Here is a 72,089-nt window from a genome sequence, read left to right as displayed (position 1 = left end):
TAAGCAAGCCATCCAATTTGACCATAATAAATTCATCTAAACACTAAAAGCATAAAAGTATTCAAAATACAATAAACAATCCAGGAAATCCACGAAAATCAATGACAAAATATGAAATAGTTGGTAACAAATCCCAACGTATTTTCCTTGTCAACAAACAAAAAGACATGACCACCATCCAAAACTAAGGTTTCCACAGCAATTACAATCCATGCAAAAATGAAATCACAGACAACCACCCTGGAAACAATCAAAACTCACACAAAATCATAAAAACTAGAAATTACTTAAAAAATTAAATATATAACTTACATAACTAAACTATACTTGCATAGCAAACATTAGCTAATAAGGATTACCGCATGTACATTCCGAAACTAGTAAAAGGCTGCGAGAAATTAGGTTTTTGTTGGACTGGAGTGTTAACCTTGGTCAAGTAACTGCAACAATCGATGTCGGGGTAAACCACAATAAGTCACTATATTAACCTGTGCTTAACCCTCTGGTAGCTTGGCACAAAAGCAGTCAGGCTTAAAGTGAAAAAACGACACAAGAAATTCCACTGCAATTTAGAATAATAGAGTAACTTTGAATAATTTATTTGATGCCAAAACAACAACAAAATCTTATCAGAAGAACTGGACTTATGAATTTTAAGTGAAATCTAGCGCCTAATAGATCAAAGCACCCACCGCGGACATCTACCTGTGAGACGCTGGGTCAATGTCGAAAAATATGGCCGACTGCGATGGAGTGCAGGTCGAATACAAAGAATGGATTGGGCCCGGTCAGCGTTTACCTTCAGACTTAGAAGACATTCTGACTAAAATGTTTTTAGAAGGTAAAGTTCAGCAAGGCAAGGCTTGAGGCGGTATCCGAGGAGGAAGCTTGGTCGGGTCAGACCCATAAGATTAAGTTACAGTCAATATTTCTACATTTGGAATTAGTCACTTTTTTGGAAGTTAAACATCTCCAGCGGGCTGAGGCAGGAGGCTGTTGCTGATGAGAGTTCCACAAGGCCGGATACCCCTATGGTGAAGGATCGCTTAACAGGATTTGCTGCTGCAGAGAAGAAAGAAACGGGAGCTGCTGCGAAGTTAGGCAACGGGTGAAGTATCTTGGGCAGATGGACGAGCAAGTTAGTTGCAGTCTTCCCTTGGTTCTCAGAGCAGTTTAAGGCAAAAGTTTTTTAAGTTCCAAGTTTTGGATTTTGGCTACCTGAGCACCTTTAGCACCATCACCAAGGGTCCTCGACTGAAGAGGCACCACTTCAAGGGTTAGGACTGACTAACGCTGGGTCCAGGTGTGGGTTTAAGATGGAGGAAGTGTTTTGTGCCCATAGGCTCTGAACAGAAGGCCAGCAAACTAGCCCTTGGAGTCACTCTGGTAGTCCTGGGTACAGGTGATGAAACAGGCACCTGGCAATAGGGCAAGCTACTGAGGGTTCAAGGCAGGCCCTGCCATCAAAGCAGTCCTTTCAGATTCAGCAAACCAGTTTTGTGGAGTACACAACGTGCCACAGCAGCAGGCAGTCCTCCAAGAGTCCTTCCTCAGATCCAGAAAGTGAACTGAAGAGTCAGTCTGAGGGTCCCTTTTTTATACAGGGTGCCTTCTTTGAAGTATGAGATGTTTCTAGGGAATTCCCTCTGAAGTGCTTGAGGTTTCCTGACTCCCCTGTCCTGCTCCAGGCTGCCTACATGAACAATGCAGGGGTGACAATTCCTTTGTGTGAAGGCAAAGCACAGCCTATACAGTTGCAACTGGGACTGTGCCAAACTTCCCCCATCTTGTCAGTTGATGGCCCATCCAGGCACACCTAATCCCTCTATTGTGTGGCTGACTGGGAGGGATAAACAAAGTCCAACTGCCAACTTCACATAGTCATGTTGGACCAGGAGAGCTGCAGGCACCAAATTGTTTAGGGTAGTAAAATGCCAAATTTCTAAAAGTGTTGTTTTCAAAATTGTAACTTAAAATCTGACTTTATCTTTAAACAATATGTTTGATAACAATTTCTCAGACACCAAACATGAAATGCTGACCTGTTCTGATTAACATGTTAGCACTTAATAAATGTAATAAAGTGACCCACTGTTATCCTATGGGAGAAGTTGGCCTCACAGTAGGGCATAACAAATGTAAGGTTTTTTTCACTACCAAGACATGTAAAACTTAAAAATACATTTCCAACATTTTACTTACAGCGCACTCTGCCCTATGGGGTACCTAAGGCCTACCTTAAGGGCGGCTTACATGCAATAAAAGAGTAGATTAAGGTTTGGCAAGGGGGTTATATTGTGTAGACAGACTGACTGTTTAAAACTACATTACAGCGGCAATGGCAGACCCGTAAACATGTTTTAAGGGGCTAATTAAGTGGGTGGCACAACTAGTGCTACAGGCCCACTAGTATCATTTTATTTACAAGCCCTAGATATATGATGTACCAATCTAGGGACCTATAAGTAAATTAAATATTCCAAACAGGTGTAAGCCAATGTTACCATGTTTAAAGGAGAGAGCACAAGCATGTTGGCACTGGTTAATAGTGGTCAAGTGCACAGAGTTCTAACAACAACAAAAACAAATTCAACAAAAGTTTCAGGGTGACCCTGCAGAAAGGGTCAAGTCCAACAAAGGCCATATACTAACACAAACAGTAATGCTATACTAACCCAAAACACTTAACATAACTAACAAACTACCTCCACACCCACATCTCGCTACTTTATGAGATAAACATTGTCCTTATCTGTACTCAAGAATTGAAGTCTGTATCCGTAGATCCGTAGAGCAACAGAATATCAGGCTTCTCCAAATGTTGATCAGTTCACCAGTTTTTGTGTTACCGAAAACATTTTGCCAGTCAATATCCTACACGTAAATTATAAAATTGTTTCAAATATATATATATATTTTTTAACTTTGAGGAAATAAATAACATTCAATTAAATCCAAACTTAGCCACATTGGAGGTCATATTAAAATTTAGAGTGGTTTTATTTACTAGTCACACTCCAAACTAAAGGCCTCATTACGATGGTGGTTGGGCGAGCGTCTGACTGCCATCAAAGTGGGATTGAGACCTCCCGACAAGTAGTCGGCGGTCCCACCCACCATATTTTGATAAGGCTGCTGTGTAGGTGGTCAGAAACTGCATTTTTCTACTATGGCTTGTGCTGCGGCCCGGAAAAGGGATGCAGCACAAGCTTCAGTAAAAAAATACATGTTTTCAAACATCCAAGCACCGTGTGCCATGCACCATGTGATTCCTGACACAATGCATGGATGTTAGGTGGGACCCCACACGTCCCGCCCGGCCCACTTAGCAGTGTGCCTCAGGGGAGGGGGGCCCTGCTTGGGCCCCCCAAAGTCCCTTTCTGACAGCCTTTTCATGGCAGTCGGACCGTCATGAAAAGGCTGTGGGAAATGCACATCCTAATCTGTACTGCGGTGCCTGCATAGGCACCGCCTCCATTGTAGGAATTAGTGTACGACTGCCACCCTGACGAGCTCTTTGAGCCTGCCGGAGGTGGCAGTCTGTCCCCATCTGCATCATAATAGGGCAGTCAGACCGAAGTCCTGGATGTTGGTGGGGGTGGCAGTCCCACCAACATCAAAATGGGGCCCTAAGATTTCAGATTGACTTTTTCTACTCCAATAACCATATTGAGAAATGTGTTTGAGGGAGGAGATAGATTTAATATTCCCACTCCAAACTGAGCCACACTGGAGAAAGTGTTGGTTACTATTCCCACTCCAAACCTTGCCACATTAGGTATAATATCAGAATCTGGTGTGCGTCAAATGAACTAGTCCCACTCTAAAGTCAGCCAGATTGGGGAAAGTGTTTGACTTTTGGAGGTGAAGATTATATTTAGTATAATCACTATAAACGTAGACACATTGGGGAAGCATTAAACTTTGGATGAGTTATATTTACTACTCCATTTCCAAAAGTAGCCACATTGGGGAATGTGTTAGGTACCGAAGGGGCTACGTTAATTATTTCAACTGTAGCCACATTGGGGAAATTGTTGGAAGCTGGTGAGGAGAGGGGGATTTACGATTCCCACTCTCAACATAGCCACATTGTTGAATGTGTTACACTTTGGGTGGTTCCGTTTTACTATTCCACCTCCAAAGGTAGCCACACTGGGGAAAGTGTTGGACTCTAGAGGTGTCCAGTTTACTGTTCCCACTCCAAATCTAGCTACTTTGAGGAAAATGTTAAACTTTGGTGGGATTTAGTTAGTACTCCTACTCCAAATTTAGCCTTACTGGCTAAAGTGTTGGACTTTGGAATGGTTGGATTTTCTATTCCTACTCCAAAGCTAGCCACACTTGGGACAGTATTGGACTTTAGAATTGTCAGATTTACAATTTGATACTTAGCCACATCAGGGGAAGTGTTAAACCTCAGTGGTTTATATTTATTTAGTATTTCCACTCAAACTTAATCACAGAGGGGAAAATGCTGGACTTTGGGGGGAGTTAGATTTACTATTCCCTTTTCAAAATTAGCCACACTGGGGAAACTGTTTTAAAGGGATAATAGTTAATTGTTAGTATTCACATTCTAAAATTCAGTACATTGTAAAATATGATAAACTCTTAAATTAACCCATTTAAAATTTGCCGACACTGCAAAACAATTTACATTTGAAATCTGCAAGGGGAATTTTAAATACACACTACTACAGTACTAAAATGAATTTAATGAGTGCACAATAAATATTGACAACCCACATTACACTACATTAAAAATATATATTATTATGAAATATACATAAACGTAAATGAAAACATATAAAATAGTAAAACTAATAACGCAAGCTACTAAATTATTTTTCGCAAATATTAAGCAACAATTAATGCAACAATATTCAAAATATCTAAAAAAACAAAAAAAACTAAATAATCCACTCAAACATTTTTTCTAAAAATGTATATATTAATCACCCCAAAATTAAATTCATTACATTTAAAAAATGTGCAATTATAACAATTAACAAAAACATCACAATCAGCGAGCTGAGAGGCATAGGCAGCTAAGGATGAAGAAAGCCCACCTACCGGCATCTAGATTTACTTATGTGTATGCAAAGACACCAACTGAGATAACTCTATTTACGAGCTCCGGGAGCTATATGGCTTTTGTCATAAGAATTCCAGCGTTATACTGGGAGTCTCCAACCTAGCCCATAGAGTATTTTGGCAGCTTAATCAATTTCAAAAGCTCTATTCGACAGTTTGTCTTAAAAGCACATTTAGTACATAAAATAGAGCACAATAAATATCATAAAACTATTTACACATTTTAAGAAATCCATTAAATCCAATCATTTCTGTCGAAGGTGTGATAAAACAATAAAATTATCTGGTATTTCATTAAGCTGAAAGGAATCTAGTCACATAGAAAAATGCTAGTTAGCAGCATGTTGGGTAAGCATTCGAGCTTAATCATAGGACCCGAGAGAAAAAAACGAAAAAAAAACTATACAATCGACTCCGGGTCCCATCTTGCTTTCAGTAGGTTCCAAAATGTTCTCTTCTTTTTGCTGCCTGATCTCAGTAGATCTAACTTTGGAGTCACCAGAACAGAAGATTGCCAGTCAAAAAAGGAGGGAGGGATAGAATCTGTCCATTTTATACATATTTGTCTCCTAGCTAGGAGCATGGCATAAAAAAACTTAACGATCTTGCAAGGCCTTTGACGTTATCCTGTAAGCCAAAAATAATCAACGGCAAGTCAATAATAACAGGGCTTCCTATTGTGTCCAACAAGAATTTCCCGATGCTATCCCAAAAAGAAGTCAGAGCTGGACAGTCTTTAAACATGTGGATGTCGGAAGCCGAGGCCAGTCCACATTTCTAACAGCATACAGGCAACTCTTTGTTGATTTTGGAAAGCATCAGTGAGGTAAAATAAGCCCTGTGAATGGTGAAAAGGTGGTTCCTTTTCAACCACGCCGGTTTTACAATTTCATGTAAACGTTTACATGAACACTTCCACAATGTGTCACAGTCTTGAGCTGGTAAAGAACTTCCCCACAATTCCTTGGCAAGTTTAAAGTCACCATTCACTTCCTCCAGGATTGCCTGATACCAAAAGGAAACTTCCTTCTTCCCTCGGGGTCTAATCACAAGATTATATTCCAGATCATTGCCTCCCCCTAATAAGCTTCCATAAGTTGTTTGTAAATGTGACTGAACCCAGCTAGCCAACTGAAGATATTTAAATTTAGAACGGCCAGCCCCAACCCTTACCCTAAGTTGTTCCCATGTCACTAGGGTACCGTCTGAAATCAGATCCCCCCAAACTGCCAGACCGGCTTCCCTCAGAGGAGCCGCCAAACTGTCCCTCTGACACTCTGGACCACCGGGAGGATCCCATAAGGGCGCCATACTAGAAAAGTATCCAAGAGCGACCGACTTCCTCAAATCCGCCCATGTTTTACCCAGGCCCTGGAAAACCTTGAGCCTAACTTTTTTTTAAAACTTAGCATCTCCAAATTTAAACAAAAAACCCTCCACCGATAAATGTGCTGCCGAAGCATAGCTAAAAACATCCCTCCTGCTCCAGTATTGACTGGCATTTTCAATAACATACGTGCATGGGAAAGTTGGAAGGCCCAAGCATAAAACTGAAAATCTGGCAGGGCAAGGCCTCCCTTCTCCGTCCTGCATCTTAGCTTTTTCCAAGCAATCCTCGTGAATTTGTATCCCCAGACAAAGTAGTTGATATCCCTCTGGATTTTGTCAATTTGTGGTTTCTCAAAGTGGAGAGGAATACAGTTAAAAAAAAGGTAATTTTCGGGAGTAATGACATTTTAACCAAGTTGGCTCTGCCAATGACAGAGAGGGGGATCGAAGCCCAGGTTTTCATTAGCTTCACGCACTCTCTCACCACCAAAGTCAAATTAGTTTCAGCCATCTTAGCTATGTCTTGCACAATGTTTACCCCCAAATATCTCATTCTGGGGCTTATCTGGTGTTGATATTGATTTGCCGCCTGGTTCCAAACCATTATCTCAGTCTTAGCAGCATTAATTTCGTAACCCGAGACTAGTCCAAACTCCTGGGCTTGACTAATGACTGCTGGGAATGCCATATCTAAATCAGCAGTAAAAATTAAGATACCATGGGCATAAAGGGCTACCTTCCTCTCCCACTCCCCATACTTGAAAGGCTGAATGTTGGAATCCTCTCTAAGCCCTTAAGCAAATGGCTCAATATATAAATCAAAAAGGAGAGGGGAGAGTGGGTAGCCCTGCCTGGTACCCCTAGATATATTAAAGGGCTCCGTGATACTGCCATTTACTAAAAGTCTAGCTGAAGGTCTCCTATAGATAGATTGTATTGTAGGACGAAACTTCTCACCAAGATTGAATTTTTCCAAGACCTCCGACAGGTATGTCCAATTCACCCTGTCGAAGGCCTTGGTGGCATCTAAGGTCCTAGCTGCTAAGGGGATGGAGTTTACGGAAGCCAAATCAATCGCCCCAATTAGATCATATGTTAGGTGCGATAGCTGGCGGCCCTTTACGAAGCCCTTCTAGTCTGAATGCAAGATATCCCCTGCCACTATACCCAGTCTTGCTGCCAATATAGAGGTGAAGACTTTATAATCGGCATTCAATAAAGATATGGGTCTATAAGACCCACAATTAGATGCCGCTTTCCCTGGTTTCAGAATCAGGACTATAGTGGCCTAATTCCATGAATCTGGCGGGCTCAGTCCTTCTTGCAAGATCTGGTTAAAAAGATTAGTCATGGTAGGAATAACCTGGTCCCCTATTACTCTGTAAATCTCGGCTGGTAGTGGATCCGGCCCTGCGGCCTTCCCGTTCTTACCATTGAAGATAGCTTCCCTTACCTCGGCACAGGTAAAAGCCCTGTCTAGATATTGCTTTTGTTCTGGACTAACGGAGGGAAGCGGAATATCTCCAAGCCACCTCTGTGCACTATGTTTATCTACACTGCCATCCTCCTGGTAAATAGATTGAAAAAAGGCCTGAAAGGCATCCCGAATTTCCTCATCAGTAACCAAAGTGCCCTTCTCACTTATGATCTCCTTAAAGTACCTTCTTGCTCGTCCTATTTACTCTTCCATGCAAGCAATTTGCCTGCTCCTTCCCCGTACTCGAAGTGGGAGATCTTACTAGCTTCCCATCTTCGAGTAAGCCTGATGTCCAAAATATTTTCAAGCTGGGCTTTTAATCCACTGACCTTATTTCGCTTATCTTGCAAAATTTCGGGGGGTACTGAACCTGAGAGATCTACCTCTACGTCTTTCAGCCTAGCTTCAATATCCTTGATCTCTTCCTTATATTTTTGTTCCTATAACAAGACCTGCTAGTGATTTGGCCACATAAAAAGGCTTTCAAAGAGTCCCATACTGAAGTAATTGAGGCAGTACCAACGTTCACCTCCAGAAACCATTCCACTTCTTGTGAGAGAAAGGAGACTTCTTCCTCCTCCAAGAGTATGGCTCGATTAAAAGACCAAGCCCTGATTGAACTAGGGACTGGACATTTCAGCACCAGAAGGACCCTGGAGTGATCCGAGAGATGGGGAGCCAAGTATGCAATATTCTTAACCAGGCTCCTTAATGAGTAGCTGACCAGGACAAAGTCAATTCTTGACTGGTGCCTATATTTATAGTTACGATATGATACCCCTAACTGCTGCTCTGATCTATCTCTCTAGATATCTGACAAGGTGAACTGTCTCATAGCCCCAAGCAGATACTCCCGAGATTTAGAAAAGACAACAGCTCTATTCGTTGGAGTTTTAGCCAATACGTGGTTCAAGAAAATATTAGAATCCCCTGCCAGGGCCATCGGTTCCGGTAAGTCCAATAAATGAAAAAAATAGACTTCAGACTAGTGGTGTCATCTTGGTTGGGGCCATAATATTTAATTAAGGTTAGCAAGGTCTCCATTATTGTAACTTTTACTATGATTACAAAAAGGGTACAAAGTTCCTCTAGTCAGAAAAAGAGATATTGAGGGGGGGGATTGTTAGTAGGTCTGTCATGTGTCACGGAAGGGGGGAAAACCCTTTTAGGAACTAGGGCTCTCACACACCCAGCAAGCTAGGTGTCATGCTTCATCATTTGAGCCTGCCCCTCGTCAGGTCGGCGCTGCAATTCCTGACGGGCTCCCAATAATGGGGCTCTTTAGCGGGGATCTTTTATTCCTGCCGAAGGGTGCTGTGGGGGTAAGGGGCCCTAGAGTGTGTAGATGTAGTGAAAGTGTTTAAAATAGGTACTGTTGGTCCACAAATGAAAAATGTATTAAAGTGGTGAACAGCCTAATTAAAACAAATGGAAAATGAGGTGGGTATAGCCGCTAGTGGTTTATGTAGCTAGTTGTGTATGCCCTACGCTCAAAGAGATCAACATGTTTCATGCCTAGGTAGCCAAAAATTGGTCACCCATCCCAGTTCCGGCGGCAGGGGTAGGTCATCGTTCATACGCGTCTACCGACGCAGGACCCACGTTGGAGTCCTTTTACCCGCCGGTCACTGCTGCAAGATTTCCTTGCCAGTAGTTTAGGTTACTTCCAAGCACCTATTAGGTATGCAGAATCCACACACCTTTGTTGTAGATAGTTTGTTTCTTTGATCCTGAGGAATTGCCGTGACCAATTTTTGGCTACCTAGGCATGAAACATGTTGATCTCTTTGAGCGTAGCATGACACCTAGCTTGCTGGGTGTGTGAGAGCCCTAGTTCCTAAAAGGGTTTTCCCCCCTTCCGCGACACATGACAGATGACATGACATGACAGACCTACTAACAATCCCCCCCCTCAATATCTCTTTTTCTGACTAGAGGAACTTTGTACCCTTTTTGTAATACTAGTCTTCTGGGTATGTACACTGGACCTCTCTAAACTTACCCTCCTGTCCCCCATTTTGTTGATAACTTTTACTATGACCCATATACCATTTGGATCTTTAATCTGAGATAGTATGTGGGCCCTGGCTGTTTTTTTTTAAATAACTGACACCCCTCTAATATTTGCTGACTGACTTGTACTTACATGGGAGCCTATCCAGCTTTGAGACTTTAACAGAGAGATCATCTCTTCTTCCAATAAATGAGTTTCCTGGAGGACAATGACCTGCGCTGAAGAGTCCTGTAGATATTGCAAAATCTTAACTCTCCTTGGTCTAGTGCGCAGGCCATTGACATTTCAGGAAAGAATCTGAATAGAACTCATGAGGGCTCAAAATTCCCCTTGTCTGCCAGAATCAAGATAAGGGATATCAACGTCAGCACCTTCAACACCTGCACACAGATCCTCTCCCTACCTACACCCCTAACCTTAACCCTAGAGTTGGACATACCAAAAGTGGCAAAATCTTTTTCTTTTTTCGTTTTTCTTTTTTCTTTTTCCCCCCGTTCCCCCCACTCCTGCCTCTGTGCCCAAACATCCCCCCCGCACCCCACCCATGGAGAACCCTACCCTCAGTTATCCGGACAGATGACGTCCAGATAATTGCATCCTAGAGACTCCCACCCTCGTCACCCCAAAGAAAACATAACCAGGAATACTAAAAGAAAAAAAAAGGGAAAAGGCCAGCCTAGCCTTACCTAAGCCGACCTATAACCGTGCCATAAATGTGAAATGGGATGTGAGAAAAATAGAAGAGAGATACCTTATCTATACTCATCTTATTCTCTTTTTTGTCTTTGTCTTTGTCTTTCTTTATTTATATCATTTTTACTTATGTGAGACTCCCCCCCTTTTTTTTTTTTCTTCTTTTTTTAAAACATTATCGCTGCATAGAAGAATACTTGTACTATTCATTTTGTTTAAAGGTAAGCTATCCTAGGGAGAAACTGGGAATGGAAGCTAGAGGTAATAATACAAAGACATAACTAGCCCGACTGTATGTTTACAAGCAAGTCTTCAGCCTCCTGTACTGATTTCACGTTGTACATTTTGTTTTTAAACATGATCTTCAAGGAGGCAGGAAATTTGAGTTGGGCCACAGCTCCTAACTTTTTAAAATCCTCCCGATTCCTACCCAGCTCCCATTGCCTATCTAACGTAGCTCTGGCCAAGTCTGATCTAATCTGGAATGGATAATCCTTGCCCTTCAATGATTTTTATTTGAGAGATAAATTAAGAATCTTCTCTTTCAATGCGTACATATGGAAACTTATAAGGATTTTCCTCGGTTTAGATCGATTCGGGTCTCTTCTGAAGGGGTCACGATGGATTCTCTGAATGTCCCTGCCCAATTCTTCCTCTGAGATCTCTAAATCAAGTGATTCTTTTAAAAGTGTGATCATAAAGGGCTTAAGATCATCTCCTTCACTCCCCTCTGGGACATTCAGTATTCGCAAATTATTCCTTCAGGAATTATTTTCTAATATTTCCAGCCTGTCCCACAGGCCCCCTCATCTCTTTTAAGAGCTACCAGGTCAACTTTCAAAACATCAAGATGCTCTGTTAATGCCCCCACATTAGATTCTAATGTCCCTGTCCTTGTATTTAAGAGGTCTACTTTCTTATCCAGCGACTCGCAGAAGCTCTTGATTTCTTCTTGGTTTGCGACAGAGACCTCAAACCCTTTTTTTATGTCTACCGATAATGAAGCCATAAGAAGCTGCAAGGAAGAAATCGAATGTGCCTCTGAATTTAGAGCCTCTGAATTCAAAGCCTCTGAATTTGGAGCTGTCGCTCCTCTGTTCGAGCTTCCTTCCTCCGAAACCGGACCCTTAGGTGAGATCTGGGGGATGTCTGGAGATTCAGCTTGAGGTGTCTGACCTACTAACCCCTTCACTGCCTCCATCGCGTTATCTCTTCCCTCCAAAGCAGAACTCTCAGTGTCAACCGGAGCCAAACCCCCAGCAAGTGTGTGGCCCCCCGACTTTATCTTCTCTGCTTTTGAACCATCTGGGTTAACCGGTCCAACAGATCCAGGTTCGACCTCAGTTATGTCTCTTTTCCCCAACTTTCCAACCTCTCCCTGTCTCACAAGGCACAGACCCTCCAGTAGGACCTTAAAGTACGACCTTAGGGAGGGAGTAATCTTAGGCTTAGTTTCTAAGAAGGTAGCCTTAGATCTAGTTGTTTTAGTGTTCTTTTTTTTAACTTCCCCAGATAAAAAGGTTGAAGTATTTTTCTTTTCGGTCTTTGATTTTCTCTTAATGGTGCTATTGCCGTGACCTTCCCTGGTACTATTATTCGTGGTATCACCAGCAATTTCCGTACTTGTGTCCAGACTACCCTCCTGTCCATTCAGATGTGCCTGGTCGATGTCCTTCCCGGTAGACTTAGTACCTGCGAACCCCCCTCCTCCCCTGCGTCTTTTACCCTTCTTGATACACTTACTATTGCCCAAGGGAGAGGTAGAAGCAAAGGCAGAAGCGAAAGCCAGGACAGGGAAATCCAAAACAGCTGGAGTGCATCCTACCTGAATGTGGGGCACCCCGCCAACCACCAAACCACCACAATGCTGAGGCTGCTCCACTGGGGTCCCCTGCAACAGCGTACCGACTTCACCAGCGTCGCCAGCACCCTTCTCATGGTCGTACTCGCCTCTTCCCTCAGAGCACTCAACGTTCTCCAGTTTGGCCACTATGCCCCTAGTGCTGCCCCTGAGGAGTCCGTGGGCTGCAACTCTCCGGCTCCTCCTAAGCTCCAGTGCCGCCGTCTCCCACCGCGTTAGGCAGGGAGGGGCGGAAGGAGTGGAAGCCGGGCCAGAACCGAGAGCCGTACCGCCCCCAACACACATCCGCCGAAAGCCGGCTGCCAGGACGAACAAGAACGGAGCCCGGACCGGAGCCCGGACAAATCACCCGGCAGTCGCCCAAAAGAAGAAAACGCCTCAAAAAAACGCACCGATCAAGAGGTAAAGTGTCTTCCCCACAATACCCCGGTAAAACCTCTCAGTATTCCACGCTAAACATGGATTCACATGGTGTGGGGGATGAGCGGAACCTCCAGGTGCAGCGGCAGCTCAGCTTGCTGCCGCCATGTTCTCCAAAAAAAAACCACAATATTTTTACATCATTTCCTACATATTACTTGAATAAAAACAAACAAAATAATAAAAACATAATTCCGTAAAATAAGTAAATATGAACAAAACCAAATGTTTACATTTTTAAAATATTAACCCCTTCGGTGCTCATGACGGAACGGTTCCGTCATGAGCCACGGTTGAGCTGTGCTCATGACGGAACCGTTCCGTCATGACCACGCCCGCGCAGGAAAAGATCAGCACAGCAGGGGAATCCGTCCAGCATGGAAGGGGTTAATAAAATGTGCAAAATTAAAAAACAATATTATTTATCTATTTCAGTATTAATGAAAATATTAAGACAATTTATAAATTATACAACATACAATACAATTAATTGTTTAAAAAAAATATCAAAATACCTACTAACCCATTACAATTTGAAATAAAAAAAAAAATTAAATCACCTTTTTAAACTTTCAATAAAAACAAAACTTTTCAGTGATATACCATAAAAATTTCCAAAATTTCACCTTAAAAGAATTATTTCTTTTTTTATCTTAAATGGAAATATAATCTTAAATAATTATTAAAATATTGTAAACGTAATTTTAAAATTAATTGTAATACACTACCCACCCTACTTCCCCATGCACATTCTCTACATTCGATCCTAATATTTAATCATAAAACATAACCTAAATGAAAAACATTATAAAAAAAGACAATACATTCCACCTAAAAGATATAACATACAATAATAATTTATAACTCAATATGAAAACAAAATAGAAAATGATATTCTTATCTGTGACTTAATGCCCCATGATATTCTTGGCATCAGGCTACTTCAGCTGTCATGTAAAATTCCAAAATATGTTTTCAATGATATTAAGGTCATACACCCCACACAAAGTTAGGGAGTACAAAAGGAAGCTTGTGTAACCCAAGCAGCCAAGCTTGCCTTAAACTATAGTGTGCCACCTTGAAATAAATAAATAACGCCTATTTTATACAGTGAAGTAATCTCTAAAGTGTTCTTTGTAATCTCACAGGGCAAAGTGCTAGTATATAATAATCGGGTACAATACATATTAGAGTTAGTGTGCCCTCACAGTGAAATAAGCCTAAAAAACTATTTCACTATGTATGCAAAACTATACATTTTAGGCCTAGGTGACAATAAAATCTTTATTTTCCACCACTGCTACAAAAAAAACAAGATACATGCTTCTAATTTATTGACTGCTTCAATGTTCAAATCTAACTAAATGAATAATTCAGATTTTTCACAACTTAAGCCAAAAAGTAATTTTGTAAAAATGTAATCTAGGTTGCCAGAGCTGGTAAAAACCAGTTCACCAGTTCTGCCATTCATTACACCTAACTGGAATACACATCCTTGGCTGGGAGAGTTAATGCCTGTGTATCAAAGGACAATGGTTTGCGTCTGGTCCCAGAAAAGACAAATGGGCACTACCTGCTGATGACCTAGTCGGGATTAGCTTTCTGGGATTGGGCAGGATCAATTGGCAGGACAAAGGTCAGCTTTTGTACATCCTCATTTGACTTAGAGATAATTGGGAAGCACCCTATAATCACCTCTAGGATCCTCATAGACGTTGACTCCCCAGCAGGGAAGGAGGAAAATCAATTTTGACCCTGTCATGTGGCGGTGTGGCCAAGATGCTGAACACAGGCATTCCTGGGGGCAGCTGGGTCCCGCCATCTTGAAACAGGGGCTCTTGTGTAATTTTGCAGTGAGGCAAAAAACGTAAATGCTGCAAAAGGAGTTGTGGGCTGTCAGAAAATTGTTACGGCTGGGTTGTAGAATTTCTCTAATCACTGGCTAGTGCACAGGATAAATCTAGCACCTCTACCACCACCTCCTCAGAATATTCCTGGATTTGGGAAGACTCGATTTAAAAAAGAAATCCTGATTTCTTACTCCTGACTCCTGCTAGAAGAGGCGGACTCACACACAGACTCAATTACCCCTGTGTCCTCCTGGCACCCAAGGACTGGCACCGCTCTCAAGGGTCAAGGGGTTGGCCTCAAGTCTACTTACTGCAGGAACACAAAAAGCATAAGGACTCCTGGCTTCAAGAGGGCTGTCAGGAATCAGGCCACATGTTCTGTAACTTGGAACAGAATGTAGATTCTCTGGTGCATGTCTTGTATAGAGAAAGTCTCTCTTTTGAGAGATTCCCTTACTGTGCTCCTAGTTACTAAGTACGGCATTTTACCCTCACTCCCTTGAGTTTTTAAACCTGGTGTCATCTGAACAAGCCCTTACTTGGCTTACTGTTCCTGACCACGCCCCCTTTCTCTGATGCCTCGCGTTGTTCGTTTGTTTGCAGACGCGAGAATCTTGCAACATTGTTTCCACCCACTGACTTTCAACTGACAGCCTTAAATGTATGCTTCTTTTTTAGGTCTCGCCTGAGACAGCGCTTTAGCGCTGTTCTGGCGAGACTTATAGTAAGCACTTTTGGAAGTGCAAACGAGTGCTTTCAGGCCGCCAACTACTGTGCATGTGTGCCGGGCGCGCGCACCATTTGGCAGCCTGAAAGCACTCGTCTTTCACTTTCGCCTGTCACACAGCCCGCTGTTGTTTCCAACCTCCCCTTGAACAGCGTGAGCAGAAAGGCCACAACAGTCCCGAGTCAGCCTCCCCCTCCCAGATGGCATCGGCTGAGAGGACTCTGTAGCTCAGCCTTCTGCTTCCCCCTGCCCCCCTCCCATGCTGCCTTCGGACAGTATCAGCAGAGAGGCCACGCAGCACAGCCCTCTTCTGCCCCCTCAACCACCACCTTCGGACAGCATCAGCAGAGAGGCCTCGCAGCCCAGCTGTGTTCTGCCCCCCACCCCGCCTTTAGACAGCATCAGCAGAGAGGCCGCAACAGCCCCCCCCCCCACGCCACCTTCAGACCGCATCAGCGGAGACGCATAGATGCCAAGGTTTCATATTGCTTGTGTATGACATTTTCATAACTTCACTTTAATTCTGAGTGGCATTCAGCGATTATGGGTGACACTTTGTTGCAAGCAAAATGAAGACGAGGGAAACATATACATCAGAAATTACCTGTCTTTTTCAAAAATAAATTGACTGCTAAAGGTGACATTCGACATCTTGAAATCGTAAATAATAAAAAAAAAAAGGCAAGGCATACACGTGCATACGTCATCACACTGGGCCGCCACAGCAACCTTGATGATTACACGTCATCACGCAGTTTTTGCATTTTTTTTTTGCTGCTGCTCCACAGTATTGGCAAAGCCAATAGTTAGACAAGCCTCTGCCAAAGCTTGTAGTTAAATACACTGAATAACATCATACTTAGTAATAGTGGCGGTACATATTACAGCTACAATGGAAAATACAGTGTCTTTAAACACTATGTACTAATAAATTCATCTTTATCTTCATTTGAATTCTTGGCTGCAACGCTCTGTTTAGTGAGAAGGAGCGTATAGCCTTTTGCAAGCGCCTAAGGCCTTAGTTTTAGCAACAGTTGAAATCCCTGGCTGTTAAGTGTGGGGCCTCTCAGGTTTAATGTCACTTGGGGACAGGCTATTTCCAATTTGGGGCGTGTATGTGTAATGACACTGAACAGGTGGGCAAGTGCTCTTTTTTGGGGGCCTACAGCTGTAATGACAGTGGGGTTCACTTCTAGATTGGTTTATTACAGCAGTGTGCCTGGCTGGGAGGGGCCTTTAAATATAACTCGGTGATAGTCATCCTGAGGCCACTTGCCCTTCCTGATTACCCCTCGGCACTTCAAACCTAATTCAACACAGCATGGCACTATCATCAGCACGCCCCGGGAGGTCCCATTAACAGGCACTCCTAAGAGGAGGAGCCCTTTCACATTCTGCACCACAATGGGCGCCTGCTTACCTTGTATTTTCAGAGTCAAAGGAGCAGGGCTGCTGGCTGCAGTGCACACACAACGAAAGTAAATTAAATTAGGACTGACTGGAGCACAGAGCAAGCCACGCCTCAGTTGAGAGACTCCGAGGCTGAGGCTGGAGCTGCACACACACACTCCACAGTGACACTTACTGGTCTGTGGAGCTCGATGAGCAGGCCGGCCAGCTGCATGACTGACTTACCCCTGTACGAGGTCCAGAACTATTGACTCGCTGTGGCATAATGGCACTGCACTGGCTGCCTGACTGCAGTGCAGCCTCAGTATCAGTTGAGGCACACTACTCGTGGGTGCCGGCGGTGCAATAGGAGGCACGGTGCGAGCTGCGGCAGGAGCTGCTAGCTGTTTGAAAACGTTTGCACTACAGTGCCCCACCCACTAGCGCGGCAAAGCCAGCCTATAAGGGTGTCTCTGTGTTACACACTAGCTGTGATTGGGCAAAATCAGACTGACCCGCCTAACGTCAGTGCTGGTGCCACTGGTGTGTTGGGTAAATTGGCTACATTGTGGAGCTTCAAGCTCAGCTGAGCCAGCCCCCGAACCTGCCGCAAGCAGTGCAAACCACGTGCTGCCATCAGTTTGCTCAGGCACACAGTGCTATGAGCACCCTGGCCAGTTATGGAGGTGCTATAAATGCGTGACTTCACTTTAATGTTGGCCACTTTAATGCCTGTCACGGTAATCAGCCAGAGACGGTATCAACCAGAAAGAAACAAGCATTTGCAATGCAATAGGTCTTGCATTTGCACAAGTTTAAGCTATTGGCATTGTAAATGACAATGCACTTTTTTTATGTTTTAAAAACCAAAACATAAATAAAGGCATTATCATTTACAATGCCAATAGCTGAAACTTGCGTAAATGCGAGACCTATTGCATTGCAAATGCTTGTCCTTTAAGCCGCGAGTGTTTATTTCGACCGAATTCTATTGTGCTCCTTGTTTTTCCTGACTCTTGTGGAAAAGTGGATTTCCCTGATCAGTTATGTCCCCTATCTTGGACCCCAACGGTTCTATATGCATGTTACAAGTACATGTATGTTCTCTCCAGTTCCAGTTTTGAAGACGCAAATACATGTGCGTCCACCGTCAATATGTTCTCTGTCAGATCCGCCATCAATGGGCTGGATAGTCAATTCCTAAGTAGGAAAGGCCACCGACTTTATATGGCTCAGTTACTCCATTTTTACAGTTCAGATGAAGTAGGCCCGATTCTGTCCTCAAAGCCTTTCCCTGCTCTCTGTCTCTGACAAGCGTCAGCTTGAGCTTGCATCTGTATCCATGAACTTTGTCCTATTTCCTGTGCAGCTAACGGTGCCTGCCTCGGCCAGTTTAGCCGGTCTGCCAAGAAGCTGTATTTCACCTTCGAATTATCTACTTTGCTCTTCAGCCGATGCATTCCTGTCTAGTGATTTAGGTAAACATTTCCTTTAGCTCTCGTGCAAAGGGCTGTCCTCCTGCAAGTAATTCATAGCCCAGTTGCCATGGAAAGTTTTCTGCCTCTTGTATTTCACATAGACACTTAGGCGTTCGTGCACGCACACAGTCAGTATAGAATAGATTCTGTTCGAAAGTCCTTCAGTCCTTCCTTGTGGATAACATAGTTCTTTAAACATAGGATGTTAGATATGATTTAGGATTAGGTTGACTTGACCTCTTAGACTTTTCGTCTCCACACGTAGAGTTAGTGACGAGGTCCCTTCACCCCCCCTAGTTACACGTCAAATGCACGTCATGCTGCTGCGCGCGCATCTATGTCAAGCATTATCTTATAGAAACACTTATATTTGATAACTTTAACCAATTATGTTTCTTTTTACTCCTTATTACGCCTAGTTTCGTTTACGTCATTAATATGTCACTTTTCTTATCAAATGTTACGCCTCCTACATTCGTTTCCATTATAATGTAATAACTATAAAAATGTATGTATATCAATAAAGAATCGTACTTCACTTCCTGAACCTTCTTGGTGACGGAACCTGAGGTCCGCCACTCGAGTCGGCCATATTGGAATAAAGCCCATTCAGAAACCTCTTATACCACGGATTCTGCCTCTCATTATTCTGAGCTATTTGTTTAAAGTTCTCGCATGAAATTCAGATCGGTAATGGATAGATATATTTTATTTACCACATAATGGCGCCCGAACAGGGACACTTTCTCATCTCACGCGCCGGCGGTGCGTTGCAGGCCCGGTCTCCTGCCACAGCTGGACGGACCATAACGCGTACCAGCAGGATTTCCTGTAGCTCCCTCCGGTCAAGCGGGGGCGACTGAGGCTGCGATCAACCCAGACGAGGCGGTGAGAAGCGCAAAGTATCCCGACCAGAGCCTAGCTGAGAGAGCAAGATCCGAGGTATACAGAGGCCCACCAGGTTTCCGAAGTCCCGATGTCCAGAAGTTCCGATGTCCGAAATCAAGTCCAGTGTCCGAGGCCTTTCGTTGTGAGCTACTCGGTGAGTACCATCGCCGGGGAGGCGTGTTGACGTGCACATAGGTTGTGCCGGTCAAGACGGATTTGGGTACACAAATCCGGTCTGCACTGTTTAGCAGTGTATATGTACGGTTTAGCCGTATATCAAGTATTCCGAAGTATCTAGTGATTATCAAGAATTCTGCTTGGTGATTAGTTATGCAGACTGTCATCATTGTTGGTTATTTTTAACAAATGTTTAGTATTTTATTTTTTAACATGCTAAAATGTCCTGCATATTGTGGTATGAATGATTGTTTTACTGTGCTTTGCTCATTATTGTGTTTTTGTCCTAAGTGTGTTTAAGTTTAAGTATCAGATCAGTTCCGTTCAAGAGTAAGTACCAGATTAGATGTTGTCAATATGCCACTCTTTTCAAAGTTAAGACAAATTACTACTCGAAAAGGGGTGCTTGAAGAGGCAGTCCCTATCCCTCCTAGGGACACTCCAGGCCATTTCATGTACCATAAACATGGCTTAGATGCCATATTATTTCTAGATCTATGGGTGGACTACACCAAAGAGTTACCAGAGAATCAGAGATGGCCCGTAGCTGGGACCTGGGATGCAGACTGTATCATGAAAGTAGAAGAAGAGTTGTGGAAGAGGAAAGCTAGACAGTCACAGAAAGACGCTATTGAATTATGGCGTAAAGAGTCGCATAGGCGCACTGAAAAGGCGCTGAGACAAGAAGAGAGAAGTAAAGAAAGTGCAAATAAGGTTCGAGATAAGCAGTTGATTGAAGAAAGTACAAGAGTACAAACAGAACAAACAGAGAGACAAAGAAATGCCCTTATGAAAGGGATGTATCCCCTTCTGGCCGAAGGATTGCCTCAAGCCATTACGGCCATACCAAAAGACTTGCCACCCCCATTGTTTCCAATAAAGGTACATCCTAAAGGACATCCTAGAACCGCAGAAGATATTTTTCTTTCCTCATATTTAGATGATACAGTTCCCGAATATGCTAACCCCGCACCGCACAGACCGGCTGCTGGGGGGGTTCAACATCAAGATCAAGTTCTTGTCCCTGTACCACAGCAAGCTCCGACACAAGTCACGACACAAGCTTCGGCAAGCACATCTGCTGCCGCGTCTGTCCCCGCAACTGTTTCCACAGCCGTGTCTACACCTGTAGTGGCTGTAGCACGTTCAACGAACCCTTTCACGTCTGACACCTCAGAGGGGGCTACTGGAGGTGCTGCTAGCCTCCATTTTACGCCACCCAAAGGGAGTAAATTTTCTTTCCTGGAATCAGCACATGCACGTACGCCCAAACTTATAAATAACCGTACGCTTAAGGAGCTTATGGTAGATTGTAGATATGATCCGGTGCCTGGTAAAGAGGATGAAATGATTATAACATCATTACGTATTAGACGAGCTGCGACATTTTTAGGAAGGCTGCCAGGAATGGCCGCACATCTAGATAATATATATCATTTTGTGCAAACAGGGAAAGATCCTGAATGTATTAACAGAGCTATGGAATACCAGAAAGTCGAGATACAGGGAGAATTGTTACGTTTTCTTATAAATTGTGTGATCAGAAATCAAGACCGACCGGGGGTAGACCCGGAAGTAATGCAAACTCTTACTAGATGGAGTCAGAATATATCCGAGGGAAAACATGATAAACAGGGAAGTATAGTAGCCATGTGCCGAAAAATTAGGAAAGAAGTAGAACACATACATGCAGAGAGATTGGAAACAGACGAGTTCGAGCAGGATGAAGAGTTCGAATCAGGAGAGTCAGAAAGACAGGCAGACACCATAGCCTATGTAGGCAGAGGAAGGTCCTGTAATAATACCGGAGGTTTTTCTGATCCGATACACTCTACGCGTCCAACAATAATAAATATGAAATCTCCCGAGCGTTTGTTTCAAGCCGCAGATAAAATACTCCGGGAACGAAGGGGTTACCACCTCCTCGATTCTATGGACGAACAAGAATTAGCAAGGGCAGCTGTTCATTGGATGGACAGTCCCGGTAAATATGGTGACGTGACAGTCGCACACGCGTTTTTGAACCTCAGTCCAGACGAACAATGTTTAGCTGGGATTTATATGATCCAGCAACTTCTTATACAATATAAGAGCCAACATGCTGATCCTGGTCCCTTACCTGATATGTTAACCGAACTTCTCACGAATAGATGGAGAGGATCCAGTAACAAGTTAATCAAAGAAATACTAATGTCACGTAAACAGTACATCCTTTTAGGAAATGCGGATCCTTTCTCGATTCCCAACAAAGAAGGAACACCGTACTATATGGATAGACAGAATCCTTTACGAGAAGTCCACCCAATAAAGGGTGATGACAATCAGTTTCATCGTGTATTTGTTTATACACCCATATCAAAAATGGAATTATTAGAAATGAAGAAAGTAGTGCCCAGTCATGATAAAGACCCAGCGGGTTTCCACCGAGAAATTAAAGACATGTTACTGATGGGAGAGTATACCTTTCCTGATATTATGACAATATTAAAGGTGCTTTTACCTGCTGGCATTTATGAAAAATTGAAAGAAAAAGAGTGGGAAGTGGGAGACCAAAAGATAGATTGGACAGCATTAGCAGCGGAGGAAAGGGACCGAACTGCAGGGTCAGGGCTCGGGGATAAAGTTAAACTGTTACCAGGTTTACTAGTACAGGTACTGCCACGTTTACTAGCGACGAAAAAGGAAGATTGGGGTGCAATCTCAGCCTGTAAACAAAAGCAAGATGAAGACACAAGTGATTATTATGCCCGATTTGAAAAATGTTTTGGTATAAATAGTGGTATAAAGGCAAGCAGTGATTCATATCCACATTTATTTGTGACTAAATTGGTGGAAAATGCGTTACCTCCAGTGAAGAATAGAATATTGAAATTCGAGAGTACCTGGCAAAGTAATACTCCGTCACAAATGCTACAAATGTTACAGTATCACCACAATAGAATTAGGGATGAACAAGAACACGAGCATAGACGCATGAAGGATACTAAAATGAAAATGCTAGTTTCTCAGACAGTACCAGCGGATGGTCACAAAAAGGGTGCGACACATTCTGGAGACTCTGCAGTTCCTGTAAAAGGAACCTGCAATTACTGTAAACAACCAGGCCATCATGTACACGATTGTCAAGTCCTGAAACGTAATATAGCCTCAGGTATTGCAAAAGAGAGACCACGATTAGTTAGACAAGATCCGAGTGAACAAGGAACTATGCAGCATGGACAGTCCATGCCAGTCCAGCAACAGTCTATGCCAGCCGCACAACAGTCCATACAGTTCGTGCCAGCCGCACCACCGTTGCCTGCTGCTGCCACACAAGTAACTTCACGACAAATGTATCAGACCGCACAGTACGAATACCCTGAGTATCAACGTTACGCATGAAGCAGCCTAGAGAGGGAAGTTGACTTACCCCTTATCGAGATTCCAGTAGATCAAGAAGGACCTTACGTCCATAGTGAATTACTAGGTCATGACAGAAAATTTTTACTCGATACAGGGGCAAGTCGAACGACAATAAAAAGTAGTGAAGTTCCAGGGGCACCCCTCTCAGGCTCTAAAAATGTTTCCCTTGGTTTTTCAGGAAAGCCTATTGTTAATGAAGTAACACAGCCACTTCCGCTTACGATTGGTCCCTTGACACAAACTACTGACTTATTGCTTACCAAATCATGTCCAGAAAACTTGTTAGGTATAAAGACATTGAAAGCTCTAGGGGCTATTATCTGTTGTTCTCCGGAAGGAGTAAGATTGTTTTTACGTGATTTTAAAGGTCATTATGTATCCAGAGACATGGATTCCCGACTACAGAACTTACCAACGCATCTATGGGCACAAGGCCCTACTGATGTTGGTTGCATGAACATTACACCATATCGAGTCACACTGAAGGCAGGAGTAGTATTGCCACGAATGCGACAATACAAGTTACCTCCGGATGCTGTAGCGGCTTTACTGAAAATCATTGATGAGCTAGTTGCGCAAGGAGTGGTTGTAGAAACCAACTCCAATGTGTGTAATTCACCGATAATTCCGATTCTTAAACGAACTGATCCTATGGCCCCACCAGTATATCGATTAGTTATTGATTTGCGTGAATTAAACAAATGCATTGTGCCACAATTCCCCGTGGTCCCCGATATTTCATCATTACTGACAGCCATTGATTCTCAAGCTACATTCTTTACCGTGATTGATCTCAAGAATGCCTTTTTCAGCGTCCCAATAGATCCGGAAAGCCAATACCTATTCGGATTTAGCTTAAATGGACGAAGCTTTAAATTCACACGCGCTCCCCAAGGATTTACAGAAAGCCCCAGCATCTATAGCCAAGCATTGAAACGAGAACTTGACAGTATACACATGCCCGTTAACACCGCATTGCTTCAATACGTTGATGATCTGCTGATCACCGCACGAAGCGAACCCGAATGTGAAAAAGCATCACTGACGGTTTTACATTTTCTAGCGGACAAGGGGCACAAGGTGTCCCCTTCTAAGCTGCAATTCTGTGTTCAGCGAGTTATTTATCTTGGTCACTCGCTGTCCAAGGAGGGAAGGCAGCTTACACCTGACCGCATTCAGTTAATTGCAAACATGCCAATACCGCAGACGCAAAAGGAAGTGCGGGCTTTCATAGGCCTCACTTCATACTGTAGACAGTGGATTCCCCAATATGCATTTCTAGCAAAGCCACTCATTCAGTTGACAACACAGGAGGCAGCCACATCGACTGTCCTCCCTTGGACTCAGGAACACACACTAGCTTTTGAGAGCTTAAAGAAAGCTCTATGTCAAGCACCAGTTCTAGCGACACCATGTTACAGTAAACATTTTACACTCTTTGTTACAGAACGTGCAGGTACTGCCTTGTCAGTACTCACTCAGGAACAAGCAGGAGCATGTAAGCCATGTGCTTATTTTTCCAGTACATTAGACCCCGTAGCTCAGGCTTTGCCTGCGTGTCTGAAATCAGTAGCAGCAACAGCTTTAGCAATCAGACAAAGCGATGCCATAGTGTTAGGACATCCATCGACAGTACAAGTACCACATGCAGTGGAGGTTCTTGTGAACCGAACGCAAACACAACACTTGACCATAGCAAGACTTACTGGTTACGAATTGACACTGTTTCAGCCACATATAGAAATCAGACGTTGTAATACACTGAATCCTGCTACACTTTTGCCAGTAATTGGAACCGACCCACTAGCCCATGATTGTGTCGAAGTTATTGAAATAAAGACAAAACCCAGACAAGACTTAACAGACGTTCCATTGTTAGATCCAGACCTGACGTTGTATGTAGATGGTTCGTGTATGAGGACAAATACAGGAAATTTAGTTGCCGCATACGCAGTCACGACAGACACCGAAGTTATTGAAACAAACTGTATAGATACTTTGTCAGCCCAAGCAGCAGAACTTGTTGCTCTAACACAAGCCTGTATTCAAGCCACAGACAAGAAAGTCAACATATATACTGATTCACGTTATGCATTTGGAGTCGTACATGACTTCGGGGTGCTTTGGAGAGAGAGAGGTTATTTGACTTCTCATGGAACCCATATTCAGCACGGGTCCCTCATTCATGCTTTGTTAGACTCAATTCATTTACCGACTGCAATATCAATTATGAAATGTAAAGCACACACGAAGGTTACTGATATCATTTCCCAAGGCAATGATTTAGCTGACAGAACAGCCAAACAGACTGCTCAGACTCGTACATCCGACATGACAAAGCCTATAGTTCAGACACCAACACAGTGTATGACAATTAAGGATCCCGCACTTGACGTAATTGACATACAGACACATGCCACAGAGAAAGAAATACAGAAGTGGACTGAACTAGGAGGGATTCAGACAGATCAAGGATGGATGACGAAGGGAAAATCTGTATGGTTTCTCCCTGATTCCATGGTTCAAGTCATTATAGCTACAGTTCACAGTCCCGCACATTTAGGAGAAAAGGCCATGTTAGACAGCATTCAGCACATTTGGTTTAACAAACATTTACGAGCTGCTGCTAAACAAAAAGTCCGTACCTGTATGATATGTTGTCAGTTTAATCCAGGGAAGAGTGTCCCCGTAGAACAGGGTGGATTTCAGCCTCCTGATCATCCTTTTGAAGTCCTCCAGATGGATTATATTCAGATGGAACGTTGTCGAGGATTCAAATATGTTCTCGTAGTTGTTTGCGCTCTCTCCCGTTGGACAGAGGCGTATCCTGTATCAGATTACACTGCCCCAACTACTGCCAAACAGCTAGTTCGAGAATTCTTCCCACGGTACGGTTTACCACGTGTGGTATATTCAGATAACGGCCAACCCTTCTCATCCGAATTAATGAAACATGTTTCGCTTCTGCTGGGATATCAGTGGAAATTCCACTGTGTCCGACACCCCGAGGCAGCAGGTCTCGTGGAACGACATAATCAACTTTTGAAAATCAGATTGTCAAAAATATGTCAGGAAAAAGGTGTTGACTGGATAGTAGCCTTACCAGTTGCACTGTTTTACATGAGAATGGTACCACACTCTCGAACAGGGCTATCCCCGTATGAGGTGATCTTTGGCAGACCACCGAATATGTGGGGGACGCCTATACCGCGTAAAATAACTGATGTTGATTGTAATATGCTGACGGATTACCTGGCTTCCTTGATGTCTGCACTACAATCTTCTCGTTCACAGGTGGTCGCAGCTTTTCCTGACAACACTGAGGTGAAACCCCATGACGTGGTTCCCGGGGATTTCGTACTCGTTCGGAATTTCGATAGGAAAAGCCAACTGGAGCCCAGGTGGAAGTTGCCTAGACAGGTCCTGTTGACAACAAGAACAGCCGTGAAGATCGAAGGGAGGAAGGGCTGGCTCCATTCCAGCCATATTAAGAAATTTCATGGACTTCCTCCTGATATGAACAATACTTCCCGTGCATCTTCTCCCATTGACTCCATTGACTCAAAGCTACCTTTGGCTGAGGCCAGTAGCTCCGAACTTTATAAACAAAAACTTAGGCCCAGGCCTACACTGTCGGACGATTTGATTGTTTAAGTCCTCTCCAAGGTGAAGCGGTTGAATCTGTCCCGACATGTCTTCTTTAGGCCTGAATCATGAAGAGTCCCGAATCATAATGAAAAGACATACATACTGTAAATTACTGCGTAGCCACTGTATTGTGACTTTATTAATTTTGTTTGTCTTAAGTTTTATAATAGTTACTGCAAGTATATTATTGCATATGTATTATCCTGTTTCTAGGCGTGCTATTAATATAACTGATGAACATTCTTTTAGTGACCTACCCCCTCATGAGTTATCCTACAGACTTGCGCTGCGTAATAACACTTTCATTAGTATGTTACATCATTCTCACCAGACTAGTAATGCCACTAATTGTTGGGTGTGTGGTCGACTCCCTCCCTATCAGAATAACAAAGGAGTTCTGCCTTTCTTTCCACATCCGTTCACATATAATGGCACCTGTGGAGCATGGTTTAGTTTATTGAATTCTATAGATTCAAACACAGCAGTTTATCAACACCATTGGATATGGGGAAATCTGAATATAGTGTTATACAAAGTCTGTCATCCTGACAAGGAGGGTCACCCTAGTAGAACGGGAACTGATTTAGAAAATGAAGTATATAGATTGGGTAATTTTACACCTAATCTCATGATTCTGATTGTCAATTCCGAAGTTGAGTTAATTTTGCCCACCATGTCAGTATTCCCAGTTAAAGGTGAATTATGTGTAAGAAAAGTTGGTTCCATACCTATGGGCCATAGCAAATGTGTTACTACAGTAGAATATAGTGATGAAGGAAAATCTACATTTAGAGCTTCTCGCCATTCCTACTTTATATGTGGTCAGACGGCATACATGCGTCTACCTCTAGATTGGGATGGTACCTGTTACATTGCATTCCTTCTGCCACCTGTTTTCTTAGCTCCCCCTGATTATTATCGAAATACTCGTTTAGCACACAATAGAGAGCGAAGAGATCTCCCAGTTGTCGATTATACTGAGACGGCGTGGGATAAGTATGTAGATTTCAATAAAGGTATCTTCCCATATATAGGTACAATTACAAATAGTAAGCTAATACGTAGACTAACCAAGACTCTTGAAGCCGTAGTGAATGAGACTATAGCTGCCCTAGGCAATCTGACAGAGGAACAATCAGTGATGAGGATCGTTGTCCTTCAAAATCGACTTGTCCTTGACGTCATCCTGGCCGATAGGGGCGGAGCTTGTAGGGTCATCGGATCCAGCTGCTGCATATTCATACCAGAAAATTCGCCATCTGTATATAAAGCTATAACCCGCCTTCATAAGATTGTGAGCCAGATACACGAAGACCCAGGCACTTGGACTTGGTCCGGGTGGTTTTGGAGTCTGATATCAGCCTGGGGATGGAGAGTTCTATCCTTCCTAGGTATTGGCCTTCTTATACTATTCAGTTGTTGCTTATGCCTGCAATGTGGACCAGCGATCTGTGGTCTGTGTGCCACATCGTGTATTCCACATCAAGGTTTTCGTTCAAAATCTCGGAAGAAGAAAGAAGAAGAAATGATGCTCCATGAGCAAATCGATGGATTAATGAAGATTGATGTTTCTTGACGGGCAAGTAGGGGAACAAGGAGGGAATGTGGAAAAGTGGATTTCCCTGATCAGTTATGTCCCCTATCTTGGACCCCAACGGTTCTATATGCATGTTACAAGTACATGTATGTTCTCTCCAGTTCCAGTTTTGAAGACGCAAATACATGTGCGTCCACCGTCAATATGTTCTCTGTCAGATCCGCCATCAATGGGCTGGATAGTCAATTCCTAAGTAGGAAAGGCCACCGACTTTATATGGCTCAGTTACTCCATTTTTACAGTTCAGATGAAGTAGGCCCGATTCTGTCCTCAAAGCCTTTCCCTGCTCTCTGTCTCTGACAAGCGTCAGCTTGAGCTTGCATCTGTATCCATGAACTTTGTCCTATTTCCTGTGCAGCTAACGGTGCCTGCCTCGGCCAGTTTAGCCGGTCTGCCAAGAAGCTGTATTTCACCTTCGAATTATCTACTTTGCTCTTCAGCCGATGCATTCCTGTCTAGTGATTTAGGTAAACATTTCCTTTAGCTCTCGTGCAAAGGGCTGTCCTCCTGCAAGTAATTCATAGCCCAGTTGCCATGGAAAGTTTTCTGCCTCTTGTATTTCACATAGACACTTAGGCGTTCGTGCACGCACACAGTCAGTATAGAATAGATTCTGTTCGAAAGTCCTTCAGTCCTTCCTTGTGGATAACATAGTTCTTTAAACATAGGATGTTAGATATGATTTAGGATTAGGTTGACTTGACCTCTTAGACTTTTCGTCTCCACACGTAGAGTTAGTGACGAGGTCCCTTCACCCCCCCTAGTTACACGTCAAATGCACGTCATGCTGCTGCGCGCGCATCTATGTCAAGCATTATCTTATAGAAACACTTATATTTGATAACTTTAACCAATTATGTTTCTTTTTACTCCTTATTACGCCTAGTTTCGTTTACGTCATTAATATGTCACTTTTCTTATCAAATGTTACGCCTCCTACATTCGTTTCCATTATAATGTAATAACTATAAAAATGTATGTATATCAATAAAGAATCGTACTTCACTTCCTGAACCTTCTTGGTGACGGAACCTGAGGTCCGCCACTCGAGTCGGCCATATTGGAATAAAGCCCATTCAGAAACCTCTTATACCACGGATTCTGCCTCTCATTATTCTGAGCTATTTGTTTAAAGTTCTCGCATGAAATTCAGATCGGTAATGGATAGATATATTTTATTTACCACACTCTCGTCCCGCCTGCAGCCAGTCGTCCCTTCCGCGGTGCCTCACGGAGATTATCCTTTGATGAAAAGTCCTGATTCTTTACTGAGACCACTCTTACGTGTCACAGCCGCAAACCAGTAACTGTTTATACCGGAGATTACATTAGCTGTTGTGCTATTTACCGTTACCAGTCCTTGGCATTTGACTCCTTTCACCGCCTCCTGTTTAGGTCTCGCTGAGCCCCAGCGCTTGCGCTGGCTCGGAGAGACATTTTGTATTTAGGATTTTTAAAGTGCTGCCTGTGGCCTAAAGCTTGAGTGCACGTGAGCGTGCACGCGTGCAGCCGCCAATCCCTTCTGCGCGCGCACCACTCGCATGCTTGCCACACAGCGCGTCCCGTCCTAGCAATCGTGATCACTTTCGCTTTGATCGCGATCGCTATTCCTTTTTGCTTTTACGGCCGCGCGGCCGTTACTTTCACGGCCGCGCGGCCAATGCTTGTTTTTTATTAATTTAAGTTCCCATACTCCACTGCGCTTTAAACTGTGTGTACAGATGATAAAATTATATTTATGGGTATACAATTTGAAGTAATATGCCACACAAGCAGCGATTGTACGCTTTGCATTTGTTAGATAAACTGATTGAAAAAAAAACTCTGCTCTTGAAAGATGCCATATAATGTCACGCATATGAAACGTTAGGTAGAAAAATGCATCAGTATGAGAAACCCATTTTCCCCAGCATATGCTTATTTGCACTTTTCTGCAGATGTACTGAGAAAAAGTTGAAATGCGAATCTTTTGTAAAAACAAATGTCATTCCACTTTGAGAAGGGCTTTTAAAATATGACAGGATTTTCTGCAGGTTATTTCGTTCATGTGTTATCGGATACAGAAGCACCGCTGTAATTCGCTCGCTGCTCACTGACTGTAGTTTAAATTTTACACCCAGTCATGAGGGCTGCTCCTCCTACCACGGGGACTAAGAAGCCATAAAACTCTTCCCCATGACCCTAAACCCTCGACTCAGACATCAACTGTTCAACAGCATTCCCTCCCTGGGCTGCCATGACAAACTAGAAACCTCCCGCGCCCCCCCCCCCCCCACTCTGTCAGACTGGTGACCCCCCCATTCAATCTTTTAAACAATCCAAGGCTCACCTTTCTCGACAATTCCTGGACGAGGCGCTGTAAAAAAACTTTGGACTTAAAGCTAACATGTTACGGCCAAGGCGAGTTTCAAAGTGATCTGCCCCCCGCCCCCTCCCCCCCTCAATGTGATCGGTCCCTTGACAACACTGGTGTAATGTATAGCGCCTGGTGACTGCCGGTGCACGCGCGCTATATCAATGGATGAATCGATAATGAACAATAAATACATGCACCCAGCTCAGTTGGCGCTACATACTTTCCTAAAGATATATATGCGTCATCAATGATGGTGTCGATGATCTAATATGTGACGTCATGAGCTGTGTGCGCACTCCAGGTCAAAAGGTACAATGGTGAATATATTAACTTTTACCTTTGATGTCGTTTTAGGTTTTGAGTTGTAAACGGACGGACAGACAGATAGACAGCGAGATAGATAGACAGACAGACACACATACATACATACATGTTGGATGGATGGATGGATGGATGGATGGATAGATATGTAGATAGGTGGACGGACGGAGGCCCTCACACGCTACAGGAGTTAAGGGATGAAGAACCCTCTAATTAAGCGCCCTCTCTTCACCTCCCCCAGACGTCTCCACACAGCCCAGGGTTGTGGAACTGTTTACTGAGGCTGTTTACACAGCAGGGTGACATCTCTCTGAGCTCCAGTGCTCTTAGTTCCTTTAAATGGCTGCGAGCGCACTGTGTGCTCCTCTGCAAGCTCCTCGCTGGTGATCGTACAGGTTTCTACGGGTAACCCTGTACGCTTTGCCCCGCCTGGGTAAACAGGCCTTCAGGAGCCTCTGTGAGGGATAGCTCGGCTGTGTGAAGCACTGACTAACATCTGGGTCACAGGGAGGTCACAGCGGGGATCCCCAGGAGAGACGCCCTTCATCTGTAGAGATGGTGTCGTTACTGGTGTGGCATTCATGACATGAACAGCAGGGTCCACAGAGTGGGGGGACAGCTCTTGAGACTGCCGACCTACCCATAGTGCACTGCTGCTCACGACACAAGAGGTGCCCTGCAAACACGACATCGGCGATGCGCAACCACACTGTAAACGCTGTGTAATACAGGCGCGGAACAATCATTCACCCTTCCTTTGTCGATATACCTGATTCACGCATTCATTCAGACCCTGCACTGTAGAGTGTTACCACCCCAGCCGCGCTGTCCTCCAGTACTGAGACCACCACCCCATATCCCCAGGCCATGAACATCCCATTCAAGCCACTGCCAGCCTGTGACCTGCTAGAAATCGTATCCAGTACGGGGGAGGTGGGGGGGGGGGGGGTTACTGGTAACCATGTCCAGTGCCCTGAGACTGCCAGGAGTGAACCCCTAGTGGGCCAGCCCCAATAATGGACTCTGCTCCCCCAAGGTCTCTGAGAGGCCTGTGGTTTGCAGCTCAGCTCAGCTGCAGACACAAGCTCAGAATAACCAGTTTATTATGGTCTGAATGGACAGTGCAGGGGTCACCAGACATTTATGTGAGCATCACTAGAGAGGGGCTCTGGCTCCGCCCACACGTTGGTAACAGGAATACATGTTCAGATTGGGCAGAAGTTGTGTGCTTCCACTAAACAAGCATTTGCAATGCAATAGGTCTCGCATTTGCTAGCGTTTGAGCTGTTAGTATTGTAAATAACAATGCCTTTTATTTATATGTTTTGAAAACCCGCAAGCGGTGCGTAAACATGCACATTTCCTACTAGTCCTTGCTTACAAGAAGCAATGCTGGCAGTAAAAGAGGCGCAGTTACTGCCAGCTTTGCTTCTCGTAAGCAAGGACCATAAGTAGAAAGTGAATGTTTATGCACCGCCTGTAGGTTTTCAAACATAATTAATAAGCATTGCCATTTACAATGCCAATAGCTCAAAATCTCGCAAATGCGAGACCTATTGCATTGCAAATGCTTGTTTTCTAAGTGTCCCCAAGGCTGCCCAGTCCTTTTTTTAGAGTTGCTTGCTTAGACGAACTACGACATCCTACTCAATCAATCAATCAATCAATCAATCAATCAATCAATCAATCAGGGAATTATAAGGGTGCTACTCACCCGTGAGGGTCTCAAGGCACTGAGGGTCCGCAGTACTGTTTAGCCGAAGAGACAGGTCTTGAGGGTCTTCCTGAAGGTGTTCAGGGAGGGGGCGCGTCTGATGTCTGCCGGTAGCTCGTTCCATGTCTTGGCTGCAGCTATACTCACCCCTGAACAATTATTAAGGGGCATATTTACAAGAGCTTTATCTCCGCTTTTTTGCTTACAAAAGCCAAAAATGCGGAGATAAAACCAGCGCCCTATTTACAAGAGGGTGCTAACATGCATCATCGTATGTTAGCACCCTTTTTCCCAACGCCTCCCTTTGCATCGACAATGAGAATCAAATTGGGCGTTACTGGGCGTACCCCGGATGGACTACCTAGCAGATATCGCTGATGTTTACATCGCGATATTTACAAGGCAGCCCACATGATTTTAGCAGACGTTAGATTTTGGCGAAAACGGCCGTTTTCGACCAAAATCTAATGTCTGCTAAAATCCTGACTTAGCCATCCCTGACATAGGGGCTGCATTATGCTGATACGACCCTGTGGGTTGTATCAGCAAGGTTATGGCTGTTTTGCAGGGAACATCGCTGGAAAACCAGCGATGTTCCCTGCAAAAGGGCGATAACCTCGCTATCTCTGGAATTTTTATCGCCCTGGAGAAACGCGTTGTTAATAACGCGCTACCAGGGCGATAAATTCCAGAGATAGCCTTCGATAATATTATTATCGCTAAGCACGGCCAGCGATAATTATCGCTGGCCGTTGATAATATGCCCCTATATTTGTTTACCAGAGGAAAGAGACTACAGCCAGCATATTTTCACCCTTGATTTTTTATGAACATAACAACGAGCTGATAAAGACGTATTTATCGGCTCTTCATCTAGAGTGGACTTAACTCTACGATATCCTTCAAGGTCCTGGGAGATATACAAATGGTGAGTGGAATATTTCTGTATGCAAGACTTGCACTATAACTTTTCTAATCTTGGCCTGTTCAATTGACTGATAGAAACCTGACAGAATTCTGGTTCCCTTTCAGTTTACCTCGTTTCCTGCCACATCTCCTAGTGTGACCTGCTTTACCTACGGGGGGAAGAGTGGAGTGGTCTTTTGGTTATTACTCTTCCCCTTATCTCCCCGGAGACAGCAATCTTGACTGACAATTATTCTTGACTCATTGTTTTTAGGGAGTGTGGGGAACTTCTCTTCGTTTCTCTGGTAGTGGACCCGATTCAGGTTAGTGGGGATCTTGTGCGTGACAAGGGCCCAGCTGACTAAAGAGGATTAAACCCGCAGGAGACCTGGCTCGAGAGAAAACTGGTGCTAAAATCATGCCCTAGGGAGCGAGAGGCTAGAGGTCTGAAAAGGTTTTCCAAATCCGGCTTCCTTTTGAATCTTCAGTTCTAAAATCCATTCTTCAGTGTCAGGAAAGCTGGACTCCTGAAAGTCGATACGAAACCAGGAGTATGGGAATTTTGGTAGAAGAACCAGCGGTCAGTGAAACTGTAACTTTATTGAAGCCCTATATGAAAAGAATGGCTGTGCAGCCTTTCTGTTGCTGCTATCTGTAATCTGTCCCAGAAAGTCTGGGAACTGTTGGAATTATCAGAAAGACAATATTCAGACTTTTGTGACGTTTTCAACTCCCAGTACACTGTCACGGGGCTACTCAATGAACGTACACAACAGGCGTGCAAGATTTCCTGTTTTGGCCTGCTAAGAGCTTTTTATTTGAATTCAAGCTTTTGTGACACCCTGGAAATGACATATTTGACCTCATGGAGCCTGCTCAGCTGCAGATTCTAATATTGTCTCACTGAAGAATTTTAAGTTCTGAATAAATCACTAAATCCCAATGCAGAGCGCAAGAAAGGGACAAGGTGGTATCGGAATCCCCTAGGCATAAAAATTACGGTGGCTACCGTGTGTATGTTGTCCCACTCAGAGCTTTGGACCCCAAATTTCAATGCTTTAGTGGGACCACAAATTAAAAGTTCTTCACCTAACGGAGCCCATCTGAACCACAGTGTCTTATCTTGTCCCACTGGAGATTATTATATTAAAAAACGACAGAAGATAAAACGTTTTCCCGTGGTGACCTACTGGGCTTTACTTGATCATGGGTAGCATGATACTGCTCCTAGGACTGTCATCCTTTGTGCGCCCGTTGTGTTTTTTTATTTAAATGCATTATACCTAGTGTTGTTTCAATAATTAAGTAAGAAAGTAAGTAATTTATATTATGTGTAATTATTTAAAGTCACTGCATAAAAAGAGCCACTTTTCCGGTATATTACAATACATAAAACAGAGCTGATATTTTTCAATCAAAAGAAAAATATGATCATTTAAATAACTGAATTCATTAAAACACTACATGGCAGTCAGCTGATTATCGGATTTTCTCATGCCTTAAGCATTTGGTCTTTCAGAATCAAAAGTATAGTAAATCGGGAGTTCAAACGTGAATCCGAGGGGTTGAAACAGGCAATTACTGCCTGTTTGCATGATCTGATAACCCTCCTATAAAAATGTGTTTTGAGGAGGGCTCTCCTTTCTGTTAAAAGCTTGGGACAGATGCATACAAAATGAGCAAAATCTTGCCTTTCCCTCACAGGTACAATGAACAGGAGTACACCCGTTTTCCCAGCAGAGACCGGGCAATAGTTTTAGCAAAAACAACAACGTCTCAACTGGATGTAATTTTAGAAAGATCAAGTTTTTTTCACAGTGATATAAATCACAAAGGGAGGGGGGGAGAAAAAAGAGAGACCACAAGGCAATTAGAAAGGGAGTATATATTGTAGGTAGTTTTTACAGCACTACAGTACAATAAAAGTACAAATGACCAAAAACACACATAGGTGAGCACTGAGCGTGCTAGTGATAGTGAACGGCGCAGTGACACAATGGGTGAAAGACAGCGTGAACGGCGCAAATTAATACAATAACAATGTGGTCAAACAAGAATAATTATTTACAATCTGCTATAAACAAATTTTTTCAGTGACCACAGACAAGCCAAAAGTTCTTTGCTGGGATTTGTCGACGGCGTTTCAGCCTGGTTAATTTCAGGCCATCATCAGGACAATGGTCATAATTTTAAAATGTGCTGTAAGGGCAAAGGAGAAGTAGGATTTAAATTGTTCTCAAAGAGAAAAATAAAGTGAAAAAGTGACCCCAAAGGAGAGGGAAAGGTGGAAAATACCTGGGCGTAGTACAACTAAGTACAGGGAATCCTTTGATAGTGGAGGAAAAACGGACATAGATCGGCGTGTAATCTAAGCAGAAAGGAAAGGAAAAGGAGGGAAAACGTGGTTACTGCGAGTACCTAAGAATAAAACATGTGGCCAAAAAGGGGAAATGGTCTCGTATTTACCGGGCATTAAAGTACTCAAGGATCAACATCCGGTGATTTTGTAGTGGCCAGGGGCAATAAAGGTCCAGGGCTAGGACATAGGGATCGAATCTGTGCAAGGAAAACGGAGGGCGTTAGGGAAATAAAGATAAGGGAGGAGCGAATTAAAAATTCGTCCTATGTTGTCACAGTCTTACCTCGTGAAGAGTTCAAGCAAAAGATCCATAAATGGTGATCCAGTAGATGGGGAATAAATCAAGGACAAGGGGACGAACGGGCGAGTGAAGCGTCCGTGCCGGTAGCGGCGTGTATGTTGACACGCCATTAATCATGGGGTGAAGTGTGTCACGTGATCGGGGCAGAGTAGGGACAGACTAGAAATGTGAAAGGGAATAGTACGAAGGTGCCCCAGGGGAACAATTAAAGGTGGAAAGGAGGGAAGAAACGAGAGAAACGCCCAAGCAAATTACTCAAGACTGAGCGGTTCGAGGCTGGTATCAGTCATAAATACATACATAAGGTAACAAAGACATCATGCACTTTTGACAATTAAATTATTCTTAAAAAAAAGCAAAAATAAATTGAGACAAAAACCATTTGAGAAAGGGAATGGGATAAGGGGTGGGAGGGGGGAGAGAGAAGGGATAAGGAAGGAAAGGTGGGGGGGAGAAAACGAATGAAAATACATTTCGCAGAGCAGGACAAATATTACAAATAATAAACCACAACACAAGAATGGACAAAAAATTGTTAACAATAGCAATTTAGGGATGAATAATTAACACAAAAAAAACAAATATAGTATTTATACGACAATTAACGTATAATATAGAACTTGATATATAAAGGCGGCATATCCACAATATGTTAGTTGGTACTCTATGCACTTGATGAAAAGGAAGGAAAGAAAAAAGAAGAAGATAACTATAAATTACAATGGACAGACTTGTCCACGGGGAGAATATAAATTAAGTCTGCATCATTTAGTCATGGTAAAAGGACCACAGAGTAAGTATGTCCATTAAATACATATATCTCAAAATGAAATCGGAAGAAAAAGGAAGGGCAGGGGCAAAAAGGAGAGAGGGGAAGGTGATAAACGACAGCATATGTGCCAGCAAGTAATGCACAGGTTGATCAAGCATTCATTGTCAATCAGTATGAAAAACACTCAAGGGAAATATTTGAGAAAAAATATTGGAAAGAATTACGCTGTATTGGTAACTGTATTCCATTCATTCAGAGTGTTCAACCCATAATTGACTGAGTCGCAGCGTGCGATCCAACGGCATTCGCATTTATTCAACAAAAGTTGAAGATTACCCCCTCGTGGTGGGAGTACTGGGCGATCAATTACTTGTCACATCAAATCGGTTTCAGAATGATTTTTGTCTTTGTAATGCGCAACAAGAGGTGCAGTTTCTACATTGCATCTTTTGCGACTTTGTTGTTGAAAAATCCGTTGTTTTACCATCTGGGTTGTCTGACCGATGTAGAGAATTGCATGGACAACGGATGGCATAAATGACATTGTTTGTGCGACAATTTGAAAAGGTTTTTAATGGGTATGTTTGATCTGGTGTAACAAACTCCTTGGTGTTGTGGTGTTGTGGGTGAAAGTTCCGATGTGGAACAGTTAGACCTGTCACCCTTAGGATGGTCTTTACCCAGATTTTTTTGCCTTTTGCTTTCACGTTTTGCTGATTCTTTTAGTTGGCCTTAGGACTTTGAGCACATTACCACTGCTAATCAGTATTAAAGTGCATGTGCTTCTCCCCTAAAATGATGACATTGGTGAATACCTAATTGGCATAGTTGATGTATTGGAAAGTTCCTCGTAAAGTGGTATACCACATACCCAGGGCCTGTACTTCAAATGCTACTAGTGGGCCTGCAGCATTAATTGTGCAACACACATAAGTAGCCTTTCAAACCTGTCTCAGGCCTGCCACTGCAGTGCCTGTGTATGTAATTTAGTGCCACTTCGACTTGGCATATGAAATGACTTGCCAAGCCTCAAACTCCGCTTTTATTACATATAAGTCACCCCTAAGGTAGGCCCTAAGTAACCCCAAGGGCAGACTGCTATGGAAATAAAAGGTAGGATATGCACCTTTATGCTTTACATGTCCAGGTAGTGACATACAGCCTATTTAGTTTTTCATTACTGTGAGGCCTACTCCTCTCATAGGCTAGCATCAGGAAATCCTTAATATACATTTCAGCTGTAATTCCTGATCACAGAGAATTCCAAATTGTGCCACGCATAGAGAGCGATCATATGCCACAGTCATTGCAAATGGAGCAATTTACAGCCAGGCTGACAGCAACTAAAAATCTACTCTCCTCGCCACGTGCAACTTAAAAAGACTGAAATGGCGTGGGTTAGGGATTGAGAAGGTAATAGCAGAAGTATACCGCCAGGCGGGCGCAAGCGAAGGAAGTTCAGAGGAAGCCGCAAGTTCAGAGCCACCGCAAGCCGGGGAGGGAGAGAGATTAAGAGCCTGGGAAAACGAACGGGAGCCTTAATGGAAATCTTTGCGGACAACAAGAGTCAATATTCCGCTAAACTGCACAGGAAGCCAACCCAGACAAGCAGTCACCATCCCTGGTTCAATCATGAACTACGTAAGCAAAAAAGCCTAATGGTACGCGAAATAAGAGCAGTCTCAAACCAGTTAAAAACAGGGGAAAAACCCTGACAGAAGGGAGCTTAAAAAATTAAGAAAACAATATAAGAAAAACTGTTGAGTAGCCAAAACCAGATATCGAGTCGCAATATGGAATAAACTCCTTCTGGCCAGTAAACAACGGAACGGAAAACACTTCTTTTACTGACACTCGGAAAAAATAGACATCAAAACGCAGGGCTAAATGAGGATGCATGGGTAGCTCACATAATGAGTATGTATAAAGAACCAAAGCTCATATCAACTCCAGTAAGTCAAATAGTAAAAAAGGACAGCAAGAAGAGTGCAGAACAAAAAACCGCAGATTGTCCTTGAGGTAATCAATGCAAACAATAAACCCATCGCCTCGAAATGTAAAAACTCCGACAAATTAAGTACGGAAGTAAGTCAATTTATAAAAATCATAGAGAAACTAAATTCAGACGGTGCACCAGGTCCCAATGGACTCCCCAATGCCCTTTTCAAGGGAGAAGCTTCATATTGGGCCCATTACTTCACCCCACTCTTTAATGAGCTGTTTAAGACAAATGGAATTCCTGAATCCTGGATTGGAAGTATTATCCAGCCAATTTTTAAAGGGGGAAACTCAACAAAGCCGATAAACTATAGATTCATCGCTTTAATTGATGTTGAAGCAAAGTTATATGCAAGCTGCTTGGTAATCCAATTGAAAAAATGGTCAGATGATTACAACTGCATCCTAAGATCACAAACAGGGTTTCGGGCTGGAGCAGGCACTTTAACAAACCGAACGGCATTAACCTTGTTAACCGAAAAAGCTAAATTTAGGAACACCTGCCCGTTCGCCTGTTTTGTGGACCTTAAGCAAGCTTTCGAAAGCATGCCCCATAAACGTCTATGGGATAAACTGGCCAGCTGGGGCATCCCCATAAATTTGTTAAAGGCCATCAGAGAATTATATTCGTGCACATGGAGCCGGGTACAGTTAAGAGATGGCCTGTGGATAACAAAGAAAATATATACCCAAAATGGTCTGAAACAGGGGTGCGTGTTAGCTCCATCCCTTTTTAATCTGTATATATCTGATCTTGAAGATGCCCTCGTGGAAATCAATAGTCATCCTCCGTCGTTATTTAATGAGGAAATTAGGTGCCTTCAGTATGCCGATGATCTAGTACTCTTAAGTCAAACTCCAATCGGCTTACAACGAGGAATGAGTGCCTTAGCAAAATATTTGACAGCACAAGGGCTAGAATTGAATTGATTAAAAACAAAGGTCGTACGGCTAGTGGATGCCAAAAACAAAAACAAGAAATGTATATGGTATATAGAGGGAAAAAGTCAATGCAGTCGCCTCCTACAAATATCTTGGATTCTCGGTAGAACGAAAATTGAGTTATAAATCACAGCTCATCTCAATGAGGTCAAAATCTCAAATCCTGATACATGGTTTTAACGTATTAAAAAAAAAACTAAGCTGTCCATCATACGGCAATTTATAAACAGTCATGCAGGCACAGTTAATGCCAACAGTAACCTATGGCACTGAAATAATGAAAGGATGTGACATCCCCGCCTTGAATAAAATACAAACAAAAGTCTACAATTTTTTTTCAGATCCAACAAAGTGCATCGCATGCCCAGGTGCGGGTAGAGTTTAGTTTATTAAATCAGGAATTTTGCAGCAAAGTTGCCTTCATGAAATTATGCTGGAGGTTGCATGCTTCTGAAAACGGGACCATAGACCACCTATGCTAGAAAGAAATAGACAGACAAAAAGAAAAGAAAAAGCGAGGATCCTGGGGTAGTTATTTAAACCAGGTGATAGAGGACCTCTCTGCCCAAGACATTTAGAATCTCAGTATAGCGAAAAAGGCGTTCAATAAACTAATAAATACAACAATAAAATCCTTGTCTCACTCAACGGATGAGAATACATTACTGCAAAGACAGCATGCCTGTACGGTTATCAGCTCATATGGGAAAAGGAAGCCTCAGGAATATTTATCAGCCTTTTTCTCACTTATCCTAAAACATCAATTTATGAGGCTGCGTCTTGACATGTGGGAAACAAAAGACTTAATCCCAGCATGGAAGGATAAAAGGGAAAATCGAGACTGTAGACTATGCGGATAAAAGACGAATCTATTCAACACATTTTTTGTGTATGCCCAAAGTTATTAGAAGAACGGAAGTCACTATTAAAAACACTATTGAATAGTTTGAATATACCATCATGTAGAGAAGCTGTAATCACTTGGCTCAGCGGGACATCAATTCTCCCTAGTATGCAGGGGGGGGGGACTTTTAAATGTGTATTTAAAAGAAATCGGTTGAAACTCTGTGGAGAGCGAAATAGATTTTCAAATACTATTGGACAGCCAGAAAAAGTTCGAAGAGTTACATTCAGTTTAATAACAAGGATGTTAGAAAGACATGAACTTCTTAAACCTTTGTTTTAAATGACATTTTAAACATCTGTTGCACAAAAATACCTTATAGACTAACTGTGTAAAATTCTACTAATGATTTTATGTGTTTATATAAGTATGTAGTAGTACTATTCTTAAATGTCATTTGGTGTAATGGTTTTTGTTTTTTAAAAGACCGATCACCCCAAATAAAAATCTTGAAATCACAGAGGAGTAGCTTTTTCATGTTTCATATGTTTGGAATGATAATGATAAGTCCTACTTACTGGTGATGTTGGATTTAAAATTACTGTTTTAGAAATGCCACTTTTAGAATGTGGGCATTTCTCTGGACTTACTGAGCTGTGTGCCTGACAGCCTGTCTGGGGTGGGTGACAGCTACATTTTGTGCATGCCCACTACACAGCCACAAAACCGGAAGGATAGGTGTGTCTGAGTACCCATCTACATTCATCTGCATTCTGATGGCCTTGCCTGGGCAGGGTGGAAGGGAGGGGCTAACACTTCACTTGAATAGGCAGTGTCCTGTCCCCACACAAAGGACGGAGTATCCCTCACAGGTGCTGGGTTGGATGGAATACTTGTTCACTTCAGAAAGCTGCTCTGAAGTCACTCCCACATTAAAGGCACTTTTGGGTATAAGTACTGGATCTCTGACTCCATCCAATCAGACACTACTGGACTTGTAACTGAAGCTCTGCTAGAAAAACTGTTGTGATGCTTAAAGGATTCAACTGGACTACTGATCTGGTAGCCCGGCTTTCCTGTATGTTGCCCTGCTGCTCTCTGACTCTGCTTAAGGACAGCTTGACTATGCTAATAATCATTTTTTCTAAACCTGTGTGAAGTCTTTTTGTGGTGTATTCATTGTGTTACTGTGTGTGTGTGTGTTGCACAACTACTTTACACATTGCCTCTTTAGATAAGCCTGACTGCTCTGTGCCAGGCTACCAGATGGTGAGCACAGCTTATCTTTTAGAGTAAATCTAGCTTACCTTGACTAGAATTTCTTGCTTTCCAAATATTTATTATTTAGGCAATGGTATGTTCCACAAATTCAAACACACTGGGTAACTATACATGATAATCAAAGGGTAATGTTTAATCTCTTCTAACTGGCATCTTTTTCTAGAATATCACAATAATATATGTGGTGCCATTTCCAGAGACTTTCTCTGCATTGCTTTCATTCAGCCAGGTAACATAGCAGGGCCAGAAGAGGAGTATTACACTTATGTTGTGTACACATATCGAGGCTTATTTTGAGGTCCAAATTTCAGGGAACAGCAGACCATGATGAGGGGAAGGGTTCATGTAAAAACATTTGCACTACCATGAGCTCACGGCAGCAATATATATATTTCCTTGGGGCCAGGACAATTGTCCAAGAACTGTCTCTTGCATCTTCAGAATTCAACCTGAAGACAAATGAATGTAATAATGGTACCAAGTATTCCTTAAAAACACCTTCACCATTGTAAATCTCTGATCATCCGCTATTATAATAAGAACAATGACACATGCCAATAATTTACATCTGCACATTAGTTGTTGCAACACACATGCCACAAAGTAAATATATATGCAAGCAAATAACAACTCACAGATTTGGCATGCTAATGTATAGAATGATAACATAACAATTAAGGAGGGATTTACAAATCTCACACTGCCTAAAATCGCTGATATCTTTTTACATGCAGGTAGTCTCATATGTATCTTTCATGTGTCATATACTCCCGATATGAATGTGTTGCTCAAAGCTGTAGTTATGTGTATGATCTCCAAAAAACAGTCAGAATGGTGTCACAAAACCAAGTCTCTGTTTCCAATTAAATACAAGTAGTCATCCTTTTAAATGCTCTGTAACAACATTGCAAAACAAGTGGGCCTCACAACATCATTTCTGTACCTGGTGTCGTATGCATACTCAGATGAATTACAGTGTGAGCAACATACAGTGCTGAATTTAAGACAATAATTTCATTCACAATGTACATGAACCCAATACAACCTTCTGAATCCATCATGTAAGACAATAACTTTCTGAGGTGTATAAATAGTGAGTGTACATATCATTTACACCAGACTTTAGCTGCTGAAAATCTACCAGGCTCAATCTGCTGTTCCATAATTTGCCCCGAGATTCTAATTCTGGGTTGGAAGCAAAGGGGAATTTGTTTCTGGTGTGAGAATAGCAACCACATTGTGATCAATGCCAGATTCGGGCCACACAGCATAAACTGTTTCTTGGATTAATAACTGCAACATACAAGACTGGCAAGGGGGAGGGGGCAACTTTCGTGAAAAAATATATAGGAAACAATAGTTAAAACAGGTGTGGTAATGTACAAATTGTTCAATATCCAAGGTTAAGCATGACTATCACAATTGGGGATTTGATTGAAAATTTATTCTTTAATGTTTTTTGTCGTGATATTTATAAAGTTATATCGTTTTTTTCACACTTCTTTTCTGTTTTTTGCTTTGCTTTTCTTTTCCCTTATTCATTCAAAACAATACTTATATAATGAAATTATTATAGCGTCCTAGCAAAGTTTAACTAAACTTTTCTTAATTGATTTATAGTTTGCCAGACACTATACATTTACGTATTCAATCATAATACAGAGTATATCAAACAAAGATACTACATAATAAACATGGCTTATTTCAGTCTATTTCAGTCAAACTACGCGCGTTTCGGCGTTCAGCCTTCCTCAGGCGGCCATGGTATTCAAAAATTCCTAAAACATAATAAAGAAAAAGAATAGTCTATGACAAATTGTACATACCCACCGACTCAAGTGCACATTACATTAAAAAAGGCCCCACATCGACCCTATACATATATACATCTATACATTTATATACACTTTATTTCCATAGCACTAACTATAAGTTGATTATAAAAAGGTAATCATCTCTAATCAGAATCTGTATGTTTCAGAGTCAAGAATACGATTTTAATCCATTATAATGACTTATGTATTTGGTACTTCTCATCATTGTTGCACCTATGATGCCTTGTTCCCCGGTTAATGTGAATAACAATCTCATAGGGTGTGAGAAATCTTGCAATGTCTTTCTACAGTCGTATGGCCACCCCATCGTCATTTTGGGGGCTAAGAGACTTCGTATAGTGAGAGACTTCATTAATATGAATAAAATAAAATAAAACTGACTTCTAACTACATTCACTGGTGTCATAATAAGCTGCTAGTGTTACCTGATCCATTCAAAAAGTATCTGCTTTCAAGGTTCCCTCTGCAAGATGGATGCTGTATCCAGTTCTATATTTTTTCTAATGGTGGCGTTGTTTGTTGGCGTAATATGTATCCACTAGTTACTTGGGCAGTCACCGAATCATCGACCATTGGAGTACTAAAATACCACCCGATAGGACAAAATGGCGTATTATATTCTTCGTCATGGTAATCAAGTTTAAAGCTAATTGCAACTATCAGGGCGTCGAATAACACTTACTAGGGCCACGGAGATTCTGTATACGTCCTGTCGAGCTTCTCTGCTATCTGGGGAGGAGCGCGTTTTGAGCAAATCTCCTGGGATCTTTCAGCGTATTATCGCGGGTTCTAATCGGGAACACATAAAGCGGTTGGTTCTAATACGATACGATTAAGCATAGTGTTCGTATATTCCAATTTATTAAAAATCTATTATATCTTACCCGGTCAAATTGGTTTTTTATTTCGGCCTTTTATCTCTACTTGTTTAAAGATGCTTCATCGACGTAATTTGAGGTATGTATCAGACTCATCCGAACCTAGGGGCATATAATTAATTTAGATAAATCTGCTCGGTTACCGAGTGTGCCAAAGTATTACGCTACGTTAAAAACCGCAGAGCTAATTTATCTTGCAGCACTCACCTCGCAATCTAAGTCCTTTCTCCCCGTTGCCAGCAAATCACCAAGGTAGAAAGAGGACTAGGCGTAGAACCACTCCATATATACTCGGACTTTCTCGATCATTGGTCAGTTCCCAAGGGGGTTTGACCTTCTATTAAAAGCAGCACTAGATCTTCCATTAAGCCGATGATAAATGCATCAAAGGAATGTCTGACACTAATCACGGTATTCCTAATCAATGGGGGTAACAATCAGCTTTTAATGAACCCATACAGTCATTTTATTAATAAAGTATTCATTATAAAGACTCCAATTCTATGAATGTACGAACAAACAGTTCTTAATTATTCATCCAACCGATTATTTTCTTTAGTATCGGAGAATTATTCACTATCAGGTATGACATTAGTTGTTATATCGTATGGCTTGACTCCATGGTATCTCACTGTTCAATCCTTTCTTATAAGCGTCCAGAGAGAATATCCCAAAAACTTCTCTCCTTTTTCGAATCTCAGTTCCTTGTATCCCACTAGTATTGATTTTCTCGAGAATTAGCCATCTTATATCTTTCGCAGTGTGGTTGTGCTCAATGAAATGTTGGACTAATGGCGCTTGTACCTTCTTGTTTTTGATCGCTGACCTATGTTCTGTCAAACGGGTTGCCATTGACCTTGATGTCTCCCCTACGTAGGTTTTATCGCAGGGACATAAAATGGCATAGATGATGTTAGTAGATTTACAATTGGTTAAACATTGTAGGTCTATTTTGACTCCATTTATGGAGTATTGTCTAACTTCTAGTGCAGAATCACAAGCTAGACAAGACATACACTTGTAATTGCCTTTCAAAGCAGGTAGGCCTCCAATTGTGGTCTGAATGAACGTGGATATATTCTTTGGCATCCGTGATCTTGTCACTAGATCTTTAAGGTTCTTATTCTTGCGATACGCAAACATGGGCTTAGGTAGATGGTCTGATTCTGCTCTTGTCGCGTTTAAAATATGCCAGTTAGCATTGATAATCTGGCATATAATACCATTCATTGTACTATGCCGCGTGACCATCACAAGTCGGTCCTGTTGTTTAGGTGTTTTTTTACTTAGTAAACTTTGGCGATCATAGTATCGAGCTCTCTTGTATGAGTCTCGTACTAATCTTTTGGGGTATCCTCTAGCTACAAATTTTGCTCTCATTACTTCTGACTGTTGATCATAATCACAAATACTGGTACAGTTCCTCCGAAGACGGAGGAACTGTCCGAACGGAATGGTTGTTTTCTGCATTCTTGGGTGGTAGCTAGAGAAATGTAACAATGTGTTACGAGCTGTGGGTTTACTGAATAAATCCACAGATAACATATGTCCTTCAGACTTGATGTTAACATCCAAAAATTCAATATTCTGTTTGTCACTCTTAGCTACAAACCGAATATTCGTATCACACAAGTTCAGCCATGATACAAATTGTGCTAAGTCTTCCTCGGTGCCGTTCCAGATGTAAAAGACATCATCAATGAATCTAGACCAACTAGTGGTTGATTCACTGAATGGGGCCACTTCATTATAGATGTACCTGTGTTCATAGTGCGCCATGAAGATATTAGCCACTGCTGCTCTCTGACTCTGCTTAAGGACAGCTTGACTATGCTAATAATCATTTTTTCTAAACCTGTGTGAAGTCTTTTTGTGGTGTATTCATTGTGTTACTGTGTGTGTGTGTGTGTTGCACAACTACTTTACACATTGCCTCTTTAGATAAGCCTGACTGCTCTGTGCCAGGCTACCAGATGGTGAGCACAGCTTATCTTTTAGAGTAAATCTAGCTTACCTTGACTAGAATTTCTTGCTTTCCAAATATTTATTATTTAGGCAATGGTATGTTCCACAAATTCAAACTTACTGGGTAACTATACATGATAATCAAAGGGTAATGTTTAATCTCTTCTAACTGGCATCTTTTTCTAGAATATCACAATAATATATGTGGTGCCATTTCCAGAGACTTTCTCTGCATTGCTTTCATTCAGCCAGGTAACATAGCAGGGCCAGAAGAGGAGTATTACACTTATGTTGTGTACACATATCGAGGCTTATTTTGAGGTCCAAATTTCAGGGAACAGCAGACCATGATTAGGGGAAGGGTTCATGTAAAAACATTTGCACTACCATGAGCTCACGGCAGCAATATATATATTTCCTTGGGGCCAGGACAATTGTCCAAGAACTGTCTCTTAACCTGAAGACAAATGAATGTAATAATGGTACCAAGTATTCCTTAAAAACACCTTCACCATTGTAAATCTCTGATCATCCGCTATTATAATAAGAACAATGACACATGCCAATAATTTACATCTGCACATTAGTTGTTGCAACACACATGCCACAAAGTAAATATATATGCAAGCAAATAACAACTCACAGATTTGGCATGCTAATGTATAGAATGATAACATAACAATTAAGGAGGGATTTACAAATCTCACACTGCCTAAAATCGCTGATATCTTTTTACATGCAGGTAGTCTCATATGTATCTTTCATGTGTCATATACTCCCGATATGAATGTGTTGCTCAAAGCTGTAGTTATGTGTATGATCTCCAAAAAACAGTCAGAATGGTGTCACAAAACCAAGTCTCTGTTTCCAATTAAATACAAGTAGTCATCCTTTTAAATGCTCTGTAACAACATTGCAAAACAAGTGGGCCTCACAACATCATTCATTTTCTGTACCTGGTGTCGTATGCATACTCAGATGAATTACAGTGTGAGCAACATACAGTGCTGAACTTAAGACAATAATTTCATTCACAATGTACATGAACCCAATACAACCTTCTGAATCCATCATGTAAGACAATAACTTTCTAAGGTGTATAAATAGTGAGTGTACATATCATTTACACCAGACTTTAGCTGCTGAAAATCTACCAGGCTCAATCTGCTGTTCCATAATTTGCCCCGAGATTCTAATTCTGGGTTGGAAGCAAAGGGGAATTTGTTTCTGGTGTGAGAATAGCAACCACATTGTGATCAATGCCAGATTCGGGCCACACAGCATAAACTGTTTCTTGGATTAATAACTGCAACATACAAGACTGGCAAGGGGGAGGGGGCAACACCATTGATACATTTCAAGTTGTTTCAAAGGAACCTGCAATAAGATGAAAGTGGAAGGTAAGCCAATAGAGAGAATCATGAGAAAGTGATGTGAGCACTGTGAGAATCTCGAACAAAAAGGAGGCTGCAGCTGGTTACAGAGTAAGGGTAGTGTTAAAAATATTGAAGAACAATTATTCTAGTAAGGGAAAGTAAAGGCAAAGTCAGAAGGGGGCACAATTTACAAGTGTCAAAAGACTGACAGAGAAGGCATGACTGTGAAAAGAGAGGGATGCTTCATATGTAATTCTCAGATTAGGACTAGAATCAGAAATATTGAGAAGCAATGGGAAACTTAATGGACAATGGAGGAAGAAAAGAGAAAGAAGATTATATATGAAAACACATTTGATAATTAGACAGTTTAGGACGATAAGCACAAAATAATATCCAAGCATTGATAGAAAAGAACATGTGAGAAATAGTGTTGTTAGGTTTGAAAAAATAAGACAACAAAGACTGGAATGTTTTTCTCGTGGACCTCAAAAGTCTTCTATGAGGACCTGGGCAAGGTGATGAGGCTAGTATGGGGAGGGTGCATCCTCTAGGATCCAGACTAACAGGTTCATCCTGCTTTGATGCAAAGAAAAAGGAATCAGAAGGATCTCGCGGTGAAGGTATCTTGCCTCGTGAAGCTCTATCTGGCCACAGCATCCACAGATTTTGAGAAGCAAAAAAGTTACTAATTAAGAAGCAAAGGCCTGGGACTGGGGTGAGGTGGCAAATCTACCCTAGTGGTGAATCAATATCACTGGCTATGGAATATTCCTTTGTCTCCCTCAGAGCGTTTGTCCCTCATCGTCAACAGCCCTGCTATCCCGCTGGAGGACTCTGAATACTAGAAAAACATCCTAGCCCCAAGGTAAAACATTTAACCAGTGAAACTGATTTAACCTTCCCAACCTCCCCTCCATTGCAGTCAGCCTGAAATTGCGTCTCGGCCTCGGTCAACTGCGAACAGTACTTAGTGATTTCTTAGTGCTTTTTTTGCTTTGACATTTAAGATCCAAGACAAAAACAAACAAGAGTAAAATGTTAGAGATCATAAGCAAATATCACTCCTTTCCTCAACCTATGTCCCTTTGCTAAACAATTAAAGATAGACAGGTGAACATATTTTAAAGTTTCGCTACCACAAGTGACATGCACTAACTCAACCTGAGAAATCACAATCTTAAGCTCTATCCATCAGCCTAGTTCACAGAGGCAAACAGGTATCCAATTTGGTGGAAATTAAAGTGAGTGTTAATTTCCATTTGCTTAAGAGTGATAAAGTATAGGTAAAATAGTGAATCGTGTATAACCAATTCAACTGAATAATTATGCAACACATATTCAGCCAATGCATATTTCCTTTGGTGTTGGAATAACACATGAATCTTTTCAAGGTATGAATATTTTATTCAAAAACAATTCAAATCATGTTTTTTTATGCAGCATTGTCTTTCTTTTTAGGACTTTGTGCTAATTTCTCATTGTAACATGCTGCGTTTAATTTTAAGTAGAAGGCCAAGAGAAACGGGGCAAGAAAGCCCTCTACTGCTAATTGCCTACTACTAATAGTTATCCATGGGGTCACCTATGACAAAAGGGTCTGTATAGGGACCCTTTCGGATTTGATTCATCATAAGTAGAAATAACACTTTGGGCTCTTTCGTCCATTTCCACTAGTTCTGCACATGCCAGCCTGGAATAAAAAAGGTAAAATGCAAGCAGAATGCCTTGTAGCACAAGAATACATCATCCCATGCATTGAGGAATGCACAGAACAAGAAATTTTTCTACCACCCAGCACTGTCAGGGCCAGACAATGTAGTTATGTATTTATCTTATAACATGATGTTAATTACACTGCCTTGCCACTGACAGTGCATCAAAGCCAAATCCGGCCTTGAGGAGAATGGCATCTTTATCATATAGTGGCTGGAAGATCCAGAAGGTAGGCACTACACTCAGGTTTTCCTTCTGGGAAAGTTGCTTTCAGGAACACCACCCAGGGTCAGGGCAATCTATATACCTCGATGCACTTATCATTGAGATAAATATACTGTCGGTCTCCTTACAGTCCTAAAGCAACTGTGTTGGGCTTTCTTTTTTCCCTCCCCGGGATCAGTGGGGCAGCCCTTGGAAAAAATAATGGGCAACCTGTTTTAAGTTTCAGGAAATGGGGACCAAGTCCCCATGTCCTGTAATGGTGACTGCAAACTTTTCTTTCATCTAATCAGATCATTCACTCCTGCGCAACCATGAGTCCCACGGGAGAGAGCCTGCTGAAGGGAAAAAGCACTCGGGATCAATCAGATCACTCTATTTTTTTAATTTGGGAACAACTGTCAATGTATCTACCAATTTCCAACATTAATTTACCAAAAACTACTGAACAGATTTACACCAAATCACAAAAAGCAAACTTCTGGATAAAGAGCTAGCTTTCGGCAAAAACCGATGTTCTTCTGTTTATCTGTTTTCTCTGTGTCATTGTCTAATTTTTCATTAGGGAAAAAAGTGATTTAGGTAGGACCCTGTCCCCACTTGCAGGATCACCCTGAAACATTCCAGGAAAGAGCTGAGGTAGATGAACTTTGCTTTAGAAAGTTTTGTGAAGATTTGTCAAAGGGCTCCAAAGTTATTAGAAAAACATCAACACTCTTCCTATGGAAACTATATATATATGTATATATATATATATGTATATTTTCTACTGGCGGTCACCAGTAGATAGTTATAGTTAGGACCGTGTTTCCATAGGAAATCCGCAACATTCTATTTGGAATAACTTTGGCGCCGGTTGCCGAATCCTCGCGAAATTTTCAAAATAGGTGGGGCGCTCCGCTCCGCTCGTACCCTGAAAGTCTCGGGGGGATTCATTTTTCCATAGGGACCTTTAGTCCAAGGTACAGCCCAAATGGCTGAACAGAATTATTTGAAATTTGGCAAAGAGAAAGTCCTCAGGTCAGGGATGTTCCTTTTGCATATCTGTTGTCAATCTGTTCAGTAGTTCCTGAGAAAATTGCAGTTAAAAGTACATACATATCTATAGCCGTGCACCGTGCGCGTACCGTACGCGTACGCATACCGTACACGCACGCTGCCGTGCACGAGCGTAATTCTGATTGGTGGTTACATGACAGTAAACATTCCAGTCGGTCGAAATCAGGAAGTGTCGGCCGCCATTTTGTGTGTCTCGCACTGAAAAAAAAACGGTGAAGAACGTGAAAAGGGGGCAAGGTAGAGAGTTGCAGACCCCCTAGCCTTTGTCAGGGGGTCCAAGAAGGACCCAGAAGTGTGAAAAATACATTTTTATTTTTTTTAAAAAATCGCGGGGTATGCGTACTGTGCGCGTACGGCGGTAAAAAAATAGAATTAAAAACCAAAATTAAATGTTTAGATGTTAGGTGGCTCTAAAAAGAGCCGTTGTGTTTATGAAGTGTTTTTTTGGTACCTACAAGTAAGTACCGATGCAGAGTCTAAAGTTCAAGAGGAAGACTCTGTTCCCTTCATCATTGAAATGTACACCGTCTCCTCTATAAATGTCTTGCATGTTGTAACGCAAGTTGTTGTGGTATATAGAACCCATACCATAGTCTCTGAGGAAAGCAGAAACAGACTTATTGACGTGCTTTCTTGCTTTGTCAATCTGCGGACAAAATTGGTTGGACCAGTTCCACTTTTGCCTTTGGCATATATTAGAATATACAAAGGCAGTTTGTGGAAAAAGTGACATCAATTGCACAAAGGTGTCCTTAATAAGCATTTCCAGACCTACCCCAGTTAAAGTGCCTAGGTCATTTCCACCACAGTGCACAATAATAAGGTTAGGCTGTGGGAGATGTAGAAAGGTTTTCACCAAAGGCATTCATTGGTGCCACTTTAACCCTCTCTGACCAATCCATTTAATGTCTACAATGGGCAAAGCAAGGTCTTTCACAATACCTCTTTTTTCTGCAAACTTTTCACTCCAGAAGACATAGCTATGACCTACAATCCACACTGTGAACATCTTTCAAGGAGATATGGATGCACTCAGAAGGTGTCTTTCAGTAGAATGGCAATATGAAAAGAAAGATAGCTGTAAAATGGAGGCTAACATACTTTTTTTTTTTTTTAAAGAACTGATTGGCTGATTCAAACCATTTTACAGTTAAAACTAGGCTGTATGTTTAGATGTTTACAAGCATGTTTTGCATTGGTTCAGAAAAATGTGTACCCACAGAACATTACTTTGGATTTGCTGTTAGGTTTGAAAAGTCAAGCACTCTTGCTCTAAGGATTAGAAACATTGTGTGTTGAACTTATGACCTCTCTGCTCACACCAGTGTTCCATGACCTGTTGCTATGGTAGCAGGCAGAAGTCATGTTGGGGGAAGGGATCATTTGGAAAGGGTTGAAATTTCCAACCAATAGAAATGTGTGTTTCCATTTGAAAAAAATGTGGGAAGCACTGTGATTTGGAGTTAACATGTATATGTGTGAAAAAAGAGAGGGAAACATTGCCATTAACTGGTTCTGTTGAGAGGAGAGAGGTGTACAGCTCAGAGATTGTTGCTGTGATAATCTGCTGTTTGAGTGCCACATTTCTTTCTGAACTAACTACTTTTAAAGGTGAGTTATGAATATGAGAGGGGATGTATGTGGTGCATTTTGATATAAATAATAGAAATGTGATTCTTATTTTAAAGTTGTGTTTCACGTTTTGTGTTTTGGGAGATATTTAACTGCCTTGAACATGTCAGATATTATGGAGTATGTCTTCACCATAAGTTAAGGTGTACTGGTATCACCCAGGAATACTGTTTTCTGCCTAGAATCACACCATGAGTCTGTGTGCACACAGGAATTGTTATCAGAGATTTAATTTGTGTTTCTCTTGCTCTGTTAGCCTTGCACTCGCAGGAAAGGGGCAGCTTGTTTTCTTGAACTGTGATGGTTAGCATTCAGCAGAAATACTTTCTCACAAATGAGAGGCAAATGCTAACACATTTGAAATCAACATGGTACATTTTCCTTCCACTTTTAAAGTTGTGTTTTACATTTTATGTTAAGGAAGATATTTAAGTGCCTTGAACTTGTAAGATATTATGGAGTATGTCTTCTCTAGAAGTTAAGGTGTACTGGTATCACCCAGGAATACTGTTTTCTGCCTAGAATCCCACCATGAGTCTGTGTGTACACAGGAATTGTTGTCAGAGATTTAATTTGTGTTGGTCTGGTTCTGTAAGAATGGCATTCGTAGGAAAGGGGCAGCTTGTTTTTTAGAACTTTGATGGTTTGTATTCAGCATAAAACAGTATCTTACAAATGGGAGGCAAATGCTAACACATTTGAAATTGATATGGTAGATTTTACTTTTAATCATGCAATGGGTAAGGTTGTTCCTACATGTACCAAACTCCAATTAACCCTTACCACACATGTACTTTTATATACATCACTCCAATGTTTATGCTGTTGTGGAAGCGTCCATGCACATGTCTATTGTAACTGAAAATACACAGTCTGCAGAAGCAGACTCTTACCACACACCCAGCTGCTTATCCTGTACTATCATGCTTAGTATTCACAACTGTGTGGTGTTTCAGATAGCAGTGAGTAACGCTAATACATTCAACATCACCAAGGCTCATTTCCTTTGCTGGAGTGTAGTCAGTCACCCAGGTTACACATGTTCATGGTCTCAAAAAGCTGTTTGGACAAGTGCTCTTTTCTGTTTCTGAAAACTATAATGAAAATGCGTCAGACTGTTAGAGTAATTATCACTTGCTCTACCACAGTAGTAAGTGTGCTTTCAAATTGCAAATCAAATTTCGTTTTCTGCCTAGAATCACACCATGAGTCTGTGCGCACACAGGAATTGTTGTCAGAGATTCAATTCGTGTTACTCTGGTTCTTTTAGAATTGCATTCGTAGGAAAGGGGAAGCTTGTTTTCATGAACTGTGTTGGTTAGCATTCAGCCCAAATTAATATGTCACAAATGAGAGGGCAATGCTAACACATTTCAAATCAACATGGTAGATTTTCCTTCCACTCCTGCAATGGGTCATGTAGTTTGTACATGTTCAAAAGTCCTATTAACCCTTACCACACATGTAGTCTTACATACATGTCTCCAGTGTTTATGCAGTTGTGCAAGCGTCCATGCAGATCTCTCTTGCACCTGACAGTAGACAGTCTCCAGAAGCACACTCTTAGCAGAGAGCAAGCTGTTTCTCCTGTACAGTCATGCTTACTATTCAGCGCTGTGTGGTGTTTCAGATAGGAGTGAGTAACGCTAATACATTCAACATTACCAAGGCTCATTTCCTTTGCTAGAGTGTAGTACGTCATCCAGGTTACACATGTTTATGGTCTCAAAAAGCTGTTTGGGCATGTGCTCTTTTCTGCTTTTGAAAACTATAATGAAAATGTGTTAGACTGTTAGAGTAATTATCACTTGCTCTACCACAGTAGTAAGTGTGCTTTCAAATTGCAAAACAAATTTTGTTTTCTGCCTAGAATCACACCATGAGTCTGTGCGCACACAGGAATTGTTGCCAGAGATTCAATTCGTGTTACTCTGGTTCTTTTAGAATTGCATTCGTAGGAAATGGGAAGCTTGTTTTCTTGAACTGTGATGGCTAGCATTCAGCCCAAATTAATATGTCACAAATGAGAGGGCAATGCTAACACATTTCAAATCAACATGGTAGATTTTCCTTCCACTCCTGCAATGGGTCATGTAGTTTGTACATGGTTAAAAGTCCTATTAACCCTTACCACACATGTAGTCTTACATACATGTCTCCAGTGTTTATGCAGTTGTGCAAGTGTCCATGCAGATCTCTCTTGCACCTGACAGTAGACAGTCTCCAGAAGCACACTCTTGGCAGAGAGCAAGCTGTTTCTCCTGTACAGTCATGCTTACTATTCAGCGCTGTGTGGTGTTTCAGATAGGAGTGAGTAACGCTAATACATTCAACATCACCAAGGCTCATTTCCTTTGCTAGAGTGTAGTACGTCATCCAGGTTACACATGTTTATGGTCTCAAAATGCTTTTTGGGCATGTGCTCTTTTCTGCTTTTGAAAACTATAATGAAAATGTGTCAGACTGTTAGAGTAATTATCACTTGCTCTACCGCAGTAGTAAGTGTGCTTTCAAATTGCAAATCAAATTTCGTTTTCTGCCTAGAATCTCACCATGAGTCTGTGCGCACACAGGAATTGTTGTCAGAGATTCAATTCGTGTTACTCTGGTTCTTTTAGAATTGCATTCGTAGGAAAGGGGCAGCTTGTTTTCTTGAACTGTGATGGCTAGCATTCAGCCCAAATTAATATTTCACAAATGAGAGGGCAATGCTAACACGTTTGAAATCAACATGATAGATTTTCCTTCCATTCCTGCAATGGGTCATGTAGTTTGTACATGCATGTTCAAAAGTCCTATTAACCCTTACCACACATGTAGTCTTACATACATGTCTCCAGTGTTTATGCAGTTGTGCAAGTGTCCATGCAGATCTCTCTTGCACCTGACAGTAGACAGTCTCCAGAAGCACACTCTTAGCAGAGAGCAATCTGTTTCTCCTGTACAGTCATGCTTACTATTCAACGCTGTGTGGTGTTTCAGATAGGAGTGAGTAAAGCTAATACATTCAATATCACCAAGGCTCATTTCCTTTGCTAGAGTGTAGTACGTCATACAGGTTACACATGTTTATGGTCTCAAAAAGCTGTTTGGGCATGTGCTCTTTTCTGCTTTTGAAAACTATAATGAAAATGTGTTAGACTGTTAGAGTAATTATCACTTGCTCTACCACAGTAGTAAGTGTGCTTTCAAATTGCAAATCAAATTTCGTTTTCTGCCTAGAATCACACCATGAGTCTGTGGGCACACAGGAATTGTTGTCAGAGATTCAATTCATGTTACTCTGGTTCTTTTAGAATTGCATTTGTAGGAAAGGGGAAGCTTGTTTTCATGCACTGTGTTGGTTAGCATTCAGCCCAAATTAATATGTCACAAATGAGAGGGCAATGCAGATGTGCAAGCGTCCATGCAGATCTCTCTTGCACCTGACAGTAGACAGTCTCCAGAAGCCCACTCTTAGCAGAGAGCAAGCTGTTTCTCATGTACAGTCATGCTTACTATTCAACACTGTGTGGTGTTTCAGATAGCAGTGAGTAACGCTAATACATTGAACATCACCAAGGCTCATTTCCTTTGCTAGAGTGTAGTACGTCATCCAGGTTACACATGTTCATGGTCTCAAAAAGCTGTTTGGACATGTGCTCTTTTCTGTTTCTGAAAACTATAATGAAAATGTGTCAGACTGTTAGAGTAATTATCACTTGCTCTACCACAGTAGTAAGTGTGCTCTCAAATTGCAAATTTCGTTTTCTGCCTAGAATCACACCATGAGTCTGTGCGCAAACAGGAATTGTTGTCAGAGATTTAATTCGTGTTACTCTGGTTCTTTTAGAATTGCATTCGTAGGAAAGGGGAAGCTTTAATTCATGTTGGTTTTATTGTGTTTTTCACTTGTAGGAAAGGATTAGATAGTATTATAAGATTTGAAAAGCTGAAAAAAAATATAGTAATATATTTAAATTATATAAAGGTATTTTTTTTTAGTTTCTTTCAGGTATTGCTGAACAACAGTGAAATAAATTAAAGATGCCTATAAAATCAAGAAAGAGAAAAGAACAGAAAAAACATTTATATTTGAAGACAACTGGAGGACACAAATTAGTTGAAGAAAAAAGAAAAAGTCTTCTGGTAAGCAGACTAAGGATTTTTTTTTAAATATCTTCAAAAAAAGAAAAAATTTGAAAAATGTCCCCACTGCAAATAGTGTTTCAAGTAGAAAACAACAGGACAAAAGTGAGAAATTACTAAATGCTAATGTACAATCAGAAGCAATAAAGATTGACTTAAAAAGAAAAACAGCATTTAAAGACATTTGTAGAAAAATGTTTCAGAGAAGAGTGATGTCCAATTTGCTAAAGGATGTGAAAAAATATAAGAAGAAAGCAACATTTTATAAGAGAAAGAGAGAAATTGAATCAATTGTAGCTAAGGCTTTAGATTTGAAAAGAAAACTATTCATTCTAATTTTGAGCAGGATCCGTACATTAGATAAAATGGTCAATGTAATGAAGTCACAAAGCAAAACGAAAAGAGTAGTGAAAAGAAATAACTTTTGTAAAGTGTTTTTAGGAGAATGGATGCATAGTTCAAGTACTGAACCATTTTTAAATGAAGAGAGTTATCTTCAAAGTAATAGTTTGCTGCATGCAGTTGACACCAGAGGTCGTGCTTATGAAGTGAAAGATGGTTGTGTAATGGAAAAGGAGAAAATGGTTCCAAGAAATGAGGAAGAAGTGATAGCTGATGAGGTTATGGGAGACGTCCTAAAGCCCCAGTGTACACTTGGAATTGTAGTAGTATTTGTACTGTATGACAAGAATCTATTGATACATTACATGAGTTTCTAAGAGAATATAGTAAAAAAAGTGTTAAACAGAAGATTAAGGTGCTTCAAAGACTAGATCCATGTAGAGTGAGAGAGAATACTGGTTTGCAAGGACATTCTCTGGCTTGTCTTTCTAGGAATGTTTGCCAAAGTGTTTTTCACCATTTTAGGATGCTGGCAGTTCATCATACTGAAATGAGAAAATTTGTGAGAAGATTTATTTTGCTATAAGTCCAGCACAAAAGTTAAATGAGTTGAATAGGGCTTTGTTCCGTGGATCTGTATCAGATGTACAGAAGGTTACTGATGAAATTCAGTTTTGTTACTTTGGTCCGGAACAAGAAAGTGCAGGTAATGAAACAGTTATTGAAGAAAATGTGGAAGAGAATGTAGAACCCACTGTTAGTAAAAATGTTGAAGATCAAATGACAAAATTTACTATCATCTCTAATGAAAGACCAAATATTACTTGTATTTGTTGCCAGAGAAGTCATTACAAAATTCAAACAAGAAATGTTGATCTGTATAAAAAAAAGTGAAAGTGAAAATGAAGATAATTATAAGTGGAAGGATTTTGCAACATATATATTTCTGGAAAATAGTTTTGATTTGGGTGAAGATCAGCGTATTTGTAAATACTGTTATAACAAGTTAGAAGAAAATAGAATGCCAGCCAGAGCTGTACATAATAATTTAGAATTGGTTGATATTCCTGCAGAACTTAGTGATTTAAATACGTATGAGTCTATACTCATTCAATGTGTCCATCCGTTTCAGACCATAGTGCGTATGGAGCCAAAAACAGGTAAATTACCTCCTTCGGATTTACAAAGAGGTTTAAAAGGAAGAGTTGTCTATTTGCCATTGGATTTGAAAAAAAATATGGAAACAATTGATGCAGATAGATTGGAAACTGAACCATTAGTTATTCTGGTTAATGGAGTACCAACAAAGAATAAGAAAATTTGGCAGGAGCTGGTAGATGTACAAAAAGTACAAAGAGCAAATTTATATTTGAAAAGAAATAATAAATGGTATGAAACAATTTATATGGATGAAGATGAAGAACTTTTACTACCAGACTCAGGAATACCAGCTGGGCAAATTGAAAAAGTGGATACGTCAAAAGAAGAAGAAATTTATGAACATTTCAGCATACATCCTCTTCATTCAAAAGAAGTTATGGCAAACACTATTGATCTGTTTCAGATGAAAAAACCACAAGGAACTCCTGTGAGTGTATGGGAGGAGAGCTTGTTTTCCCCAGCTGTTTCCTACAGGAAAAGGTGGACGATATGATGAACGTCCAGGACAGATTCCTGCTTCTGAGTATTGGACTACAGATTATATGCAGAAGATACAAGATTTCGTCTACGTATTCCTTATTTGTTCCATCTTTTATTTGAAAGTGACTTGTCTGCACTATCTTATGCAGTAAATCACATTTTGGAATCTCAATTGATAACTTTGATGGCTTGTCAGCGAGGAACTAATGAATATTGGTACCGACGCCATGGAGAATTGAAATGTATGTTATGGAATTTAGGAACTCCTACATGGTTCCTTACCCTAAACTGTGCTGAGTACGCTTGGGATGATTTACTGGATTTTCTTTGAGAGGCAAATTTAAATATTGAAAACATCCAATACAAGACAGCAGGAGAATTGTGCTCATTGGATCCGGTTAATGTTTGCAGATATTTCAATCATAGATTTGAGGCTATGATGTCCTTCATCTGCAATAAAAAAAATCCACCTCTTGGAGAAGTTGTGGATTTCTTTTGGAGAAAAGAGTACCAAGCAAGAGGTGCTCCTCATATTCATATGCTGTTGTAGATCAAGGATGCCCCAAAATTTGGAACAGATTCTGATGATGCAGTTTTAAGTTTCATCGAAGAATATGCAACATGTGCTATACCTAAAAGCACAGAAGAGAAAAACTTAAAAGAGCAAGTTTTACGTTTCCAAAGTCACCGGTGTGGAAAATACTGTCGACAAAAGTACAAGATTAAAGAAAAATTCTACACAAAATGTCGATTTGGATTTCCACGACCTGTTCTTTCAAAAGGAAGAGTCATCCGTTTTATGTCAGCTGTGCGACATACTATTACAAGAAAATCTCCCAAAAATACGTACAACCTAAGAAGAAAAGAAGAGTCAAAATATATAAATGACTACAACCCAGTCATTTTATCCATGTGGAATGCTAACATGGATATACAGTATGTTGCTGACAATTCTATAGCTGTTGCTCGGTATGTCACATCTTACATCACTAAATCTGAGAAAACGGAATTGAAGGAAATGTGGGAAGAGATTTCTCACGAGAAGACTGTCAGTAAGAAGCTATACAGTTTCAGTTTAAAGATGTTATCGCATCGAGAAATTGGATCCTATGAATGCTCAGATAGGTTATCATCTGCAAGTCTGTACTCCAAATCCAGAAGAATACTTTGGGTAAGTTTAGGCCTTGCAGGAATGCGAAATCGGGTACTGAAATCTGTTGGAGAAATTGAATATTTGGCAGAGAACGACCCGGAAAGTACAGATATTTTGAAATCAAACATGTTGGACACATATTACCCAAAAAGAAGTCGTCATCTTGAGAACATGTGTCTCTATGAAGTGCTGCAGAACTACATTTTTACACGGAAAGCCACAGAAGACATCAACAATGGAAAATATAAAGTCATTGGTGAGGAAGGATGTTTGGTGAAGCAAACAAAAGGAAGTTTGATTAATCACAGGAAGCTGAGTTGCGACACTCCTGACAAAAAGGAATTTTACTACTTAGCACTTTTACAGCTGTTTAAACCATGGCGTTCAGAGGATGAATTACTTGGAGATTTTCACAGCTATGTAAAGATACGATTGAATGCAGTACTTTCACAAATTATGTACAAATGTTAAATGAAGAAAGTGAACAGGAAGCTACAATTGCAGCTGAAGTAGCTAGAGACAGTTCTCAAGACAGCCAAAGTTCTGGAACACTCAGTCAAGATCCCCTAGGACAACCAATCGTAGAAAATGAAGCTGCAATAGCAATGACTGAAATGGAAACAGCTATGAATCAAGCTCAGGAAGATTTAATAGACTTACCAAATTTGGAACAGCAACTGAATGAAGAACAACAACAAATTTATGAAAAAGTCACACAAAAAATTGATCATGGATTACTACATGAAAAGAAAGAGTGCTCATGCACATCATTTGAACCAATCAGGATGTATGTGAGTGGACAAGCTGGAACTGGAAAAAGTTTCTTAATTAAAGTCATCAGAAGCTACCTACAGCAAAAAACAGATTCAACTTTGTCTTGTGTTGTTACTGCTCCAACTGGGTTAGCAGCATATAACATAAAAGGAATTACCTTACATCGCTTGCTAATGTTACCAGTTGAGCATGAGAACAAAATAGAATATCACAAGCTAACAGGAGAAGCATGCTTCGAAATTTCAAGAGTGTTGAAGAAGATGCAAGTTCTCATTATTGATGAGGTAAGCATGGTATCAAACTTAATGCTTGCCTTTGTGCATTTAAGAATGCAGCAAATTCTAAAGAGAGACTATGACGTGTTATTTGGTGGAAAACATGTTAAAGTTTTTGGGGATCTTCTGCAGCTCACTCCAGTTAAAGGACAACCAGTGTTTAATACTGTGACACATGAAGACACGAAGAAGTCATTAGGAAGTATTGGTAATGCGAATATTTGGTCATTCTTTGAGTACAAAGAACTCACTACCAATATGAGGCAAGCAAATGATGAAGATTATGCAAGTATTCTGAAAGATATCAGAATTGGACTACTCACAGAAGTTGGCAGAAAAGCATTACAGAGTCGGTTGCTACATAATTTATTTCCAAGTGAAGAAATAGTTGCAGAGAAAATATACCAGAACATTGCAGAAAAAAATACTGTAATCTGCTTAATGCCAACACTACGTGAATGCTCGATATTCAATGAGGAACTTTTGAAATTGGAAAAGGACGGGATTAAGAAAATGGAAGCAGTGGACAAAATTCAGCATGAAGGAATTACCATTGCATTAACAGGCATATTGACAAATAAATTGGATTCTCTAGAGAAGAACATTTCAAAAACAGCTGGATTAAAAAAAAATCTTTATGTTTGTATGAACTGTCGAGTTTGGATGTAGAAAAATGTTTAGTGAATGGAGCTATGGGTAAAGTTGTGGGTTTTGTGAAATACCAGAAAAAAGATGGGATTGAGTTTTTAAAAATAAAATTTGATCAGATTGAAGAGGTTAAAGACATTAGTCGTTGTTCAGTCCGTTTTTTGCTTGTAAAAGACTTATGTGTACGTAGGAAGCAGTTTCCGTTTTCTCTAGCATATGCTGTAACTATTCACAAATCTCAAGGATTAACTGTAGATAGTGCTTTTGTAAACATTGGTTCTACAGTGTTCAAAGAAGGTATGGCATATGTTGCTTTCTCACGAGTGAAAACATTATCTGGTTTATTCATGATAGACTTTGATTACTCAAAAGTTAGTGCTGATGCAAATTGTGTAAAGGAGTATAATAGATTAAGAAGAACCTATGCTCCTCATTTAGGTCAGTATCCTGTGTTTGAAAAATGTGTTGTTTCTCGGAAAAGGAGAATTGAGAATATCTGTAATGAGGATGTACAGAAGAGAAAACAAAAGGAGAGTGATGTGATTGCAAGCAAAAAGAAAAAGGACAATGTTCAAGAGGTTGTTGGTTGTCATTTTGAAAATAACTCTGGTGTCAACTGCTACGCTAATGTAGTGCTGAATGTTGTATTTTATCTTGAAAGTTTGCAAGAGCAGATAATAGTGAATCATGAAAAAAGATTTTGTTCTCTGATGAGTTTTCTTTTTGAGAAGCTGAGTATTGATAAAACTAAAATAGAAAGTGCTTCTGATGTTTAAAAACGTTTAGATGTATGTTCAGGATGTACACAGTTTACTCAAAATGTCCAGCAAGATGCACAGGAATTCTTGATGTATATCCTTATGGTACTGGAAGAAGAAGGGGTAGAAATAGAAAATATGTTTGGTCTCTCTTATAAATGGGAACATAGTTGTGAAAACTGTTTCAACACATGCAGCTCTAATGTTGATTCAGAAAGGTTTATATATTTAACATTACCAGAGACTAAATCAGTGACTTTTAGTAAATTAGTTAAAGATGCCAATCACAACATTTTTAAAGAAATATGGACAGTATGTAATTTTAATGATGCAACGTTGTAGAGCTGATGGTTCAAAATTGGACACTTTAATAAAGAAGTTTACAGGACATCAATTATCAATATCTGGAAAAACTTTTGTTGCAGTTGCAATCATTTTCCATGATGGACCTTCTATAACTTCTGGTCATTACACAGTTTATCTTAAATGTGAAAAAGGCTGGACACTGTGTAATGATTCTCAATTGATTTTCAAGCAACGTTTGCCTGCAGAATTACCAAATTCCTATTTAATTTTTCTGAAACCAAAATTTTAGATACAAATTGCAACATCTGAACAAATCATTTTTGCGATTTTATTGGATTACCATTGGATATTTCATTAAAAAAAAAAATTAAAAATTACCATTTGACCTCATGGAAAGGTAAAAATTTCTCTTGTGGACTTCTTTGACAGATATTATTTTGGTGTATGTGCTTAAGCAACAAGATTTACAGACGATATTTATTGCAAATAGTTATTGTTTTTAGATGATGTTTTTATTAAATATGTTACATTTCTATAAAGGTATGTTTTACGGAGAAGAGATTCAGGGCTTTTTTTAAACATTGTTAATTTTTTTGCCCGCTGTTAAGTGATGAATGCAATTGGTTTCACGATTTACAGTGAAATTCAATATATTCTGAAAACAGCAAAAAAAGGGCAAAATATTGTTTTTTAAAATATGAAAATATGTGTACTGTATTCTAAAATGTATTGTTAAATATTAATACTTTTTTCTTTTTTTACACATTGAGAAAGAAAATTTAGGAAAATTAATCCTTTTTTCTAGCAATTAAAAAAACCATTTATTGATAATTAAGTTATTTTGTTGGTCAGGTAAGTTTGAAATATCTGTATTTATCACACATTTACTTTCATACTCCCTTTTTTTCACTTCTCCTCACTCTGCTTTTCACATTTCCCTTGTGGTCCCTCAAGTACCTTGAAGGGTGAAATAAAGATATATATATATATCTTATTTAAACAAATGGGTGCGCGTACCGTGCGCGCACGGTAGAATTTTTTTTACAAAAAGTGATTAAAAAAAGAAAAAAAAAATTGTGAGGTAAGGTGGCTCTTAAAAGAGCCCTTGTGTTAATACAGGGACAGAGGAAGGAAAGAATGGCAATAATATAAGGTACCGCACTTGTGCTGCTCTATCTTATTGTCTATTAGAGGAATACTAGACTCCCCAAAAGCAATAAGAGAGGAGCAAGTATTGCACCTTATATGTACTCTCTGAAACCGAGGGTAAATGTCCAGAGGAGCAGAAGTGGGTGATGCTCCCACCGCAGAGGAAGTGCTCAGCTGAGCTGCCGATGATGTACTCGGCTGAGCTTCTGCGGATGTGCTCGGCTGACTTACTGGAGGGGTTGCTTCAGTATGTCGAGCAAAAGTTGCAGAATGTACATCCCGAATGTGTCTGAACATAGTGAAGATTCCAAAAGAGTACTTCTTCTTTGGATCTCCTCTAGACAAGACACGCCCACAAAGTTTGCAGGTGACTAATGGAGCATTTACTTTTTTCTGCCCCTCTGGAAATGTAAAATATTGCCAGACAAAAGAATCCTTCTGTTTCCTCTTTCTCTGTCTGATAATGCTGTCCTGCTCACTCCCAGAAGAGGACTGCTGCTCTGCCATTGTATCCCAAAGACACTTCAGCTCCTTTTCCCAGGGAATCCCAAGCAATAATAAGGGGAATGGGTGTGGTGTTGGAAGTTTCTGGAAATTAAAGAAGTTTAAACCAATGAAAAGTGTTGTTTCTGGATCACATGACCTACCGTGCGCGCTCCGTACGCTTACCATACGCGCACGGTAAAAGTACGCATGCGCGTACGTAAGACGCGTGCACGCGCATTAGAGGCACGCGCGCATGCGCATTAGAGGCACGCGTGCATCCGCGTACGGCGCTTCCGCGTAAGGTGCACGCGCGCATGTGCGTAGGAAGCAAGCGCATAAGCGTCGCAGACAAAGTACGGATGCATACGTAAATCGCGTACGCATGCGCACACGGAGCATAGATATTACATACGCGCACCGTACTTATAGCGTACCGTGCGCGTACCGTAAGCTTACCGTACGCGCACGGTAAAAAATCCTAAAAAAAAAAAAGTATAAAGGTTTGTAGAAGATATTAACTATGTTGTTCAACTATATCTAAACATTTATTTAAAAAAGGTGATCCATTCCATTTGCAGGGTACAGTAAATCAATGATTATATACATAGGTAGCATATTGTTTAAAAAACAAAATCTCAAAAGAAATAATAAAAAAAATTGGATTTAAAGAACCTTTGAAATTCACTGAAAAAACCATAGGTTTCACACACGTTATAGTTAGGAATTAGCATTTAAAAAACCTTGCAAATTCACTGAAAAAACCAGAGGTTTCACACACGTTATAGTTAGCTGGACATTTCACTTGTACAAAACCATTGAAATTCCCCCGTTATAGTTAGTTCAGCTAACTATAACTCGCGCGCCCGCAATCCACTGCTGATGGCGTCACATATTACATCACTCATGACATGGTCAGTGACATCACTGATGACATCACTGATGACATCTCAAATGACATCACTGATGACATCACTGATGACGTCATATATGTGATGAATTAGTACACCTTCTGCCAACCTAATATAAATTTTGATACACCAACTCAAAATTTCAGACGGCTATTTTGAAAACCATAGCTACTCCAATACCAATAACTATATACCCACTCATTGACTCTTAGATCTACATGCACCTCCACTCACTCAACTGTACAGTCACTTATACTTACAGTCACTCCGTACAAGACTATCATATGCATTTATACAGATATGTAGACACTCACACACTAACAATCATCCATTGAGGTACTGACACACCTGGTCAGTTGTGCGAATAAATAAACACACTCCAATTAACTCACCTATACAGTTAAACACACTCAAGTTCACTTAATCATAAAAATACTAAAACATTTTGACACTCTTATTCAATTTCTAGTACAAGGTCAGACTCATCCATACAGCCAGTCCCGAAATCACACTCTCTCAGATATAGATAGTTATATACTCTTATACACATATTCACTGTGTTTCATATATGTAGTTTCTGTCACATGTACAACTGAGATATACATTCAATCACTAACACACCCTTACATACACTCAGCCAACCATACAGTCGATCACAGTTGCACTCTTAAAACCATGTACCCATAGAATCACCCACTCATACATCTTTGCACAGAGTTACACACACCTCACCCACTAATACACTCAGGCACCCATACGGATACTTAGACAACCAATAATGAGCCCATATAGACACTCATATAGCTATTTACAAAACCATGCAGCCACTTCTACACCAACACACAGACACATACAGAGATTCACACAGTTTAGTCACCAGTATGCAGTAAGATACATTTAATGACTAACTTATAGAGTCAGTTACGCACCTACAAAATCATCCATTCAATCACTTTTACACCCACTTATTCTTCAACAGGCCTTTCCCTAAAAATATTAAACACATTAAAACTGTTCAGAAACACAAAGTCAAAGGATGACGTCATCAGTGATGTCATTTGAGATGTCATCAGTGATGTCATCAGTGATGTCACTGACCATGTCATGAGTGATGTAATATGTGACGTCATCAGCAGTGGATTGCGGTCGAGCGAGTTATAGTTAGCTGAACTAACTATAACGGGGGAATTTCAATGGTTTTGTACGAGTGAAATGTCCAGCTAACTATAACGTGTGTGAAACCTCTGTTTTTTTCAGTGAATTTGCAAGGTTTTTTAAATGCTAATTCCTAACTATAACGTGTGTGAAACCTATGGTTTTTTCAGTGAATATATATATATATATATATATATATATATATATATATATATATCGCCAGTAGGTAGTTATAGTTAGGACCTAGTTACTATAGGAAAATGGCAACATTCTATTATTTGCAATAACTTTGGCTCCGATTGATGAATCTTAGTGAAATATTCAAAATAATTCTTTGTTGAGATCAGCTCCTATGTTGAAAGTTTGGGGGTGATTCGTCAAGGGGGGGCCGAGAAAAAAGGGGGGGCCCAAAACGTGTTATCTCCATGTTAATTTCCATAGGAAACTTTAGACAAGGCTACAGGTCGAACAGGTGAACGGAATTACCCCAAATTTGGCAGGGAGAAGGGTCTTGGTCTAGAAAGCATGCTTTTGTTTATTTGGTGTAAATTCGTTCAGTAGTTTTGGAGAAATATTGAAATTTACAGATATCGATATTTGGGAATTCTGCCATCTGATTGGCTGAGGCTTTACGAGCACAGGCGTGTTGCTGATTGGCTGCGAGCGGTGCGAGCGGTTGCAACTAGGAAGTGTTGGCCGCCATTTTGTGATTCCGTTGAAGCGAGTAAGGTGAAAAAAGGGGGAAAAAAGTGGGAAATAGGAGGGTAGGAGCACTGTAACCTCTGTGGGGTGTTTAGGGTGTGCTATAGAGGGGGTGCGAAGCAAAGTATTTACCCCTACCGGTGTGAAAGTGGTGGGCTACAGAAATTAAGTGAGGTATTGGGTAGAGTCTGATGCGGGTGAGGTGAGCTGGTGCGGGACTTGGGGATTAAAGCGTGAGCCCAAATTGTGTGTCTTATGCTTTGAAGTCATGTGCCGTGGTCGCTGCACTACAGTTGTGGAAGTAGTGTGCGGATGTGTTTATAACTACTAGGACGAACCACTGACCCGTACTGGTATGAAAGTCCTGGGGTTCGGAATATATGTGAGTTATTGTCTAGAGTCTCATGTTGCTAAACTGAGCTGCTGCCGGAGTCGGGGATTAAAGCGTGAGCCCAAACTGTGTGTCATATGCTGTGAAGTCATGTGCTCTGGCAGCTGTGCCACATCTGTGCAAGTAGTGTCAGCATGTAGTTATAGGTACTTGGATGTACTTTTGTTTAGAACATTGTAGCTTGTGTATGGTGCTTAGGTGGTGTTGTATAGGGAGTGCGAAGGTAAATCATTATGGTATTTGTGGAGCGCAAACTACTCACCCCTATGGGTGAGTAGAGCTGGGGATCAAAGCGAGAGGTCTGTGCTGCAAAGTGAGATAGTCTGGCCGCTGCGCCACAGCTGTGTGGAGAATACATTTTGGCGAGGGTGCGGGAGTTGACGTTATATGGCCCTAAAATAGGGGGCCTAAGTTGTAAGTTATAGGGTGGCTCTAAAAAGAGCCCTTGTGTTCATTAGATGGAGCTACATATAAGTGCGGATGCACAGCTTCAAGTTATTCAGGAAAACTCGATTTCCCTGATCTGTGAAGTGTACTCCATCACTTCTGTATATATCCGCCATATCAAAACGTATGTTTTGTTGTATATGGACCCCATTTTGTGGTCTCTGAGGTATGCAGAGACAGCTTTGTTGACTTTTTTCTGAGATTTTTCAATCTGAGCACCAAACAGTTTGGACCATTTCCACTTCTGTCTTTGGCATATATTGGAATACACAAAGACAGTTTGAGGCAAAAATAACATCAATTGTCCAAAGGTGTCCTTCATAAGCATTTCGAAATCTACCAAGTCAATGTGCCTAGGTCGTTTACACCACAGTGCACAACCATGAGGTCATGGTGTTGGAGATGCTAACAGGTTTTAACCAAAGGCAACAACTGATGCCACTTCAATCCTCTCTGTCCAAACCATTTAATGTCCACATTTTGTAAACCTAGGTCTAAGTCAATACATCTCTGTTCTGCATACCTCTTGCACCAGAAAACAATGCTATGTCCTACGATCCACACTAGCATTTTGAAGGTATGGCTGGAAGGTATGGAAAGATGTCTGTAGCTCATGCAGTTCCTTCGTAGAATAAGAGATATGTTCAAAGATGGGGAACTAGGGAGCATATCAGCAAGGGCCGGCGATAATTATCGCTAAGCGCACTTAGCGCTAGGATAATTATCGCCGGCTATCGTGGTATTTTATCGCTGAGATAGCGTGCTATCAGCAACACTTATCTCAAAAGCGATAAAATTCCTCGCGCTAACAGCCAAAAGTGAGATTATCGCTGGAAATTCAGCGATAATCTCACACATTTTGGCGTTAGCTTGCTGATAAGGCAGGGCATACTTAGCAATTCTATCCACCTTACATTGGGTATAATGGCTAAGTCAGGATGAAAGCAGGCATAAGGAAAGTAGCGTTAACTGTGGTTAGCGCTACTTTTCTTATCGCTATGCCTGTTAGCGATTCCCTTGATAATTAGAGAAATGTCGTTTAGCGACGTTTCTCCAGTTATTTTGGGACGGAACGCCCACTTTGCATCTCATTAGAGATGCAAAGGTGAGTGTTATGGGAAAGGGAGCTAAAGCAAGGAATCACGTGTTAGCGTGACCTTGCTGATTAAGCGATAAAATTATCGCCGCTTTTCGTCTGAAAACGGATGCTAAAGCGGCGATAATTTTTCATCGCCAGCTTGCTGATATGCCCCTAGTTTCTTTTCACATACAAAACGGTACCTGATTGGGAGATGAAAAGCATTGTTTTTTAAAAGTAGAGTGCACATTCGTTTTGTGAAAAAGTATGTTTGTGATTGGTTAAGAAAAAGCAGTTTGCAAGTTCATATTATAGGATAAAATTTGCTCAACTCAACCACACCTGCTACTTGCATTTGGAAGGCACTGTTCAAACTTAAAACAATTGTGAACTTTTAACCAGCACGTGCCGTTAAATGCTCGAGAACATTTTGCAAAAAAATATCGTTAGGTTTAAAAAAATGTATGAACTTTTAACCTCCACATGTTGTAGAATGTTCTAGAAAGTGTGTTGATAGAATACTTTGCATTTCTGACTTCGATGTGTACTTGAATATTAAAAAAACTATTTATATGGAAAAGTAGAAAGACAGTGATAGAGAGAATTTTTGATAGCTAAAAGAATCAAGGAACTATTGCAATTTGTTCTTAATTACCTACTGGCGGTCGCCAGTAGGTAGTTATCACTGTTAACAGTCTGAAAGTGTGGTGTTGCTCAGAGTGGCATGGTGGTGATATGTTATGGTGCTACACTCGGGTATGAAACCGAGAGTCAAAACCGTGAGGCCATTGCTCTAAAGTGATGTTGGTCTGGTGTTTGTAGCATACGTGTGCAAGTAGTGTTAGTAGGCGTTTATACTATACAGGGAGTGGGAAGCGAACTACTGACTGCTACTGTGTGTTGATAGTATACCGAAAGCAGGAAGCGAAGTAGTTACGCCTACCGGTGTGAAGACTTGGGGATGAAACCGAGCTGATTGTTGTATAATGATGGGCTCTTGGCGGTGTAGGATACTAGCACTGTAGTATAAGTGTGTAAGTAGTGTTAGTATGCGTTTATAGTAAATAGGGAGTGGGAAGCGAACTACTCATCCCTACTTGTGTGAAGCCTCGGGAATTAAACCGTGAGCCTAAATTGTGAGCTCACTGCTGTAAAGTGATGTGCTCTGGGCGCTGTAGCATACTTGTGGAAGAAGTGTTAGTTTACGTTTATACAATATAGGGAGTGGGAAGTGAAAGTCTTACCCCTACCGGTGTCAAGACTCGTGGATGAAACTATGAGCTCATTGCTGTAATGTCATGTGCTCTGTGTAGTATTCCATTGTAAGTCATAGTAGAATGTTAGTATGTAATTCTACTAGAATCTATGGGTCATATTATCAAGGAACGGCGTTAACATTATCGCCGCTCTAGTGACAGGAAACTGCAGCTAAAACGGCAATAATGGGCTTGATAATATGCCGTAGAGAATTCCAATAGAAGCCCATGTTAATACGAGAACATGGGCTTCTATTGGAATTCTCTACGGCATATTATCAAGCCCATTATCGCCGTTTTAGCGGCAGTTTCCTGCCGCTAAAGCAGCAATAATTTTAACGCGAAAATACAAGGTTAAATAATAATATGTTATGCCAACGTTCACATACAAAGGAACAGAGCGCATGCTAGAAGCATAATGTGAACGTGTAATGCAGTGGCGGGAGCCTGTGTGCATGTGCACTTAGGAAGGAGCTCACTACAGTGTCCTAAAAGCCAACGCCATGTGTCTGTAGGGCAGCGCTGCCCGCTAGCTCAGGCCTACAGTACGGTCCAGCAGGTCCTTAAAATGAGTCCGATGTGACTGAATGAGGTCAGAGAGCACAAATAATTACGCACGGCAACATCGCTTTTTCGCACGTGCGCACTCAGGGTGATGCACCCCACCCCTCCCGCAGAACCTCCCTCAACAGGTGTCTGAAGGGCAACACTGCCCGTAGGTTCAGGCCTACCTTATGGTGTAGCAGGTCTTTAAAATGAGACAGAGATGTGACTGAATGAGGTCAAAGATCACATCATAACACATGGCAATATCGCTTATTCGCACGTGCGCAGTCTGGCTCATGCATCCCATCCCTCCCGCAGCACCGCGCTGAAGAGGTGTCTGTAGGGCAGCACTGCCCGCTGGCCCAGGTCCACAGTACAGTCCAGCAGGTCTTTAAAATGAGACAGAGATGTGACTGAATGAGGTCAAAGATCACATCATAACACATGGCAATATCGCTTATTCGCACGTGCGCAGTCTGGCTGATGCATACCATCCCTCCCGCAACACCGCGCTGAAGAGGTGTCTGTAGGGCAGCGCTGCCCGCTGGCTCAGGACCACAGTACAGTCCAGCAGGTCTTTAAAATGAGACAGAGATGTGACTGAATGAGGTCAAAGATCACATCATAATACATGGCAATATCGCTTATTCGCACGTGCGCAGTCTGGCTGATGCATACCATCCCTCCCGCAACACCGCGCTGAAGAGGTGTCTGTAGGGCAGCGCTGCCCGCTGGCTCAGGACCACAGTACAGTCCAGCAGGTCTTTAAAATGAGACAGAGATGTGACTGAATGAGGTCAAAGATCACATCATAACACATGGCAATATCATTTGTTCGGACCTGCGCAGCTAGGCTGAAGCACCCCACCCATCTCGCAGCAGCGCGCTCAATTGGAGGCCCTGTGCACCCAGGCAGCTCTGCTTACCTGTTGTCATTGTTGTGTGAGCAAACACTACGGGCAGCAGTGCTCACAATTCAGATGGAGTGTTGATTGCAGGAGAGTGTACACCTCATGGATCCCTTTCGTTGACGACGGGCAGTAGGGCTCACAATTTAGAGCCCGTGTTGATTGGCAGGATGGAGTACACCTCATGGATCCATTTCTTTTTTTTATTGCGCATTGTGATATGCGTGGTGGATGCCGCAAATCATTTGAGGTAGTGTGGAAGAAGAGGGACGTGTAACGTTGTGGTTATCCTATTTATACGCACGCAAAGTGGGCTGGGCTTGCGTACACCAGGCCAGTGTAGGGGTGTGAATAATTATTCCAAGGACTTGGGCGTTGTTCAGTTCCTGCCTGGCCAGGAAGTGTACTCATGTGTGTTTCTTTTGTAGTTTTGAGCTCGCAGAGTGTGCAATTTAGATTAGTGTAGCATGTGTCGAGAGGGCGGAAACTATCGTTAATGAGATGGCATGTGATC

The sequence above is a fragment of the Triturus cristatus genome, chromosome 2_1, assembly GCF_964204655.1.
Source record: "Triturus cristatus chromosome 2_1, aTriCri1.1, whole genome shotgun sequence".
Taxonomy (NCBI): Eukaryota; Metazoa; Chordata; class Amphibia; order Caudata; family Salamandridae; genus Triturus; species Triturus cristatus.
Note: the sequence above shows the minus strand (reverse complement) of the source record.